This window comes from Apaloderma vittatum, unplaced genomic scaffold, assembly GCF_000703405.1.
Source record: "Apaloderma vittatum isolate BGI_N311 unplaced genomic scaffold, ASM70340v1 scaffold2610, whole genome shotgun sequence".
Classification (NCBI taxonomy): domain Eukaryota; kingdom Metazoa; phylum Chordata; class Aves; order Trogoniformes; family Trogonidae; genus Apaloderma; species Apaloderma vittatum.
In genome coordinates, this window is record NW_009694830.1 from 1 (window position 1) to 52174 (window position 52174).

The window sequence follows — 52174 nt, forward strand, 5'->3', positions numbered from 1 at the left end:
CGCGAACCCCTGGTATTTGTGTTTATATCCTAACGTTTAGGTGGGATCTCCCGGTAATTCCTGCCAATGGTGTTGCTCCGCCTCTTTGGCGGCGGTGCCGTAAGGGTTTGCGACTGGGGAGACGAGTCCAAGGGAAGCTGGTGGCGGGTCGGAAGGTGTGAGGGGAGCGGTGCAGGAGCCCGGTGCTGGGGCTGCCTGGGGAGGGATCAGGGCTGGTGTTCCTGACCTGGAGCTGCCGAGGTACCATGAACTTGGTGCTTGCTAGCATGCTGATGTAAATACGACAGGAAGGCACGGAGCAGGTTGTGATGTTGCGGTGTTATTTTTGTTTTTCCCTTTTTTAGGAAGCAGTCTGATTCGACTTGGTTTGAAGGCAGGAAGAAAAAACTCGTCCGTTTTGCCCAGCTGCATCACAGCTGCCTGTTTGCCTACGGCGTGCTCAGTGCTCGTCTTTACTGTGACCAACAAACAGAAATAATAAGCTGCAAACTTGCAAAGCAGCCTCTCTAGAAAGAAGGATACCCTCATTTTGGATGAATGTTCTTACATCTAAGACACAGATTTCTACCAAAAAAAGTTTTTACAATTTCGTGTTTTGACAAGAGGCAGAAGGGACTCAGAACAGGCATTTTGAAATTGAAGCTTATACAACTTAGCAGCCCTTGGGCTTCTGTAGTAAACATCTCTATGCAAATTGCATTTTCTGTTTTATAACTTCATTAGATACAGTGAGCTGATAGATAATTTCTTTTGATGGCGCTCTTTTCTCAAACTAGTCACCAGGGGTTTCAGGCTTTGCTTTGGAAATGTCGTACATTCTGGTCACCTTCAAGATGCCAACAACTCTTTGCTGTCTCTTTCAGCAGCCCCAACAGGGAAAAGGTTAGTGGTTTCAGTTTTATGACATCTTCCGGCACTGCATTGCCAGTGGATCCCAAAGGAACTGATGCCTTTCCTACCAAGAAAAAGTCTGAAATTGATAGTGAAGGTGAAAAAGGATGGGATGAGGAGACTAAAGAAATAGCTGAAAGAAAACTCCACTTATCTTCCTCTACTGGATCTCCGAAGAAACAGTTAATGTCTCGAGTTCTGCTCAGGCGTAGGTTTGCCAGTCTACAGCCTCCAGAAAAACCTTTGCAGGGTGAGGAATGGAAAAGACTGAGGGAAAGCTTTCATTCACCTGAAATATTTGAAGAAGTGATGCTTAACAGTATGATCAAGTGCAACAGCCCCATTGATGTGGCCAAGTCCTTGCTGACCCATGTGGCAAAGAGTAATGGTGACATTGCATATGTTTTATTGGTCAAATATCTGGCATTGTGTGTCCAGCGTGGGCAGACTTCAGAAATCTGCGATGTGTATGATATCATGAAAATCAGATTTAAGATTTTAGACAGCGGGGCTTACAACCTTATTATTAGGGGGCTGAGTAATTCAGATCAATGGAGAATGGCCTTGACTGTTTTGGAAGAAGTAAAGAAGATCATGAATCCCTCACGGACAAACTATGAATCCTGTATCAGAGCAGCCAGCCGGCACCAAGAAATGAACCTCGCATTTGAACTTTACCGTGAAATGCTGGCTAAGGATTTGGTCCCAACCTTGGATGTCCTGCAGGCCCTTTTTGACTTCAGCAGGGGTATGAAAGGTGCTGAGTTACAAAAAGACCTGTTTGATATCCTCTTATATTTGAGAGAGAACCAAATATATCCTCACAAAACATTTATGCGGAGTATAAAGCTATGGTTTGAAAGGTAAATGTTTCAATAGCAAGCTCCAGTTCATAAGGATGGGATTCAGATTATTCTACAAATCAAGTCTAATAAGATCCCGCAATATCTCATTTTGACTGTTGCTTCTCCATGAGAGATACATTGTCATGAAAAGATGCATTTTATTTTTGCTTCCAAATTAGTATAAAATTTGTACTGATTTCACCTTTTCTTGAAAGATTTTACCTGTTAAATATTATTTCTTGGTACAGAAAGTAGGAAGTTGCAATGGATTGTGGCTCACCAAAATATCTGACTTCATCTCTTTCTGGGATTGGCACATAAGGAGTATTGGCACATGTGATGGGTTTTCCCATAATCTGTCGGAGTGTAGAAGTAGTAAATTATTTGAAAACTGGATAGTTTCCCTCTTTAAAGGAAAGAGGCAACAGATTTGGCCTCAGTTAAGGGACCATTAAATGCTGACTTTGTATAGAAAAATAGGAGAGGAATAATCTTAATAGAAGGCTCTTTGTTTTATCACATATGTAGCAGATCACACAGGTTTTTTTTTTCATGAGTAGTAGTGGTCAGACTCCACAAATTCCAACGAGTTATGCTGCACGTGTAAGGCGTCGCTTGCCTGAGCCTGTTGTGTATTTGCCAGGCTGTTGTATGTGAGCCCGTCTGTGACTTTTGTTGTGTGTGTTGGCTTTGGTTTACGTGCACTGTACAACCATTTTACAAGTTAGTTTTCCTGGATGGAAAATGTGGCTGTGAGAGCGCATTGCTGTTATTAGAATAGTTGATACTGCTGTCCCTTCGCTGTTGTCTTTCTTGGAAACAGCTGGCGAGCAGACAGAGTGGGCGTCACTTGAGATGAACTAGTTTGTAGGTGAAAATCTGTCACAGGGTGCTGTTTTCCCAGTGAGCAGAGATGGACTTGCCTCTAAGTGTGCGTTGCATGTGGGAAACTCAGTGTAGTAAAAAGTCCTTGGCAAGGAGACTGCAGGGTCAGTGAGCGTGTTGAAGAGCTTTACGTTGCCTGGCAAACCCACCCTGCGAGCTGAAGCCAGACAAACTCCTGTTTGTATCTTTAATGATGTGCTTGACTGTTAGAACAATTAGTGAAGTAGTGAGGTAGACTCATGTTTTAAGATCAATGTTGGCTGTTTCCCTAAAGGAAGTAGTGTTTGGAACATGAAGCCAAGTCCATAGCAGAGGGATGAAACTGGGTGGTCTTGTTATCTTGTCTGGCTTTTCATCTGTGAACCTGTACAAAATGCTCTGTTTTACCTGTCCCAGTTGCTGGTGCTGGACTTGTACATGCTGGCAGTTGAAAAGAAATAAGCAGTAGAGTTCCCCAAAAGAAGTAGAATCTGATAACTTCTAACACTGTTAGTCTTGCAAAAATGATGCAGATTGGAAGGTGACTTTTGCTGACAAAGGAAGCCGCTGGTACAGTGGGCACAGAGGTGAGCTCTGTGAGCATAACTGAATAGGTGTTTGTTTTTTGGAAGAGCCGACCAGCTCTGACTTCTAGCAGTGACAAAGCCACACTGAATACAGAGATCCAAGCGTGCAATAAAAAATCACAGTATTTTCTGTTGTCTGTTGTCTTCTTAAGAAAACTAAAGAACCGCTATGTATCAGCATGAGAAATGGGGAAGGAGGGCAGAAGCAGGATGGTTATTCCAAAGCCCATGGCCTGTGTGACTGTGCAGCTGGTGGCAGTAAACCCAGTGGCAAAGAGAGAGGTGTCAGCAGTTGTGTGTTGGCCTGGGTCTTCCTATTCTGTAACCTATTCTGGTTGGGATCTCGTATGCAAAAAGGAGTATCTACACCAGTGTGGTGGCAGCAGTGCTGCTGTTGATGAGTCAGAAAGTCTCAGTGCAGCATTTTTGGTATGAGCTTACCTTTCTTAATCTCTCAGGATGACATCTGCATAGGAGCCTTGATTTCTGCTTTCCCAGCTGGTTTCTGAGGTGCTTTATGAACGTATAGGGCAGCCACTTAAAAATTATCAGTGCAGCCTGATTATTTTTGTGGCTCTTAATATTGGGAGACAATGTAAACTGGCGAGGTAGGTGGTGTTAGTTCTCTGCATCTCGTTAAACGCTGGCTTTTTTTATAATATTTCCAGGCGTTGCTAAATTATATATGAATCTTTATATGATTTCTTAGCAGGGTAAATGATTGATTAGTCTTTTACTTCTGAATGTTAACCAAATGTTCTAAATGTTCTAAATGTTCACCAAAATAGAATTATTCTTTATCTGTCATTTGGATATTAAATAAAAACTTTAGATTCTAATTTAATATCTTCCCCTCTGTACATAACTAGTATACCAGGAGGGAACTGGAGAGGACACCTGACCAACATTAAAACCAGGTAAATGCAACATTCTGTTTAAATGTGAGCTGTTGTCTTGATTATCTATCTTGAACTCTTCTTTCGTAAATATAAAAAATAACTTTCCTTATACAAGAAAATATTTTAATCCTTGACAATATGAACCTTTGTTGTCTACGTATGATTTCCTGAGCTTCAGTTTCTAACTCATTCTTGTGCATTAAACAAGACCCAACATGCACATTTTAAAAGAAATTCTGCTAGGCAGAAAATTGCAGTCTCAGCCTGCAGTGGCCGCAGCGGTTGGAGCAGCTGAAGTGTGTTGTTTGTGTGCAGCAGGGAATGTCCGTTGTTGGGATTCCATGCGTAACTTTATTTGATCCCGCAGATGCACGATCAGCATTGCAATTAATGCAGTCTTGGCATGTGGTATGTGCATTATTGTGTACTAGTCAGCAATTGTTGGGAAAACTTAACATTTCTGACTGCCGTGGTTTTAGAAAATTACAGTGACCCAGCTTTGGCATCTCTAGGATATCTCTGTGGAGACAACTAGGGGAGAATAACTTGTTCTGTTTAAACACTTAAAGCTCAACTCCTACGGTTCAATTCTGAGATTGTGCTTGTGAAAATAATAGTATTTGCATGGATATAGAGAGGAATGGTTACTCCTTCAGTTCAAACTATGCCCAACTGGGTGAATATAGGCTTCTGAAAGAGCATGATAGAAAGGAAAAATGTGAAACATCAACAACATATCCTGCATATAAGAGAAGGTTAAGTGGGAGCAAGAAGCAAAAAAGTCATTGTTCATCAGCCAGGAAGAACCAAAGACCCATTCAGACTAAGCATCATTTTATTGCTTGTGGAGAAGTTACTCAGTTCTGCTTGTTTTCTTGGTACTGTGACTGGAATGTCCAGTCCAGTGATGGAGATGCAAGCTGGATCTCCTGTTGAATATTCTTGGTAGAAGTGCTCAAGAACAGACCTGAGCCACTGTGATTATTTTTTGTGTGTACATTAATGTCCTATCCAACTGCTTCTTGGCTCATACGGAATTTTAGTCTTAAGTCCTCAAATATCTCTACAGTTAAATCTTTGATCCTGATCCCACTAAATCACATAAAACTATTTCTAGTGACTTTAATAGGTTTTGGATGCATCCCAGAAAGATGACCACTAGTTTTCTAGTGATTGCGCTGTGTTGGAGTTCCCATAAAGAACTGTGCTCCTACACAGTAAAATCTAAAGTTAGTAAAATCTAAAGTATTTCCAGTTAGCTCGGTCAGTTGAGCATAGCGCTAACAGGGCTAAGGTCGCGGGTTCGATTCCTGTTTGGTCCCCATGTGTTGCCTAATCTAGTTGAGAGGTGGCGTCCCTGGCAGCAGGGAGGCTGGATTAAAATGATCTGTAAGGTCCCTTCCAGCGTAGGCCATTCTATGATTCTGTGATTCTATTTCGTATTTAAAAGCCTTTATCTTTTTATTTTCTTGTTTCACTATTATTACAGTGGACAGTGCCCAGTATGCAACCATCAGTTGGAGGATAGTGACCTCACTGAAGAGGAGTATAATAATCTCAGAGAAAGAATAACAAAAGATGTGATACATGGAACTGACACCTTTAGAAAGACAAGCCCACAGGTAGGTCTTGCACACTATCAGGTTCATTGGCTGGGATGGTAATATACAATTAACGTTAAGTACTTTGAAAACACCACACATCTTTTTTTTTTTTGCTTTAATCTGTACTAGGCCATTAGGTACTGAAGTGTCCAGTGTATTATGTTGTGTTTATAAAATAGGTCTAAATCTTGACCTCTTTCATATTGTCTTTGTTCTTATATTTTCAGTCAGCTGTTAATGGCTACTGAAATAATTAAAATGTAGTATTTTTTTATACTAAAAAATTTAGAAGGTGTGGAAATCTCTTAATCCTTCAGAAGCTAAATTTTAAACATGAAATAAACCCAGTAACTAGAGCAAAATGAGACATCTAGTATTTTGAACTTGCATAAAAGTAGAAATCCTAATGTTTAAGTTCAGTATCCTATCTGAAGCTTACATTTATGTGCTGAGTATTTGATGTTTTGTTTCGGCAGCTGTTTGCCAGAAACAATAAAGAACCGGTTACCATGTTGTTCAGTCAAATTTTACAACCCACCAACCAACCAACTACCCCTCAATGGTAAAGATGATACACTTTCATATTTATAATTATGGTATACATCAGGAGTATCAGGCTTTCCAAAGGGCATTGCAAATTTATGAGAGGGCGTAATTCCCAGACATCGTAATATGTTGCAGTTCTGTTTCTTACTCATCTTGCGTGGAGATCAGTAGTTCTGCAAGGCGGGTAGGGAAGGAAGCTGAGCTCCTCTAGATGGAGCCCGTGCCACATCTCAGGGAGGTTTTTTTTTTACCTTTACCTTGGTAAGTATTGATGTCGTTTTGCTGGCTGGTACCTCCTTTCTGCACTGCTGCTAAAAATGTGGAAGAGGACACCAGGTTTAATTCTTCAAGCTTCCTGCAGACACAGACATTGTGCATGCGTAACACTTAGAGAAGGTCAAAACAGTTAGTGTTGGGGTGCTTGTAGTATGTACATCCTCCTGTTGGGACATCTAATTTCCACACAGATTTTCTCTTCAGTTCAAGACTTTCAGCTAATCCCGTTGTGAATTGTACAAGGGAGTAAAATTATCCTTAAATATGTGGCAATAATTTTAAGTATTTAATGCATTCTGCTATTCTGTAATATTATAAGAGGATGTGTTTTATTGCACACTGTACAACTCTATCTGTTCTCTAAAAGCCTTTGTGAAAATTGTAGTTGAGGTTGGTTTATTAAAAAAGCAATGACAGCAAAACTTTTAATTCCTTAACCAGTTAACTGTCTACTTTGGGAATTTTCATTTCTGTTCCCTGTGGTGTCTGTTGGCTTGAAAACTTCTAGTTTGTCAAGTACACAGGGCTGGATTAGCAGTACAGCTGAAGACGGGGAGATTCAGGAAGGGAGTTCTGGGTGATAGGACACTGGCTCCTAAGATGAGCAGCAGTGGAAATTGTGTTCCCCCTGTTTGAGACTGTGATTGATTAAATGAGTGAAATCTAATGAAAGACAGACTCGATATGCTATTTTAAGTTTTGATGTCAGTAGGCTTTGCTAGTCCGTGTGATAGCTGAAATTCTGTTGTTTACCAAGTGCGTGCTCTCGGGGAGTTTTGAGCACTGATGTGAGGGTTGAGGCAAGGCAATGTCATGATGTATCAGAGGTTTCCAGAAATAAATTTGGGACTTTTTTATTGCCTTTGGGCTGTGAAAGCAGACGTGTGGTGATGAAAAGATACTGCCCATTTTAGGTGTGCCAGACGGCATGACTTCTCCTGCAGCCAGGGTTTTCCAGAGGGGAAGCTAGGTGAAGAGGCTGAAAATAGGATGTAAGCAAGTACATCTGAGAGAGGGGCTTTCCATTTTCCAGTCAGTCACTTCTTTTGTAGTAGCCGCAATTCAAACAGAAAACATTTTAGCTTTCTATTCCTTCTTTTCTCCTAACTAGGTTTCTTTAGTTTATTTGTGTTTCTTGCAATTAAATGATTATTCTGGGAAACAGTTTGAGTTTTTTGATCTCTAAATGTTTTTTTCCAACAATGTTTACTTTTACAGTAGCATCGCTGCTTTGATTTTATTTCTCTCACTTAAGAATAAATGTGATCAGAGTAGGAAATTGGGAGCAAACATTGATTTTTTTGAGGATCCCCCAAAAGCAGTCTGTTGTGCTGTGATTAAAAAGAAATCTGTTAATGAGTTTTAGGAAGGCAAATCATACAACTTAGGTTTGTACACCAGAATGGTAGCAAACGCTGCTAACAAATATGTTAAAACACGGTTTGCTCAAACTGTAAAACTGATCATCTGTGGTAGGGAAATAGCTGTTACACATTAAAATTAGACATTTATTTAGATCTTTATGCAGAACTACTGAAAGGTCTATTAGGATGTCATATGATGATCTGATATAGCGACCTTGCAGGCTGCTGTAGGAAGAAAACGATTGTAACAAGACTGTCACCTTTTGTACCAATGCTGACGTGAAATTTTCAGTCGGATGCGTGTTTGCTCTGGCTGCATTTAATTGGGAGCAATGTTGTTAAGCCTGAGATGACACAATTGGTACACCAAGAGGCAGAATCGGCTTTTGCCTTGACGGCTTTCATTTTGCAACATCTCCCAGGTGTTTCCCTCAAGCAGATGAATGCCGTAATTTCATTCCCGTTGTGGCTGGTTCACACCCCTGGTAACCCTGGAAGGACTGCTGTGCAGGGGGAAGGAAGCACGCGGGAGACGCGTATGTGCTGTCAAGAAGGCAGGAAGGGATGGGGCTGTGGGCATGTAAAGTCCCTGCACTAGGTTTGGGCTAACTGTGTAAAGGGGTTTTACATGTTGTTCTAGAGCAGAAGAGACTGGAGCGGGAAGAGGAAGTGACCCATTCATCTCAGTGTTATTTTTGCAACTGATTGAGGCTGTGCTGTTTCCAGGAAGCCATGAAAGTCAAGCTCTCTCTCTTTTAGATTGATGCCTTTTCTTTTCTATGATGCTTTAGTTCTCCTTCCACATGTACATGTTTCCCAGCTCCATGATTTGCCCCAAAGCCACGTGTGGTAAATGTCAGTCCTCTTCTGAATGAGGTAGTTTATTACTTCCAAAAGCCCTACATACTCCAGACTCTAAGAAGACTGTGTCTGACCCAGTCTGCCCTAACCCCATCTGGCAGAGCCTTCACTCCCAACTTCCAATATGATCTTATTCTTTTACCTGCTTTGTAGACACTCAGCTTGTGGTTAAAGTCAGCTAAATTGCCTGCACTTGAGCTCTTCCCAGTGTGAGCTGCCCTTACCTGCCCTGAGATGCTTGGGTGACTATGGCTGCCCATCTTGGACCTGGACATCGTGGCTTCTTTGCTTGAGCTTAGGGAGAAAGAGGAGACTAGTTAATTGAGTTGGGCCTGCAGTGTCCTATGAGAAGATCAGGGGCTGAAGAGGAGAAAACTCCTTCCCAGCAAACAGCTGCTGCTGTGTGCCACTGCCCAGGCTATTACATGCTGTTTACCTCCTCTCCCATATATATTACCTCCTCCTTGTTACTGTCAGGGAGAAAAGAACTTTCTGAGGAGAGGAAATGTGGGTGGAAGAAGGCTGAGAGGACTTTCTCCCATGGGTTCATGTGCCCTCTTCCCTCCCAGTGTGTGCCACATTGCAGTAAATGGGTCAGATTCCCAGTTAAGTGTTTGTTCCGCTACAGTAGCAGTGCAAAAATTTGGTATGCTGCTGAGTGCTGCAAAGCCCACTGCACTAGAATGGGAGCTGTTTGGGACAGCAACAATTCTTCTGATTTTGTCTCAGATGGTGTCCTGAAAGACCTCTTGTCAGTTCTGTGGCAGGATGGGTTACTTTGCTAGGGTTCAGTTTAAAATGACAGCACTCGGATTCAGAGATAACTTCTGCAAGAACTGTGCTGGAAGAATGAAAATCCTGCTGGTGCCAGTATAGGGTGAAAGCTTTCTGTTAGTTCTGCAGGGAGCAATAAGGGTCCTGGGCTCTAGTTACAGTTCAGATTAGTGTAAGCTTTGCCTTCGAGATGGTAGAGATTTCTGAGCTTGCTTATTTTTTTTCTTTTTTGTTTTTCTTTCCTGCCTTTCCCTCCTCTCCCATTCCTTCTTTCCTCCCTTCCTCTCCCTCCCTCCTCTCGCAGGCCCAAGAGTAGGATGAACACTGAGATTGCCTTAGATGAGCAAGTCATGACTAATTTTTTAGATGGGTGTGAGTTATTGGCTTGTAAGTAGGCTGGGCTTCCATGAGGGGAAACTGTTACTGCTGGATCTAGAAAGTCCCAAAAGTGTGCTGTTCGGCGATTAGTCTTTTGGATAGCCAAGTGCTGGGGAACTTGAGTTACAGTTGGGAGTCTTACAAGTTCATTAGCATTGAGTGAGAGCTAATGCTGCTGTAGATGGAAGCCTTTTGGGTATGTGTTGGTGTTGGGCTACGGATAAAACTAGAGTAAGAGTTGATATCTGGGAGTTAAAATACTTGAAACACTTTCTTAATATGGCTGTGGTTAAGCTAGAGCATAAAATTAGAGGTGGTATCGGTAAGAACAAATGTGTTATCTAATCTGCAACAACACTGATCCAAAACTTTCTTCCAGCTGTCGTTTGATTATAGGGTGGCCAGTGCTGAACAGTTTAATTCTATAGGTTTTGCAGAATAGTGGATTCCTGACTTAAGTCTGTTGTTGCCCTGTGGCTGATTTGTAGTTGTAGGAAGGATGTGGTCATTAGCTTGTAGTTAAGATTGGGTTGGCATTGCAGTTAGAATTAAATGCAGCTGCAGGTAGGGTTGAACAGCTTTTTGGTTCTTTCAGGTCTCTGCTAAATATGGGCCACTAGACTCGGTCAGGGTAGGGTTAATATACAGTAGGGCAGAGTCCTGCGTTGCCTTAAGAGCCTGGTTTGCTGCGAGATCTTGTAACATCCACGAAGACAGAGAAGAGCTGGTCTGAGTGGGGCTAAGGATTAACTGTGGATTTGTTTCAATTGCAGCATTTTGGCTAGAAGTAGTTTGGGGATTAGACAGAACACAAGGCTGAGAGTTTGATCCGTTACTCAGTCTTGTAAGTCTAGTCAGCACAGAATAGACGGGTGATGGTTTGTGGCAGATGCAGTAGGAAAGTTCTGAAGAGTTTAAGAGCACTTAAGCACAAGCTGCAGCCTTTATCCTGCTTATTTTCTGTCCTCCTCCCTCTATTTAATTCAGGGTGGATGTTACAGTCTTCTCATGATAGGATCTGCTAAAGGGGAAGAAACTTCTGGGAGAAAACAAGGAAGGGGAAGAGGGGGGAACGAATGGGAAGTGGGTGATGAGAGACAAGGCAGATGAAATTTTTCTAAGGTTTCTCTTGCATCTTCCCTTACCCCAGAGGCTCCTGGTAATGGCAGCAACAAGCACGGAGTCTTTTGGCTGGAGGATAAAAGACTTTGCTGATTCTTTAGCAGCAAGTAACAGATCTAGATTATAACATTGTAAATTCAGCGCATATTTCTTTCGCTCAATTACCTCAGTGTTAGAAAATGTTCCCTGAGCGTGGGTCAGATCTTCTGGGGTGGTCCAGAGTCCTTTTCTCAATTTATATAGCAAGGAATGAGCTAGCTGGGGTTTAGTTCAGGTCACTTGGTCTCCTTGGCCATCAAAAGGTTATGCAGCAAAATTAGGCCACCCTGCAATACAAGAATGTTCTTTTTTCCAGCCACTGTCTAAACCTATTCAGTTGTTTTACAGTCTTTTTAAACTCTTACTCTGTCACCTCTGTCTTTGGAAAATCTCCTAACATGATAATGTTTGCAAGAAAAAGTATGTGAACCTTTTGGAATTTCATGGTGTTCTGCATTAATTTGTCATAAAATGTGATCCAACCGTCATCTAAGTCAAGAGTATTGACAAATATAATGTGCCTAAAATAATAACACAAAACCAGTTCTGATCCTCCATGTCTTTATTGAAAATGCTCATTCAGCATTCAAAATGCTAGTAGAAAAAGTGAACCCTTGAGTTGACCTCAGAAAAGCTAATCAGAGTCAGGTTAATGGGGAGTCTTGCTAAGAAAATGAGTTTGAAAGTGTGAACTGGAGCTACATTGACTGATAAAAACCAGTCAAACTTTTTTAGTTTGCTCCGCACAAGATGTATGCTTATGTGAGCCATGCCTCGCCACAAAGAGCTTTCAGAGGATCTACAATCAACAATTGTTGTTTTACATAGAGCTGAAAAGGGTTACAAAGTGATTTAAAAGCCCTTAGAAATTCACCAGCCTACAGTTAGGCAAAGGATCCACAAGTGGAGACACTTTGGGACTGTGGCTGCTCTACCAAGAAGTGGGTGCCCAGTTAAAATGACCTCAAGACTCATCAGTGAGGTAAAGAAACAGCCCCAAGTGACAACCAAAGAGTTGAAGGCATCACTGGAACTGGCTCACATCTGTGTTCATGAGTCTACAGTACGTGAAACATAAGCAGGGTGTCTATGGCAGGACAGCACGAAGGAAGCTGCTGCTTACTACAAAGAACATTGCTGCACGCCTGAAGTTTGCGAAAGAGCCCATTGACACTGCACAGTGGTATTGGCAAATGTTTTGTGGACTGATGAAACAAAGATTGAACTATTTGGAAAGAACACGCAGCACTACCTCTGGTGTAAAAGAGGCACTGCATTTCATCATGAAAACATCATCCCAGCCGTGGAGGAAACTTCGTTATTTGGGCCTGCTTTGCTGCATCAGGGCCTGGCCAGCTTGCAGTCATCGAGGGGAAGATGAATTCCCAAGTGTATCAAAAAATTCTTCAGGATAACGTGAGAATGTCTGTATGTTGGCTGAAACTCTGTAGACTCTGTAGACTCTGTAGTGATGCAACAGGACAATGATCCAAAATACCGGAGCAAGTCCGCTACAGAATGGCTTCAGAAACACAAAATCCACCTTCTGGAGTGGTCAAATCAGAGCCCAGACCTCAGCCCAACAGAGGTGCTATGGAATGATTTGAAGAGAGCCGTACATATCAGATCTCCAAAGAACATGACAGAGCTAAAGCAGTTCTGCCAGGAAGAATGGGCCAAAATCCCTCCCAAATAATGTGCAGGTCTGATCCACAGCTACAGGAAGTGCCTAGTTGAGGTTATTGCTGCCAAAGGGAGGTCAAACAGTTTTTGATTCCGAGGGTTCACTTAGTTTTTGCACTAGCAGTTTGAATGTTGGATAAGTGTTTTCAATAAAGACATGGAGGATCAAAATTGTCTTTGTGTTATTATTTTAGGCACATTCTATTTGGCAATACTTTTGACTTAGTTGACAGTTAGATCACATTTTACGACAAATTAATGCAGAATACCATGAAATTCCGAAAGGTTCACGTACTTTTACTTGCAACTGTACATTCATCATACTCCAGTTAGTGCAGTCAAGTAAGAATAATCTTTTTTTTTCTTGGACACCACTTGCCTGGTTAAAATACAGTGGAAACAAAGTAAGGTTAACAACTGTATATCATCTGAAGATCTTGCCAAGCAAAATACAAACATGTTTTGTTGATGCAGTGATTTTTCTCAAATCTGTATTTGCATTACATTAGCTAGAACATCTAAGAAGAATAGAGAAAAACCGAAGAAACTTCACCAGGGCTTGAGGGTGGTGTACCTTGATAAAGTATCTCGTTTTTCCTGTTCATTAGCTGATTACTGAGGCAGACAGGATAACATGAAGTCAGAACAGTAACTTTAGCTGAAGAATTAAATTAATCTGAGTAACTGATTATAAGGAATTTATTTTATCGGGAACCTTGTGGACACACTGTCCTTTACATGCAGCTCCTGCATTCCACCAGGTAGGATCTTGAGACATGTTTATGGAATGCAGACTGCATACACAACCATCCTTTAAGTGTTCTCTGTCTCTGAATATTGATAAGTTCTGTGATAATACTTCTAAAGTAAATTAGTGTGAGCATATTTTGATTTAAGACACTTGAAATGTTATCTTGTGGAGCTTAAGCGTTACTGAATAGTCCTTTACCATTTGGTTCTTTGGTCTGTTACCAAAGGCCCTTCTAAGTTGAGGAGCTGCTCTCCAGCTGTGACCAAAGACAGATTCTTCTGATGCTGCAGAGGTCTATGTGGAATTGTCTAATGTAGAGCTTCATTATAATTTCTGAAAATCAGGATAGCTTAACAAGTTTAAAATTCCATGTTATGTATCCAGTGCATTATCTCTTAGGATTTGATTAGATTTGTTTTAGAACATGAGCAATTTGAGCAGATGTTTTATTATGCTACTATGATCGTTTAAGTTGATAACAGTTCCTCCAGAAATCTGTAAAATATAAGTGCAGTTTCTTCCTATATTATTGATTGTTTCATCTTTCCAATGCTAAATTTAATTCGGTTATGTATTTGTCATCGGTTTGGCTTCTGTGCTGTCCCCTTTGGTAAATATCTGTAAAATATTTCGTATATATGGGAATTAGTTCAGAACTTTGAAAGTTGCTGCTAATGTTTCTGGCATGACCCTTCTGGGTTTTTTTCTGCCTTATTTTAGTGCTATAACTAGTTCAGTGTTTTAGTAGCTTGTTACAAAGTCTTGTGTCTAATTAATGCCATCTGATTCTACATTACCTACTTTTTCATTGACACAGGGAAAGAATTTTTAGAGATACAGTTTTGTAAAAGGTGCACACGTTAAACTCTACCAGATCGTATTTTTTCAGAGGTTTTGCACAATTTTTAGTGGTCAGTTCCACCATATTACAGTGTACCTATGCTGGCTGCATAGATTTGTAATTCTCTGGATTGTTTCTAGAATTATTAAAATAGGGGTAGAACATGTGGTGCCACTCAGTCCTCCAGAACAGCTGCTGTTTCTCTTGAGACTGCAAATACTAGTTAGCGTAAGCATCTGGTGGCACTGTGATTTTTAAACTAGCCTTGCCACCCTGCCAGCTGCTCATTCCTGCCCGCTTTGGCCCTGCAGGCGTGCCAGGACACCAGTGGTAGGCAGGGCACAAACCTAGACGACAAAAGAATGTTTTGTTTTCTTGTGGGTGGTTTTTCAGCTAAATCAGTTCCTCCTTCAGATTTGCTTCAAGCTTCTGTACCAGCATAGCTGAGAATGTAGCATGGAGTATATCCAGCTGCCAGATACCCGTGTAGCATTTTCCCACATGGATATTAGGGACTATCTGATGAAGTGCTGGTCTGCCTCACTTACTGGGGATGCTGTCTGTTCTGTCAAGTTCACGACACATTGTTTCTATGTAATTCCACTGTCTTTTTCCAATACCTGTTACACTGTATTTAAACTCTCAAATCAATCTTTTCCTGGTCTAGCATTCAGTTAGGTGGTTTGCCTTAAGATGAAAAGGTTTCAAAATAGGGTTTTTAACTGTGAAAGCTCTATGGATTCAAAATATTTTTTGCTTTACAAGTTGGAGTGGTTTTTGTTTGTTTCTTTTAAAAGAAAGCTTAGTATGGGCCATTTCTGTGCTTTTGGACTTCAGATGGCAGCCTTGCAACGGTGAGAGCATTTTCTGCTGAGGACAGCCGCACAAACTGCTTGTTCCTCCCTCGACACTGAGTGTGCTCCAGAGGGGCATTGCAGAAGCTGGTGACAGGAGTAGGAAAAGGCACCACAGGGCACACCTCAGGCAGGCTGTCAGTGCCTGCGAGCATCTTCCTGTTTGTGACAGAGTCTCTGAAGGCTACAGCCACGGGAGCTTGCAACTCCTGGATTATTGTTAGCTTTAGAAGGATATAACAGAGGTCAAACAAATTGTACGCGATCCAGAGTACATAGCGATGCTGTACACAGTACTCAGAAAAGCCTTCCTGCTTATAAGGGTTTGAAGGGGATTTCCAGACTTTGAAACTATGGGGGAAATATTCAAACCCTTCAGGCAGAGCAACAAACAGACGTAAGAGTGCTCCAGCGAGGCGCCTTGAAAAAAGTTGGCTGGATTTCAGTTTGACAGCTGAGTTTTATTTCTCACGCTCTAATGCTCATTCCTGTGTTTTTCTTCTGATACCAAGAAATGTTGCTGAAAACAAGGCAACCCCCATCACTTCGTGTTTTATGAAACTATTAAAAAGTGAATGTTTTCACTTCTTTAAAAGCTGCTCTTACAGTGTTGAAGAACACCTTGTTTGATACTTAGGGTAGAATTACACAGTACTTACATAATACTTAATTACTTCTGTTAATTCAAATTCCCTCTTTCCTTACACTTTAGTATGTTGCCATCTAATACGGAGAGGGGAAGCACTGCTTCTTCAGTTGCACAAAGCTTAAACTACTGTGAATGCTTCTGGAAAGAATATATGTTAAAAACTGTAGTTTTGCACTTCTAAATGTTGCTTTTCGTGTCTTTGTGCCATTCCTGATGAGTAAGCGTAAACATCATTGTTTAGTAGAAGCGACAAGCAGCCTTTCCTGCAGTGATTTTAATAGCTTTTGGTAGGGGGGTTTCTTTTTTCTTCTTTTTTTTTCTCCCGAATTCCATGTGTTGGCATGAACATAACAGCCTTTCTTGTATTTAAAAGTCCTCTGAGGATTTACTCATGTATCTCCTTTGTATGTTACATAACTTTGGGTTTTGGTGTTCAGATCAGTAGACATATGAAATGTTGAAGAATTTGAGCAATACCATGATTTTATTTCTAGTTGCCAACGTATTTCCCATTTAGACTTGAGGAGATAAATGCTCAAGTGATCTAACTTTTCTGTGATCTGAAACTTGTCATACCCTTAGATCTGTTATAGACATTGAAATTATTTCAAAATACTAATCTGGATTACTCTCACTGCTGTTATCAAAAGACGTGCTTGTTCAGCTATATTTTCTTTGCTTTGTCTTCAGTTGTGATGTTTGGTTCTATGTTATCATATTTAATGTAGTAAATTTGTCAATACTAATAATTCCTTTCCTATTTTTATTGTGCTTTTGAGGCTCGTAGTCTGTATGTGCACTGATACTGAAAGAAAAACATAACATTTCTATTTATCGTGTATTTACAGAAGTTGAAATAGTATTAATACTCTTACAGAAAACTGCTATTTTATTTTATTACTTCTGCTGTTTCAGATATTATTGGCTGTGAAAGCCAGTCGTTTGAAGTCTGAGGTCACACTTTTTTATTATGATTTTTAATGAATTATTTAAAATGACAAAACTAACCTTTTTTCTTTATTTCTTTCCTTTTCAAACAATGAGTCTTACACTCCTGTTTTTTTTTTAAAATCAACCTGTCTCATATTTTGCTGCAATACCCCAAGCTGTGAGATAAATCTCACATTGGGGTTTCACAATCCAGTAAATTAGCATAGTCACTGCTACCCGTGGGAAAAGGTGATCCCACTTATCTCGCTACTGGTCTCATTCTTATTCCATGTCTTGGCTGAGTTTTCACGCCAGGACAAACCTCTGCTCTGACCTGAGCAGGGGCACTGGTGCAGGCTGAGGACTGTTCATTGACTGATGGTGACTCAGTTCTTCATCTACTTCAGTCTTCCTCCTTCTGCCAACAAACGTGGTTGCATAGGTAAAGGAGGGGGCAAGGCTAGGAACGCGTGGCTGAGGAAAGGGTGAGGGTAGAAACACCTCTTTCTATAGCAACACCAGTACATACCGGTGTAAAATGATGATGAAATAGCACACTAGTCATCCGGCTGGTGTTGAGTACCAAAAAAATGTGGGACTGTTTTGTGCTTTTGCCGAGATGTGAATGGACTTGAGCCACCCACTCGCTAGTGGTTAAATAAAAAAAAAATTCTTAAAATTCTTTAATTCTTCGCATCAAGAAAAATTCCATCACGGGTTTGTTATCATAGGATCATAGAATGTTTGGGTTTGGAAGGGACCTCTCGAGATCATCTAGTCCAACCCCCTGGCAGAGCAGGAGCACAGGCCACACAGGAACGCATCCAGGTGGGTTTTGAAAGTCTCCAGAGAAGGAGACTCCTGCTCTTACGTCCCATCTGGCTCTTACGTCCAAAATGATTTAGTCAGTGTGGTGTCTATTTGCAAACATAAGGTTTCCCGGTAGAAGGTGAAGTGAATCATTTCTAACGGTTGCGTAGTTGGCATTCCCCTATTTTCCCAGCTAGGCAATGAATGAAATCAAGTGAGTCTTTTAAAATTCCCTTTCTTTTGTATGTGGTGTGAAACAGGATATCCCTGGAGCCTCCCGTGAGCGCGTTGCCACGTCCCTGCGGCAGGGAGACTTGTTCATGCAGCGCCCTGGGAAGTGCTGTGGGAAGTCTTGCAGGGAGGTAACAACCTTGCTGTGTTGCAACACTTTTCTGTGGCTCCCGAGCATTACGAGGGTCATGTGTGTTTAAAGTTTTGTCCCTTCAGTTGCCAGTTCTGTCGAAGCTGCTTTTTCGAGCATTTCCAAGGCTGGGAGAATGGACTTTTCCGTGGAAACTTTGTGAGATGAACCCAGTCAGAACAAGTTAGAAATCAGTGTGACGGTTTGCGGTGTTTGTTCTGGTGCTCTTACCTGGAGAGAGAGGGACGGGGAGAGAGAGATCCTTTGCTACTTGTTGGCGTGTTGGCAGCATTCGTCAGAAACACGTCGTCTTGTGCTCAGCAGGAGCTTTCCGTGTAAAAGTTCCTGTGGCATGGCAGGGGCGTATGTAGATCATGCATTGCATTCTCCGCTTGGCAGGGGAAGCCTGTGTGAGTAGCTCATTTCTTTTTTGCCTAAACCAACCTCCACATCATTGTAGCGCTGCGTCGATGGTTACTGTGCCCGGCTTCTCTTGATCCGCTGCACTCTGGCTGCAGCTGTGCTCTGCTTCATTTACTGCTTTTAAAGATCTTCAGTTTCTTCTTCCAGTTGGCTAGTGCAGGAAATACCTTTCAAGACTTGTGGGTAAATCATCTCTTTAGTACTGTGGCTCTAAGAAAGACCTGTATAAAATCCAGACAAATCCCTGTGTTTGAAAGATCAGCATCCTCCGAATTGTACGCTTTCTGTCTGCATGGTGGGTTGATCTTGGCTGGATGCCAGGTGCCCATCAAGCTGCTCTATCACTCTCATCCTCAGCAAGACAGGGCAGAGGGTGATGCGTGAGGTGAAAATAAGATGGAAAAAAGTTGTGCATCGAGATAAAGACAGTTTAATAAAGTAGAAGCAGCACGTGGAAGCAAAAGATAATAGAAGATTTATTCTTTACTTCCTGCTAGCAGGCAACGTCCAGCCACTTCCTTGGAAGTGGGCTTCAAGAGGTGTAGTGGCTGCTGTAGAACACAAGCATCGTAATGATTTCCCCCCTACATGTTATTAAAATCAGCTTTATCAGCTTTTATTGCTGAGCAGATGTCATAAGGTATGGCATATCCCTTTGGTCACTTTGGGTCAGCTGTCCTGGCTGTGTCCCCTCCCAAGATCTTGCCCACCCCCAGCCCTCTGGTGAGAGGGGAGTGTTGGAGAGACAGCCACGGTGCTGTGCCAGCACTCGAAGGAGCACGGGTGTCTTGTTAGCACCTCTCTAGCAATGAAAGCAGAGCACTGAGGGCTGCCATGGGGAAAATTAACTCCATCTCAGCCAGACCCGTTACACTCTTCCGGTGGAGGTCTGTGTGTGTCTGAGTAACCCTTTGCACTGCACCGGGATGACGTAGCCCACTGCGTGTGCCCAGGCTTCACGTGTCTGGAGAGGGTGGGAAATATGGTGACTCGAAAACTGTTTCTCAGGGGAGCACACCTGGATCTTCTCTGTTGTTCTTTATGGTTTGCTTTTTTTTTTTTTTTTTTTTTAAAAAGGAATGGAGCGCTCGTGTGTTGCAAGGAGAAAATGAACCAATCCTTGGGGATTTTTAGCCTGGCTAAGGCTTTTGACTGGAGTCTTCTGTATTTGGTGACATAAACTTAGCCATTTGTCTTCTGTACTTACTGTGCTATTAACTCCTCATCTCCCTGGGTGGGTAAGAGTCTCCTGTGCCAGCAAACCTTCTCCCTGTGTATTGCACAGTTTACTGGTAGCGAGGCAGAACAATTGAGTGGATCCTGGAGGCTGGCAGGGGCACACTCGCAAGTGTCTGTTGAGAACAGAGTAGGAAACATAGACAGAAGGAGATGGCAGATAAAAGTGGGGTGGCCAAGGGAACAATATGGAAAAGGCTGCAGTGTCTCCCCTGCTCCAAAAATAAACCCCAGAGAGCCAGGAGCTGGCTTATGAGAGGTGCTGAGCCTATCCTGGTGCCTCTCAGCAGGACCCTCCTGGCAGTGTCACAGTGTTATGCAGCTGTAGCATAACAATGACTAAAACATGGATCTTGATTGAACTGCACAGTTTGGATTATAAGTTTGGATGATAATTTTGGATGACTGTAAAGTTTTGGGGTTTGATTGTAATACAGTTTAAAATTGTATTGGAAGTATCCACTGTAACGCTTAATGCTTTAAAAGATTTGTTTGGTGTAGTTGATTTAGAAGATATGCAACATATGTGAAGTGTAGCAAACAAAGGAAAAGTGAGAAATTGAGACTTTGTTTCTTTCTTTAATAAAAAGTGGATGAAATCTCTTTCTGTTAAACTCAACATGTTATTCCCTTATGTTTGTTTATTTCAGGAATTTGAAGCCTTTCAGACATTTGTGGAAAATCGACTTCCGTTTGATATTGTTATCGATGGACTCAATGTTTCCCACATAAAACCCAGAAAGACGCAGTGTGAAAATGTAAGTGCTTGTTAAATATTCATTAAGAGATTTGTGTATGCTGATTGTAAACCTGTGAGTGCCTCATTATTACTTATCCTGGTGAGAAACTGATCAAACATTTTTGTAGCATGTGACAGTGCAGTTAAAAGAATTATCTAGACTTCACAAATTAAAAATGATCAATGGGTACATGGTTCTTCTTACACATTAGCCATTAAAAATCAGACCTCAATTTCCTCATGTAAGCAGTGCTTGTAGTTACAGCTAACGTATCAGGAATAACAACATACACTGTGTGAGTGTGTGTTTTTTAATAATAATAGGGATTTGGGGGAACAGAGTAGACCTACCACATAGAAAATTTAGTCTGATATAGTTATGCTGGTGAGAGTTCTTCTTAAAATAATCCCTTACTTGGTTCAAACCATATGTTGTACAAGTTTAAATTTTATTTCCCTTCCTATTGCCTTAAGTATTTGAGTCCGGTTTTTCCAAAGGCATCAGTTCTTTCCACTTGGTGACTTATAGCCAATATCTAGTTTTGAGAATTCTCGGTACTCCCTTTTTACCATTTCACTAAGAAGTGGCTTAATGTATTTTTTTTGTCAATCAAATATTTACTTTAAATTAGTAGCAACAAACTAGCTACTTGCATGTACTCCAAAGCCAGAATTTAAGTTTTCACACTCCTGAAATTAAAACTAAGTTACAAATGATCTTGATAATGAAGGAAGGAATTTACTTCTAGTAATTACAAGAAATACATTTTGTTCTAAGAACTATTTTTAAACTATTCTCAGGAAGCAGGATATGCTTTCATATATGTAGATAAAAGCAGGTGAGCTGTGGAGATTTGATAAACTTGCTGAAAGATGTCTGAGAGCAGCAGTGAAGTTTCATGAGATGCTGGCTCACAAAGAAGGTACTTGCGTTACTATGAAAGTAGAAAAGGAAGTTTACAAATTGTTTTGGTGGGAAGAGGGAGGAAGTGTTGGTTATCTGAGAAGAATCCCAGGCAGCATATAATGGCACAGTGTTTTAAGATCTGCCAAAGATGCTGCCAGAGAGGGGGAAGATAAACGTTTGTCCTTCCTCAGTGCCTGCCTTCCCGGTGTGGGAACTCTGAACAGGGTGAGAGCTGGAGGCAGTGGAACAAAGACCCAGCCTGGTTTTGATGGTTCATTACTGCTGATTCCTGATCAGAAGTGTTACTAGGAGACAGTAGCATGGTGAGCAGCATAAACTGCCTGCGAGTTCCTCCTTAGCTTCTGCTGTTGGAAAGACTTTTGGATCCATCATGCCAGGAAGCTCCAGCAGGCGTCAGCTTTCCATTTAGGTTGTTCTGTACGTCTGCAGATCGGTGCTTCTGCCAGCTACGCTTTTGCTGCTTCTGTTATCTGAATCCTGGTTTTCAGAGTGTGGAGCCGCTACATGAAGTAGGATGGACATGCCCATTTCTTCTGCCTTATACCTGTAGATACTCACTGGCTGAATAGTACCTTTTTTATTGGCATGGGATGTGTATATTTGCATTCTAAGCAACAAAATAGCTCCTTCGTTGCCCAAAAGAAATACTCCTCTAGACACATGAGCTACTGAAGACTTTTTCCTGTGTTGAGCCCCTCTATTCACTGAGATACTTTAAAGTTATTTTTATTATAGTTGTGTTTATACACAATTACAGGATTAACTGTTGAGCTTACCCTTTTTCCCAACTGGAAACATTGCTTAAATGGAAGATGGGGCTGGATGTTATCAAATCCTGGTTTATTTCTGCAGGACTCTGAACTCTTGTGTTATATATCAGGAAAGGACTGTGTCTTTGTTCTTCTTTTGGATACTTCTGGTAAGAAGCATACATTCTTGTTTTCTTACTCATTTTTTCAAGACTGCTAAAAACAGAAAGGAAAAAAATACAAGGCCACAAAGCAGAGCAATCCTTTCTTCTGTCTCCAAACTTTTCTTCCAGATGGGGGAAGGAAAGGCCACAGGAATCTCTGCATGTGTTCCTTTCCTGGTTGCTGGTATTGCTGCCAACTAGTCCCCTGTCTGCAAATGCTGACTTCTCTGAACTCCAGTCTGTCCTTTGAGGACTGACTTTGCCACAAAACATCCTCTTTTGGAGGCTGCTCCTCTTCTGGACGCTGCTTTCCTCCCATTGGAGGCAGCTGAACAGAAAAGGTGGAGTGGCAGGGCTGGGGCATTCACAGCCTGCCTTGTTAAACTCTTTAGTGTACGGGGGAAACATGGTGCAGAACTGAGAGGATGGAGAGGAGAAATAAATGCAAGAGAAGTTGGAGGCAGAATATAAAGCATGGAAAAAGCTAGGAGTGAAGGCTGCTGAGGTCAAGCTGGATGAGCTGGAGAGCATGACTGGCCCATTTTGAACTAAGAGGGATTGTGACTCCTCAGTGACCTCTTCTTAGAAGACTCCCTTAGAAGATACTAAAGGATCAGTATTTCCAAGGACATGTGTTAAAAGCCCAACCCATGTTCTTCTTGTCAAAAATCTAAATTGTTTTAACGCTCCAGGTGGGAATCACTCTGTGCTCTTTTCAAGGGTTCATTACTGCAGCTGTCAGACCAGTCAGGATATTGTTTTCTAAACTTTTCTATTCTGGTGTATAGTTAGTATGCAGCAATGGTTGAAAGAGAAAATTAGATTGTCGCTCTCCATTTATAATACACTGTGAGCGTTACTGTTTGCAAATTGTTAGGGTTATTTTGGACCATGTCCCTTTTGCTCTTTACTCCGGATTGCATAATGAAAGGCATTATTAAACACAGGAGAAGCCTAAGCTTTGTGTGGCAACAATATGGTAATTTAAATACATTCTGGGCTTCAATTTAAATTTAGCAAAATACACTCTTCCACTTGGTTATTAAGCTTTAAGAACTCTGTTTTGCTGAAGCTCGACTCTAGCTAACTCTTATAGGATTAAAATAAGAAAACATTGATAAAACATTCCTTTCTTTTTTTTCAAACATACTAACGTTTATAATCCTATTTAGGCATTCCTTAGGTATTTTGGGAAGGGGCTGGGTTGTGTGGACAAGGCAGGAATACCTTGTGGGGTGAGAGGAGAAGGAAAAAAAGCAGAAGTTGATGGAATGATTTTCACTTGTTTAATTCCCAAAGTGTTCTGACATTCTGGAAAAATAGATGTGTAACTTCCAGTAGCCCCAGGCTACTGCAGTCCTCACAGCCAGCACTTAGTTAGCAGATCATCATGAACATTATTGAGTTGGCAGATATACAGGAATATTCTGCGACAGTTTCTCTAATATATGACACTCTTGGTTTTTAATTGCAGTCCCTTTTTTTCGCAGGTTGTTTTTATACTAGGTGTGTTTCCTGGTACAAATTACTATGTGGCTGCATCAATTACTGACAAAGAGAGGAGGTAGCACAGGAGTGGGAAGGGAACAAAGATTTTTGAGGGCTGGGCAATGGTGAGCTCCTCTGGTTGGAAGGCACCGCACACGCAGTGACTGTAAAACTGCAACACAGCGTCAGCCAGCACCTCTTTTCAACCCTTTGTTTCCTTACTGCAGCATTTTAAATTGGACATTAAAGTTGACTCCTAGGTAAAAGATATTAAAGAATGGAAATTATTTTTGTTTTATAATCAGGCAGTGGAAACAAGCTCCCATAAAGTCTAAAATCATTCAGTCTTGTTTTTTTCCATTTTTGTTCTTGCATTCTGCTGCTGTTTGAGACTGTACCTGATACATATTTGCCTTGATGAGTCAGCCACTGTTTATACTGTAAACGTGTAGCCTATAAACTGAGATATCCCTGCAGTTTAACTATGCAAAGTTGATTCAGGCGGTATCATGACGTTGAGTTAATCCTTTCCTCCAGATATATCTAATTACATAAATCCTTAGTCAGCACAATGACATTTGGTACTCCCTGTCCTCTCCTGCCGTAACTCCCCGTAATGCCCCCAGCTTTCACCTTGGAAGGGTCAAGAGAGGGAATTTCCACACATTCATTGTCCATTTCTGTTACTAAACACAAACTTACGGAATTCTTAAATGTATTGTTTCCTGTTTATCACACTTTACTGTAGTATTCCTTGGAAGTGAGGGGGAATCCAAGTGTGAGCAGGATATCCAGCCTCTGGAGCTTCTTACTTCTCTTGCGGGAGAGGGGCGAAGGGACTATGAGGAGCTGTGCTCCAGCTGCCCCGAGGCGCTGAAGGGTGATGGTGGGCTGTGAGGGAACACATCAGCAAGTGCAATATAAACAGTGCTTTGCTCTTTTTGTTTACATGGAGACTGGTATGTGGTAAATGGGGTGTGCAGCCAACTCCTTTTTAAGCTGTACCCAGCTGGTGTTAGATGTAACCGAAGGTGTATTTCAGATGTGTGTTGGATCAAAGCTAACTCACCGTTCGCGTCTTCACACAGTTTGGCAGTTGGGGTGAGCTCTGCCCTAACTTTATAATCTCGGTATTAAACTCAGACATGTAAAACTTCGGTAAAATAGTTCCAGACTGAGTTCCTTGCGGCTGACAACGCACAAAGGAATAGTTTTTGCTCTTGGCAGGTAGTTCAAAGTGGTTGCTCCCAAACTTAATCAGCATTTCTATGAATGGACTGCACGAGTTCATGTAATTCCTGCCTAAATTGCAGGCGGCCTGCACAACCGCGGAGGAAGCCAAATCCTTGCTGTTCCCATCCCAGTCCGGTGGCAGCACCTGGCGCGTCACCCCTGCCACACCTCCCGCTGGCAGCAAAGCCACCACACCTGTCCCCCTGCACCTCACGGGCTGCCGCAAACAGCCTGGCTGTGGCTGTGACAGACAGAGGGGACAGGGTGCACCTTCCAGCTGTTCTTGTCTCCTCCAGGGGAACAGCAGCTGCTAAGGGGAGGCTGCTCTCCAAAGCCGAGAAGGATTCTTTAACTAAATTAATTCCATGATCTCAAGTAGCATGGTAACTGTGTGCAAACGGATTATTGCATATGTTAAATATTAAAAAAATATTTATCAAGGGAATTCAAAGTTTAAAACTAATATTATAGGTTTAGTTATTGTAGTGGTTCTGTAGTAGTTACTCCTGGATTCCCTACCAGGCAGTATGGAAGAGTGAGTAAAAAGCTGTAAAGGGGAAGCTGGGAGTGACAAAAATGTTTCACCAGCGTAGGGGAGAAAAAACAGGATGTGGGATACTAGTCTACAGGAACATGGTGAATGGCCTTGTTAAAGTTTTGAAAAAAGCTCAACTGTGTCCACAGAACTTAGGAACCTTGACACATTACGTTTTGTAAATTCAGCTCAGAACCATCGATTTAGTTCACTTTATTCACATTTTCAAGGCTTGTTTTCCAAATATAAGGACAAATATCAAGACAAAATAGTAACTCCTGAAATGAAGTTAAAGTTTAAAAAGAGGAAGAAGAAAACAAAAACAGGGCACCTATGACCCATCATTCTCTTGGGCCAGTAACCAAGTCAGTTTTGAAGCATAGTGTAATTTCTTTGAAATCTCTTCTCCTGTGCCTGTAAGTCTTTTATGATGATGAAACAAGGGGAAAGAAAGTATTGGAGCTTATCGTTTTGGGGAAAATAATAAGTAACACTTTCTCTCTCAAGTCCTGCTTACTAAAAGTTGTCTTGAGGTCATGAAACACACAAAGAAGTTAAAACCTATGCATACATATATAGTTGACAAATACATGTAAGTATATATATACATAGTAGATACTCAGGTTTTCATACAGTAATTTCTCCCAATCTTCAGGTCTGTCTTAACTGAGCAACATGCATGTGAGAGATCAACCACACAATTAGTGAAACAGTGATACTTGATACAAAATATGAGCTCTAGCATATGAGCTGTCCTGCAAAACAAGCAGTTATTAATAAATCTGACCCCCAAAAAAGTCATGCATGGAAAAGAATTTTTTTCTTCTTTGACTCATTTGGCAGCATCTGTGATTTGTTCAAGTGCTTTACTGTCTGTAAATGAAGCAAGAATTAAGTAGATCCATGAGTCATTCTTTGTTCAGAATCAATACATCCAACAGAGGTCTTATTTGTCATACTGTGACAGTTCATCAATTCTTCTTCCCACTGACTCTTGTCTTACCACTCAACAAAGCAGTTAGACATGTGTTTGTTCATTTGCTCTTAGCCTTTTCCATCTTTTTTTCTTTTCTGTCTTCTGATGGTAGTCCAAGTTTGCATTTCCACAATAATGAACCATTTGCCCTAGTGCTCAAGAATTGAGAGATTTCTGTCTTTGCATAAAGAATGTTTCATTCCTGAGACCTCTACTTTAATTTCCTTTAAGTATTGCACAAATGATAAAGATGAAGAGCTTTGGTGTTTTCACTGAAAATCGTTTTCAGCCTGTGTAACGTGATCTTAGAAAAGAAAGGAGCTCAAGTCCTGAGAGGTACCCTTTAAACTTCACCTATTTTTAGTGTTAGAGGTGTGTGGTGGGAACATTCAGCATTGTGTTCTTATTGGCTAATTTTCGGGGTTCCTTGAATATCTCAGCAAAAGGACCAAGTCAAGTTCTCCAAAGCCACATGTAAGAGATTGATACTGGTATGCTGAAGTCTTGCCCCTCCCTCCTGTATTGGGGCCATCCTAAAATAGAATAGATCAAGCCCAAGAGTTTCGGTCACCAGCCCCAGAAGAGCAAGGCTGTTAAGCTTCTCAGCAGAAGTGAAGGAGACTCGACTCCTTTGCCTGTGAAACCTAAGGAAAAGTCTGACCTGCAAATCTTCCTCCTCTCCTTGCAGTTCTTCTCAAACCTGACAGTTTCCATTTGTGGCTAAAACTGAACTAAAAGGACATTTGAAATATCCACCTTTGCACACCAGTAGACAGTAAGTGAAGATGTATTGGACATCAGTGGGTCAGAGGTTCTAGAAGGACTCCTGCAAGTGGGTGGCAGGTGTCCTTCCACTGAGGCACTGCATCTGTTCCCTACATGCCGTGAGCCACCGAGTTTGGCTCTTCCCGTGGGGGAACGCTCCAGCACTCTCTGCTCCTTCTGCAGCACAGGGAGGAGAGAGCAGGAGGTAGGTAGGACTTCTTAAGAAAGGAAATACAAAGTCAGACTGGCTACCTGTGAATACAGGGCAACTTTCTCAAAACCTCTAACTTCCCAATATTGTGAAATGGGGGAGAAGCTGGCAGGATTCTCTGACTGAATGCCTCAACAGTTGACTCTTAAGCCACTGTTTGTCCTTTCAGAGGTTTCCAGTCTGATTTTATATTTCCTAGTGAGAAGAGTAGATCTGCAGAAAACGGGCAGGTTAGAAAAATCTGACTATCAGGCATGTTGACAGCTTGTTCTTGTTTTCTTCTGAAGTCAAATACTCCCTCGTGTTGCTTCCCCTTGCTGTTTGAAATCTCTGTCGCTGGCTATAAAACTGAATAAAAATCATATGATTGAATTAACCATCTCTTTCGTTTTCTGTCTGGTATTTATAATTTCTACCTTTGTGTTTGGCAGTAACAGCAAATCAAAAGTACAGGAGCACCCAAGAACTCATTTTTTTATAAGGGGAATTGCATCATATCTTTCGTAATAAAAATTCTTCTAATTGCTAGAAATCTAAGCCTGAAATTCAGCAGAGCAGAATGCACGTGCCTCGATGATTCATGTCCTGGTGAACTTGGTAACTGTAGCAACAGGTTGTTTGTTGTGTCTTGTAGAGAAGTCCTGCTAAAATCCGGGTGATGAAGTCAAATCAAGGTATCTTCTGAACTGGATGACTTTCGATCTTGCTGTTTTCACTTCTCCCTTAGAAACCACAAGATGAGTTTTGGCTGGGTAGCCCAACTGATTTCACCTAATCATGCAGTTGTTATCAGTGTGGCAATAAGAGGTGTGCGCGGCCTCTGAATCGCAAACCAGATCTTCAGGGAAATGAACCGTTTCTCCAGAAGACATTCTTGTATGGAAAGTCACCATAATGGTGAGAGACTATAGTGCTGTTAAGATACAGGAAACAGGGCAGAAAATGTGAAGGTTATGTTACTACAAGCCTTCTGTGTAAGAATAAATATTTGATTTGAGCCTGAGAAATGGTGGGTTTCAGTGTGGCCTTAAAGGTAACGTAGATAAATCCTCAGAACGGGTTCCTGTGTGACCTACTGTAGGTGATCCTGCTCTGGCAGGGGCATTGGACCAGATGATCTTTCAAGGTCCCTTCCAACCCCAAACATTCTGTGATTCTGTGATTGCATTCATTCATGTACATCTGGATTTATTTATATATTCTGAAAAGCAACCAGCTTGTGTTTCACATACTTTTACATCCCATATGCTATTTTTTAGTAAAAGTAGGGCAGAAAACATGTTTGGAAGGTGTGTTATTTGGGGAGGAAAAAGTGCAATAAAACAAAAGCATAAACTCCATTTGGATTTATTTATGACTTTATGAAAGTCTAAATTTTTTAAACAGTAGGATTTTCCCAGTGATTTCAGTGTACTCACGTGCTGATTAATGATCCAACAATCCATTAAGTTGGATTTGTTGTGTTTTCTCTCCTTCTGGAGTAAGAGTGGGAGAGATTTTTTATATAGGTAATTAAATACATTTGAATTGAATTTACACAATTGTTATAACCTGCAGTAAAGCTTAAAACTAAAGTTAATTTTATTTTTTTTAATCTTAGACTCATAGAAAGTCAAGTACAGTTGTCCACAGCTTTTAATCATAATCTTTTCAAAGGCTGATTGTTTCATGTTGTCTGGAACATGGAAATAAAATCTCATGTTTGAATGTAGGAGAGCAGTTTCACCAGAATTAAAATTACAATTAAAACTAAAATTTAAATGTCATTGTCCATTGCAGGTGACCTTTTACATCAAACACCTATTATTAAAACCTCATATTTTCCCAGTATTGATTTGGTACATCAGATGCAGAGGTGACAGGCAAGAGACTATCCCTAATCTATCTTTTACTTATTTTATTAAAGGGTATGTTTGTGCAGATATTCCAAATGAGGCAGGGGGAAGGAGACAAGGCAAAAAAAGTAAAAATAAAATAGTCTCCAGACTAACTTAGAATTAGCCTTTATCTCTGGTGTGAATCTAAATTACATCCAATTTGATTAAACTAGTATGTTTCGATATGCTAATATACAAAGGAGAGCTCGTTCAAATACTGCCACTTCTCTGCTGTAAGTGGTGTCGATTTCAGGAAATTACAAGAAATTGTTTAATTCTCTTTGCTATTAAAAGTATAAGAGCTTTGTATTGTTTCAAGTCAGAAGTGGATTATGAGTGCAAGAACAAGTTCGGAGGGATGACTCCAGTTGTTACAGTCTCACAGATTTTGTTATTGATTTAGGAACTTCTGAAGAAGTTGCATCCTGACTAGCAAATTGAATTGCCATCGATGGAGTTTTCATTGGCAAATTTATTTAAATGCCTTCTCAACTTATTTTTGCTTTTGGTTTTCAAACCGTGCTGTAGCAATGAGTCCCACAATTATATAGGATATGATAATGCATGTGCTTTTGTTTGTTTTAAACCTGCTGCCTGTTGATTTTGTATGAAGGCCTCTGCTGCTTGTGCTGAGAAATGGTGAATAGTCTCCATTTGCACTTTGCAGCTAATTTGCCATTTTACAGACTTTTGCAAATAGCTAGCATATATTCTTTATATAAATTATCTGGAGTAAAGAAATGTATACAATTGTGCAAGATAGGTATTATGCAGATTTTGGTTTCTTTCTTATTTTTAACTATGTTCCTTTCTTGATAGGGTTTTTGTTCAACCTGGGTGTGTGTGATTACAATCACGGCAACTATTAAGCTAAAGAATAAGGCCCTGAAATTGGACTCGGGAGACCAGCATGTTATTCTGTAATGGCTGATCTCCTGTTTGACTGTGAGCAACTCAGTGTGAAGTATTCTGCTCTTGCAGGTTACCTGTAGTTACGATAACAAGCCAGAGTTTCCTGCGAATTTTTCACGATTTTACAGAATACGTTCTTATTTGTCATAGAATGAAAATTCCTAATCATCTTTTTTTTCCTTTATAAGCATAAGAGATGGGATGAATATAAGATTTTAAATAAAATTGAAAATTAATTGCAACTCGGAAGGATTTGGCAGTTTGTGTGTGCCACTGCAGCCTCCCATGGGTGATGTGGGGTTTGCCTCTGCTGTGGTTAGATTACAACATTGGAACAGAGGTAGCAGGAGCAGGGAACAGTGATTTGGCATCGTCTGTCTAACTCCCCACCAATGCAATCAAAAAAGGATTCAGAATAGCACAAAATGTGAAATACCTGGAAGCCTTGCAAACGTGTCTATTAATAGTTATAATCAGATCTGCTCTATCCCTATGAAATGTAATTAAGCTATTATCGTACATGCTGGGACTTGTAAATGATTTTGTTGCTTGGTATGATGTGAGGAACAGGAGTGATGCAGTAAGAATACCAATACTGAGAACATAATAAGACTACCATGGCTACCTTTGCTGATGAGGGTCTTGAAATTTTCGGGGAAAAAATCAGGCAGATCTCTAACACAAGCAGCGCTACATGGGTTCTTCCTCTGTCATACAGAATGAACTCTAGGTCGTATGGGGATTTTTGGGACTGCTCCTAGGAGAGAAGTCGTAGGAATGTGACCCACGCTGGAATAAACAGCAGAGGAGGTCCCGAGTTGCAGGATCTCTTGAAAACCCATACTTGCTGTGTCACCTCGCAGGTCATGTCAGTGTAGGAGGTCAATGGCTCCCTGCGGAGACTGATCTTGTGTATAAAGTCCTCCCTCTCTCTGTGAGTAAAGCAAGAGAACCTTCCTTGGTACTTGCAGAAACTCTCTGAACGCTTTTCCTTACTTGCTTCTTAACCTGATATCCTGCGTTGCTTATGTGATTTTACAACTTCTTAGAGCTTATGGCTTGTATTTTTCTAAATGATAGTGAACTAAAAAGTTAAAACTGTGTAAACGTATTTACTTGGTGCCATGGTATTAACTGTTATGTAATAAAAATCTTCACTCTCCATCCTCCAGGAAAGACACCTACCTCAAGATCTTTAAAATTAGTCGTTGAAAAACATTAGATGAAAAAAAATAATCTTGTAAAGCATCATTTGTGTTAGAGTTATCCTTTTTTATGTGAATCTCCATCAAATAGCCACTCATACACTCTATTTATTTCTGAAATATGGTCCCCAAGAATTACATTTTAAGTCACTTTGAATGCTTAATCTCTGGCATTGTACTTATTGCCCTTCCTCTTCTTGAGAAATTCTCTATTTCAAATCAACGACGTATTTCATACTAGTATCTGCTGGTTTTTCCTTTTCACCCAGAGATACTGGCTTGTGATGCTGCTTCTTCTTGATCTGTTGTTCACCAGTCAGTTTAATGTTTCAAATAGTTCTTTTCACGGTTCTAGCTGGAAACATGCATTGAAGTTAAAATGAATCAGTTGAGTCAGAAGCTAAAGAGGTTGTCAAAATTATGTAAACATACTCTGTTTTCCAACCAATTTTATCAAGTATTAACTGATACTTCTGTCTGATTTTTCTAAATTTCTACCTTTTCCAGCTGCTGTATTTTCCTATCCTTGCACAGTGTTTCTGTAGCAACTGTTAAAACTGCACCTGTCATTCTTTCAAACTGACGATACCACATCATGTAAATCAGGAAATACTAGTGATGCTCATCTCTGTGCCCCTCGTTGTCCAGCATTCATCCGTTTACTTGCTCACTTCTGTGACCGCCAAAAAGGAAGCAATGACTTGGCAGTAATATTTCTTCTGCCTCTAATATTTGAAATTTTTTGAATCTTGACCTTTTAGGGAGCCATGCTGAGATGGTTCTGAGAGCACACTGTATACGCTGTGTGCCGTGAGCTCTCCAACGGAAGTTAAAAGCCAGTTCAGTTCCACCGGTTCAGTGGAGTTGTTCCTGACTTACGTGGTATATACCACTGTGGGAAGGACAACCTTGCTGATGCGTTCTCTCCTTGTTTTTTTCCTAATTGTGTGATATTTGTGTAAACTAGGTAGTTCTTAAGCTCCACTCCAGAAAAAAAACAACTAGAACTATGATGCAGGTGCTTGTTAGAGCGGTGGTTTGTTGGAATTTCAGCTTCTACATTCAGTGCAAGTTTTAGGAAAGCACAGTGGAAGCTAGGTATTCCTTGAATACTACCTGTACTACTACCCGATTGATTGATTGATTGATTGATGGAATTGATAGGAAATGTCTTCCAGCTTAGCCCTAAGTTGCCACACACTGGAGTAAATAAAATGAAGTAGTAATAGGAGGATTGCAAGCAGGTAGTCATAGAGCAGAAACAGTCAGCCTGAATGATGTTGTTTTACCCTGATCCTTATTAGGAGTAGTTACCCTGGGCTTGTCTGATGTTAATGCCACTACACTGCTTTCAGAATCTGAAGTCATACACGTGATATTCCTGTAAAATATTGCACTGTACTGTTCAAATGAATTTATGTGTGATGGCCCTAAGTCTCTATACTTAAAGGAAGTGGCGTAAATAAAAGAATTGGAGACTTTTAACATTTTTACTTCTCATTGATATGTATCTCTCTTCATACTTTCATGCCTTGCAGAGTGAAAAGCTCTTAGCTTTCCATTGAATGGGCATCCCCCAATGGGCTTTCAGAAATATGAATGCTATAGGTTAGGGGTTTCTTTTTTCTCATCCCACTCACTCTCATTTCCACAAGCCCATTCACTCTGCTAGCTAGTAATGTAACAGAGAGTTTTAACCCTTCGCTATCTGATAAATTTGTTAAACAAAACACTTCAGAAACTATAGCTCTCCGTTGAACCTGAGCACTGCTGTTCAGTCCTGGCTGCTCCTGGAGTTATTAGGTAGGTATCTGCATCCATTCCATGGAAATGGACAAAGGAGAAGATGATGCAGCAAAATTCCTCAAATGTGCTGGCTGGTATAGTCAGACACAGATACCTGGAAACCATCATGATGAGTCTCCAAACCAAAATTTGCTTTAAAAAGACGGATCCTTTTATAAAACAGGGTGTGGGTGGTTCTTCTTTGTCTCGTGTTGTCCGAACTGTTCTGGTGGTCTTACTTTCGTAGTGTATTTCTCTTGACTACAGGGACAAAAGATAACTAAGTAGGGACAGATTTTCATATAACCAGTTGTTCCCAGGAGGTGGAGCTTTTAGACAAATGCCAAATATCATCCGTAATTAATTTGTAAGAGTTGACAATACTGTCTGTTTGTTAAATTGCTGTATGTTATCTCCTGAGTTAATGAAAAATGCTTTAGATAAAACAGTGGCCTGCCCAGTGTCCAGCTATTGAGTGTTGCAGACTGTTATCAATGAACTTACATTAAAAGCGCTGAAGTAAATTAGACCTTGTGGATCGTAGCTATTGGAGGAGGCTTTCAGATCTTTGCTGCCTAGGATCTTCAGCCATAGATCTTGTCTGCAGTGTTACTCGTAGTAAGATGGCATGAGTCTGCAGTGGCGTTCAATCAAATTAATGACTGTGTTAAGAAAAATAATGTTGACCCATAGTTTGCATTCACTTGTGATACACTGTGCATCAGATTTTTGCTCATTTTGCAAGAATAGTATGTTACTTACCAGGGTGTACAACCTCGATCCAAATGAGCCAGTTGCCTCATGCAAGGTGTCCTGGTCTATATGAAAATTCCCTACGCTTTCTCCAGCCAGTAAATACCAGTCATACTCTTACAGGGATACTGTATTAAATAGGTTCCTTCCTTGGTCTCTCTTCGCTGAAAGCCTTGATGCACAGTCTACCTGGGGTAGGTGGGCCTCATTCTGACCACACAGCTCTTCCTCCACCTCAGATCTTTGTGCTTTAGTTTGCTGCTGATGATTTTTCTTCTGTTGAAGAAGAACATTTTCATCTTATCCAAATTTTTCATCCTTCTGACCTTCAAAGAGAAACCACCACTTGAGTAGTGTTTGTTAATGTATTTATTTGTGCTGAGAACTGAAAAACTGTTCTTACTGGAGCGATTGTTTTTGAAGGTAAGCTCCTTATCTCTGAATAGTAATCTGTAGCAGGCAACTGGAAAATAGTACTAATGAGAAACGTAAGAAAAGTGCTGTGAAAATTACATTATAAATGTTTGCTGCATGTTGCAGTCGTTTTATCAACTGCAAGCAATCGATTTCCTTAGTTATCCTGTCATTCAGCCTGGATGATAAGCCTCTTGACCTGTGAGCTTAGAAATGGTCATTATTTTAGAGTTTCTGTGGAGCTAGCAAGTTTATTTAAATAGAGGAGTTCGCTGCAGAAGCGTAAGTTTACCGTGCCTTGAACAGCATCGTGCCTGTGATCTCCCCAGCTGCTGCAGCACCTTTCCTCAAAGAAGAAAAGTCCCATCTGGGACTTTTTCAACCACAGATCGGAGAGAAAAGAAAACACTTAACTTCAGAAAACGTCAGTGATGCTGTGCAGACATCTACATAGGACAGTGGCGAGAACTAAAGTATTTGTATCTCTTAAACTGTCAGTTTCAGTCTTACAAAGCTGACTTCAGTCCTGCGGCAAGTTATTTTCTATCTGTGGAAAGCATCAGTCAAGCCTGTGCTTTCGTTTTCGTAAAGCCCCATCACCGCTGCCACTGCCACCACCTGGGGATCCTGCTCACATTTTGGATTTTCAGTACTTAAACGTAACTTCTGACCCACACTGTGAAAATACAAGGCTGGCACAGCTGCAACTACTTCACAAATGTTCCTTTCCAGTAGCTAGCTTTTTCCATTCTTTCTAAAATGAGAAATGATAAGAGCAACTCCCTTATGACCTGAAGTCATTGTATACAGCTGCTACAGTAATACTAGAAACGCAATAGTACTAGCGTGATGGCCTAGAGTGGATTTCCAGTGAAAGATGGCAGAGCCCTGAAGCTGTGACTTCAGCTGAGACAATTATTCCATTTACAGTCAGTGGCTCTGGTAGGTAAAGTTTCACTTTTGAAGCCTATACAAAAATAAGTAAAGCCTCATACCTTTTTGTTTTTATGTAACTTGCTTCCTCACAAAAATAAAGATGATGGAAATGTAGTACTTGGTATAGTGAAGCCACGTGTAGTGATCAGTAAGAAAATACTACTGAAGAAACAACAGTGCAGGCAGAGAGAAATCAAGGATAAGAACAAAGGAGAGTATTGATATGTGGAAAAGCATAGGTAACCCTTCATGTCCTTTCAGCTTTTGCACACTTATTTTCCTACTCTTGAATAATCACGGGTAGACGCTATCACCTGGCTCATGTCCTTGATGTGGAGGATTCATATTGGTAATTCTTTTTGATACTTTGCAAATCTCCAGGTTTTGGTACAGAACAGTAAGCTCGGGAGAGATCTGAATAAAAAAAAATCAATGTAAAATACCCCACGTGTATTGTCAACATCTTGGTATTTATTCTTTGTTGCAAGAAAGGTGAGTGAGGAGAGACAAAAGTATACAATGGTAACAGCTATGTAAATATATGAAATAATATGTCAGAGATCAGAAAAAGAGAACTCTTTTTGATGCTTTGCAAATCTCCAGGGTTTGATACAGAACAGTAGGCTTGGGGGAGATCTGAATAAAAAAATATCCATGTAAAATACCCCACGTGTATTGTCAAGATCTTGGTATTTATTCTTTGTTGCAGGAAAGATGAGTGAGGAGAGACAAAAGGATACATTGATATCAGCTATGTAGAAATAATATGTCAGAGATCAGAAAAAGAGAAATATTTTTTCCCTTTTAAGTGACTCAAGAAAGGAAGACATTCAGAAAATTCAAATTTGTGAAAGGAAGCATTTTACTGCCCGTCCGTAATCAAAATACAAGACTTAGAGCTGCTAGGACTGGACTGCAGTGAACTGTGAACTGAACATTTCCCAATTCCTACCTTATCAAAATGCTACTTTGGATTTCAGATTCACCTTCCCTCTCCCATATTTATGCCTACTTCACAATTTTTGAGGCAGCATCAAAGAGTTTGTTTGCATGTTTAAACCAACATTACCTTTTTTGTAGGTGATTGGGAAGGAAAATGGTATTGTAACAGACTAACAAAAACTTTTGGATGGAGAAACTTTACTGGCATTGCAGTGACTCACAAAATTGAACTTCCAAAAATGCCATTATGCAACAGAAGACTGTTTGTCCATGTATTTCTTGAATTGTTGAAAGAGTCAGAAAAAAATTGCCTTTTTTTCTCTTTTGCAGTTCATACTATAAAATTCAGCAATTCACCAACTATCCATCTTTTCCTTAGCCATCATTTTTGGAGTTCTTTACATTGTTCATTTAGTAATACGCTACGCTAACTGTTCTTACTACCCATTTTTGTTTCTTTTATTTATGGTTGACCTTTATTCTTCTAAAGATCATGATACTGAAAATACTACCATTCAAAAAGAGTAACGTTTAAAAAGTGTGATCAAGAATGGTCACACTGAAAGGTTCATCAGGTGCAAGATCTGACCAAGTAGCTGAGATCTTTCAGAAGTGACAATCCATTCTGAAAAGCCAGAGTCCAGAAAGCTCATTCTACACCTGATGATACCACTCCTGCCTCCCCATCCTTCATGTGATACACACAATTTAAATTCTGTGTTTAAGCTGTGCATATGTGTCTTTGGTCTCTGCTTTGATTTTGTAAATTCTCCTAGGAAATGCCACTTCACTATCCATCACATCACTACTTGTCATGCCTTTTGGGAATAAGACAGAGCAGGATATCACCGTAATTAGATTATATATTAGAAAACATCAATTTCAAAACTTTTGTCTTACCTGCCTCTCTGCTGGGAAGGGTGGGGACTATCCCTATCTGCACAAGAGAAACTCATAACAGTCTTTCAAAACCTAAAGTTTGTATTGTGCTGCTCTCTGAGCTGATCAGTAGAATAAAAAAGGGTGGATCTTCAAGCTTGTTTGAAATTGAAAATTTTATCTACATTTTATAGAGGGAAATATAATATCAGAGCCTGTTTACAAATGTACTACTTCTACGTTCAGAACTGTTTGAGAGATTATCTTAAGCGCGTTGCACATTCCGTTGAAATCAAGTAGAGTTGTAATTAATGTTATCTCCGATACTGGCATAATGGCTGGGGTGCCATGAATACAGGAAAATATAAATTATGCTATTGCTTCTGTACCTGACCTGAATCTGTATACAGTTACTCTGCTTTACTCTCCCCAGTACCCCAGATTCGAGAGGGCTCATTAGCTTGGGCGAAGCCCATGGACTATCCTTGTAGTTGATTTTGACCTCCAAGTACTATGTCTGCATTCACCCGGTGCTGCGCTTGAGCCACATCCTCCTGTCCGTGGGACATGGGACCATGCAGGGGCACCGGGTGCCTTAGCACATTCGGTTGGGACCTGTTTGCAGAAGCACCTCTGAGTACAAACTTCCCCTGCAAGCGGCACAGCTCTATTTAGGTGTCAGCTCATCTAAGCAAACAGGCTACCATACCATGCCCAATCTATAGTAAATCAACTCGGGTATCTCTGCTTCTGTGGTTTAGTTTTCCTGCTCGATCAATAATCCGCCTCTGATTAATAGAGTTGACTGTGAAGAGCAAAAGCTGGCATCTGAAAATGAACTGCAAATTTTAATGGATTGTGATAGGTAGTTAAGACATATCTCTAGTGAATGTGACAAGAGAGGATAAGTCAATTCTAGGTGTGGAGTCACTGGAGACAGGTTAAAACATGTTAAACATTGTGCGATTGCTGTCATTGATGTGTGAAGTGCTGTCGCTGGTACAGTTCTGCGTGAGGTGAGTGTTGCATCACTATAAATAGTCCTGCTGTAACATGGGGCACAAACATTTCCAGCAATATTGTTTCTGTGGTATTGCAGAGATCTCCGGTGTCATAAAGGGTAGTTCCCAAGAGTTACCTGTTGGCTGTCTCAAGAGCATAAAGTAAACCAGGTGGATTAGCTTAGTCCCTGTTACTTACTCATCTATTACTGCTTTCCATTCTGAGCAGCCACCTCCGTGCTGGCCAGGGGCAGATAATCCGTAGGGGATCAAGAAATGTGTATGCTGCCCCTGTGTTTGAGTAAAGAGGGCTTTGAGACTAGTTTTATGCCGTGTCATTGGTAATAATGCAGAGAACAGGAGAAGCAGCTTCCATTGTGTTTGGTGCTGTGATAAGGGTGTTGAATGTGCTTTGGTGAAATTACCAGGCTCACTGAGAAAGTCCAGCCAGCAGCACCTGTGCCTTCCCCGGGTAACCGGCCGTACCATGGCAAAAAATTCCCGCTTCCCATCATATCTCTCTCCTGTGTGTGGTACTAAAGCACCCAGGGTTTTTTGAGCCTCTTTGTCTACGAGATGTAAAAAGGGAACTAAAAATGATGAGACTAAGTCAGATAAATGTAGTAGTGGTGGTGACTGATTCCTTGCTAACCTTTGGAGAAAATGCTTATGCCCAGCCCTGCCTGACAGCATCCTGATGGCTGGTCTGTAACTCTGGTCAGCTGTGGGGTTTCTTCTGCAGTTTCACAGCCATGGTCTTGAGTGGGAAGTAACACTAACAACAGGTAAAAATAACAATACTTGAGCAGTTCATTGCTGCTATTAGAAGATTATCTGATGGTAAGTGTGCCTTGCTTTTAAATGGCACTCAAGCCAAATGTTTAGAGAACGGTGAACCTGATTTATTAATAACAAATCTGATGTAAACTTTTTTGAGGTGATTACTTCTTCACGCTATAGCTGTATACAGGTGAGCCACTTTTTGCTGAATCATGGAACAGTGTGTCTCCCAGCAGCAGTGTTCAGAGGTTTCCCATCTGACGTGTGGGAAATCACCGGTGGTGTCCAAGAAGAAAGGTTGTCCTACAGCAAGCTAACCTTTGAAACTGGAACACGTGGCAGAGCATGATGTAGTAGTGATCAGAAGGCGTGACTGGCAGTGAAACCTTAAGAAACCTGTGTCCTGCTCTGCTCATAGTTCCTTCTACGAGGCAAAGTAATGAATCTGTTTTCCTTGTGCACCATTATGCACTTGTGTAAAATGGAGATGTAATTATTCATTTTCTTCATAAGGCTGTTGTGAAGTTTAAAGAAAGAGGATCAATCTTGCAAGGTGCCAGAAATTCACTGCTCTCCCAGCCTCACTCCTATGTTTGATCCCCATTAAATTATGCAGAATTGTGGGTGTGAATCACTGCAAAACTATTTCCAGGAATTTGTACAGAAAAGTTCTGTTCTTGTGAGAAATTTTTAATATTTATTCTTACCTGAAGAGTGATTTTTTTTAAGGTATAACTTGATGATTTTTAAAATGTAAACTACCCACTACAGCATTTTTGGTTGCTTTATGTCATATTTGCAAAGTTTTGGCTTTTTACATGACATGAGCAATTCAACAGCAGCATGATCCTTTGAAGTATGTGTTCTCTGTCCTAATTCTCTGCTTCCCCACCTCTTTTCACTCTGGCTCCTCTGATCCACAAGTTCCTGCCCTGGTATGTGAGCGCAATTGCGATTGTGCCATGATCTGGTTGACAACATGGGCCAAATAGATTGTATCAGCACAACAGGAAGAACAAAAATGTGCATTGGCATAAGAGGGAAGGAGCTTGGTGGTGGAGGGGAAATTCCATAAAATGGCATTGCTGCGATAACAAAAAAGAATTCATTTACACGTAGGGAATCCTATCTCTGTGACTGTCCTAAGGAAAGATGAATTTATACGCTCAACCAAAGTATTGTACAAGTGTGCTGGTTTCGCTAATTCACAGATTAGAGTGCAGAGATCACAATTTGAACATGCACACTGGATACATCTATCTATGTCATTATGGATTATTTTTAATAATTAAAAACAAAACATAGAAAAAATTATTAGCAGTGTGCTTATAGGAACCACACCGGGAGATAGTTTGTACATTTGTGAACAGCTGGGCCTTGACTCTTCCATTGATCTGCATGTGGTTTCATTCTTCTTTGTGGCTGCGCCCTGGCTCCATAAGTGCTGGCATTGTAAGGAAAAGGTTAAGGCTTAGGGGAAGCTTGAGAAAGATCCAATTACAAAAAGACTGAGACAGCACAGGAATAATGTAAATGTAACTGATAGATGATGAAAAGGATTGCAAGCAGAATGTATTCAGCAGGTGCTAATGAACTTGGATTTCTTGGAGAAGGAACTAGTGAGGTTCACAAACAGTTGATTAAAATGTCTGTTCAGCAAGGGGCATGGATCCCTGTGTGCCCTGCCAGAGGAAAAGAAAACAAAACTGAATGCAATGGTAGTTATCTATATAATTCAGCAGAACTTCTCGTGCCTTGTTTTGTGGCCAGGGATTTGTGCCGAACAGCAGCGACTCACAGCTTCTTACTGCTCTCCCTCAGCCACATCTCGCTGCATGAATTCAAGCAGCCAGTCTTATCTTCTGTGCAGAATGGTATCTTGTAGCTCCTGTTTGCAGAGAAAACGTGTTCTTATATGCTCTGCTGTTCAAGTTTGAAAGATACTCATTTTCACAAAGCATCAGTCTCACTAATTTTGTAATTCTCAAGAAAATAAATAGCATAGGTAATCTGTGTGTTATATACATTTAAATATTTTGTACAGGTTACCCTTTGAATAGATGATCCAACTGAGCATCTGATGTTGGCTGCCTAAATAATGTGGGAACATTCAAAGGGTGCATCTGCGGAGAGTTTATTGCATATAGTATATTTCCATTGTGTAGTGGCAGATAATAATTTTGAGATAACTTTTTGGAAATACTAGATTAATAAAATACTTGTGTCCTTAAGTGCTATTTTTTGTTAACAGTATTATGTTCAGTTTCCTTTGTGACTAAAACAAGCGTTACTCTTGTGTCTCATGTCTTCCTTTCTTGAGAAGCAGGCAGGCGTGGGAGTAGACACATTTAGGAAACCCCCCCATGTAAGTTCTGTGACTCCCAGTAGACGACCCCTGTTAAGTGCCCAAGCCAGAAATGAGATGAAATGCTCTTTAGTAAAGTTTAATCAGGCAAGGGAGTGTGCGGAAAAAAATTATTTTTATCTTGTGAAAAAAAAAATAATTTCCATCTTCAGTGTTCTAGTTGAGTAAGTAAACGTTAATCTCCGTGGTAAGTAGAGGAGGGACAGCTTGCTGTTCAGCGAGCAGGAGTTTCAAAATTTATTCCCATTAATTGTATTATGTTTTAAGCCTGTTTGGAGTTTTTCCATTGCAAAACTGCAGCTAATTTATACCAACCTCTTTTTTTTTTTTTCCAAAAGCACTTCATGCTAGAGAACCTCATATGCTAATAATATGTAGGAGAAGAAGGTCCAGCTAACACACACAAAGTGCCACTAGTTATAAGCTTCAGGAAGAGAGACTTAAGGAAGCTTGATCCAAGTCAGTCATGTTTTAACTTGGGAAGAGCCCATATCGACCAATCTGTATCAGGAAATCCAGCTGCCTCTGTGTTGAACCATAACTGTAATTAAAAGGTGTTTCCCTTTTTTATTGGGATTAAACTCCAGCAGTCCAAATACAGGAAATACTTTATTGACTTGCAGTACCGCTAGTACAGCTACGTTCCTGAGACTCTTTTGGACTCAGTCTGCCTGTTGTACCATCAGAGTGCTCTTGCTGTCAAGATTTTTATTTTAGACTTTGTGGTATCAGTTTCTGAAGTGTTCTTTGAAAAATGTTTTAATTATTTTTTTTCACATGACTTCACTTAACCTTCCCTTAACGTAGCAAAACATTAGGCAAGAAGAGAAGGTATTGTTATTTGGAATTTGTAAGGGTTGGCTTAAGTTACTCATGGTTGATATTTCTGCACTGTTGACTTCTGTACGTGAAAATGTGTGTAGAAGCTGTAGATACATTCCTAAGTTTTATTAAGTTCAGTGAACTCAGATTAACAAAGTTAATTCTGCTTTGCTATTTGTATGCAGCTATTTGCAGGACTGGGCCAATTTCATGAGAACTGGAAAATAAAAGTGACTGTAAACAAATAAAATTTGTTTACCATTTTTCACCACTCAGATGAGACATTCCAAAAAGAAATGTCAATATTGAAAAGCGGAATTTCAGTTTTTCAATTTTTAATAACATAATTTAGTAATTAAATAAATTATGTGGCATAGATGAGAAGATATGTTTTTAGATAATGTAGTTACTTTGAAAGCCTTCCAGTAATGTAAAAATGGTGGCTTTTGTTTCCATCTTTCAATTCTTTGTTCCAGTAAGAATTCTGAAACTTATCTCCAAAGATTCAGGGCATGCATAGGACAGAATGCCACTTCTATTTTTACCTGCCATTTTATAGGCAGAAATTACAGCACTTGGCCTTTTCGTGTTCACACTATGTCCTGTTTGTTTTAACCAGGGAAAAGTAGATTTTGTGTGTGCGTAGCCAATGTCCAGCATGATCTCCCGGGAGCAGGCAGTGTCTCGTTAGGCTCTTGCACTTTGCATTAGCACCGAGACCCTGTGTCTCCAGGAAAACAGCCATCGGTCCCTCGGAGTCAGTTCTGGTAACGGCAGCTTGTAGGTCAACAAACGTAGGAAAAAACGTAGAAAATCTCCTGGTCTCCTCTCTGAGATCCTCAGAGCCAGCGGGACGGCATGCTTGCTTCGATCCACCTGCAGGTCCTTTGCTGAGAGGGGCAGCCCCACGCTTCCTGCCCTCACCACCTCCAGCGCTGTGTTCCCATCAGCACCTCAGATCTGTCCCTTGTCTGGCTGCAAGCTCAACCCTGCAAAAAAAAATTCCTTTGTTGGATCAGTGGGCTCGTGGGTAGTTGTGACGTTATGAGATCTGACGCAACAGCAGTAGTGGGAATGTGCAGCTCGAGAGAGCGTTGAGTGGGACTCCCCCTTTCAACTGCTCCTCGCGGGAAGATCAAACTAAATGCACTGTAAAATCGTACCCAAGAGTTAGAAGAACAATCCTTTCTAGCACCCGAAACAAAAGATAATGATATCAAATAAAAAGTATCACAAACAGGAGGAAAGGAGGGGAAAGAGCAAGAGGAGAAAGGCGATTGGGAGTCTTGCAGGGAGACAAGATAATAGGGAAGATGGAAGTGGCTAAAAAAAGAGGAAGATGGATTAGAGAAAATCAGGAGATTGTATACTGACAAATAGCGGCAGCAAATGCAGGCACCTTTCCCTGGTGGTTCAACATAATATCCTCAGCCTTCAAACATGATGCTTCAGTCTCAAGAAACAGTTCTGCTCTCTTTCTGGGCAGAACTGAAGTGCCATTGCTTTGTGAGCAGCAATAACAGGGATGCTGAAAGCCAGAACCTCTGCTCTCCATGAGCTCTGTCTGGGTGAAGCAGGGAGGGGAAACCACAGGCAGAAGTGCCTGGCCTGAGAAGCATTTATTGCCGCACAGGCACAGCCCTGAGAGGCGGGTGAAAAGTCCCTCTGAAGAGAAGCTGGCGCAGCAGTGAATTTGTCACCCCAGGATGCTGGTTCATAAGTGGGAGGCTAGTCTGGATGTGGCTTTCATAAACCCTTAATCCTGAGGTCACATTTCCTTTTACTGCTGCTCGCTTCCTCCCCACAGAGCAGCCCAAATCACATGTAGTTCTCCAATTTCGACATTAGGTGGGGCTGAAAAAGCAGTATGGTCCTCTAACACCAACGAAGGATTTGGTGCTAAATAATTTCCAAAACTAGGTATTACTGAAATCCCAATGTGATTCATTTCCCTCAGCTGACTCTGAATTTCTGAAATCTCCGTACAGCTCTTCCTGAGTTCATTCATGTCATCCAAGCTGCAAGAGCTGGGAAAGGTTTATATTAGCAATCAATTTTCTGTGTGGTTGAAAGCAGCTTCCTACGATGGTTTGGTGGCGTGTTTGTTTTTTTTTCCTTTGTCATTAGGAAGTTAAGTTATTTGTCTACTTAATCCATATTGCAGTTAAGATCTGTGGGAAATGAGGGTTGAGACACAGATGTGAAAGTGTTTCCTGTCAATTCGTTTTTACAGCTAAGAAAACCTTTGGTTTTGCTTTGTTTTCTGCAGCTATTTGATGCTGTCAATTGCCTGGCAAAAAAGAACGCTCGGTTGCTTGTGCTGGGCCGCAAACACATGCTGATTAACTCTTCAAATTGGAAAAGAGAGATTATGAAGGAGATGCAGAATAAGGCAGAGTTCTTCTTTGCTGAAAATATGTAAGTTGAAATGGCTAAATGTAATGGAGATCAAGACCTGATATATGTACATTTTGCTGCTGTGTTTAGTGCCATTGGTAGTATGTCTAGCTCTGTGTTGCTTCAACAGACAATACATATTAAAAGTTGTGTTATGAAGAATTTTGTCACTTAGAATCACATTGACATCCCTATGGTTTATTAGGATTTATAACTGGTAAAACCATTGCCAATACCACAGTGGGCTGAATTTACAGAATACTGATAGTGTCAGTGTACAGTCGTGGTCTACTGTGTTAACCCAGCAAAAGGAGGAGGTGAAGTTCATGCCTGGCCAGTGTTGCTTCGTAGCCCAGTAATGTGGAGGTTCTGAAGCACTGATTTCCTTGCTGCTCCCAAAGAAGACTATTTCTGTGAGTGGAAATAGACCCTCTGCCTCTCTAATTTAAGAAGCATGACCCCCTTTCTCTTTTCCTGTCAAGCCTGTCCTTGTATCTAAACTAGGTACTTGCCTCTGCCTCAGCATCCCCTCTCCTCACCCTGCTTTCCTCATATAATGAGTCTGAGTTTTTCCTCAGTTCCAGCTCTATCTGGTCTCCATCTGAGTTGGATACTGTTGATCCTTCACCTACCTCTGTCATTTCTTCTGTGATCCTAGTTCCCAGAACTTCTGGCCAAGTTGCTTGTCCCAACAGCCAGACCCAAGTCTCTTCTGTCTGCCTCCTTGATTCAGATCTGTTTTCTTCCCCCTCCGGTTCTGGCTCTTGTTATCTTCGCTGTCAAAGCACATTGCTTGCTTTCCTGCTATCTGAGCACCACCAAAGGGGACACTTTTACCCCAGGATGGAGACACTCACTAACCTTGTGTCTTGTCACTATTATAGTAATCTACAGTAATCAAAAATTATTTCAACCAAAGTTCTGCTCAGATTCTCCAGATGCAGGGTAACTCATGCCCACTATAAATGTCTTTTTAGAGGATTTTCCCTAAAATTGTTTCAATTAAATAGCAGCTAATGTTGAACATATTTTTCAAACAATCACAGCACTTTTGGGAAGTGTATTTACCCACGTAAAGACAAAGACTCACAAATTTTTGCTGTTACCTACATTACACTTATTACCATTTATAATCATTGTTTGTATTCCAGCAAAGCTTTGGGGGAATGCTTAAGGGTTTTAGCAATTCTATTCTGTGTAGCACTGTATTGTTAACTTTTGTGGCAAAAGGTTATATCATTGTGTTGTTGGATTGTGGTAACAAGGAAGAGCGCTCTGGGTAGCATGCAGTTAATTTTTAGTGCACTCTTAACTTTTGGTGCTCTGTGGTAAGCCATTCGTTATTTTACCAGAGAACTGGAGTAGCTATGGGAATTTTCAGTGTTGCTCATGAATAAATCCCAGATCAGCATTTGATTCATTTCCTGCAACCACTTACTGCCTTGTGAATGACGTCTGTCTTTTCCATTTGTTTTGTTAAGCTCTGAAGATGATGCGTTCTTGCTATACGCCACTCTTCAATCAGGCAAGCATTGCAAGTTTGTTACTAGAGACTTCCTCCGAGATCACAAGGCTTGTCTTTCTGACAGCGTGACGCGTCATCTGTTCCGTAAGTGGCAGCGTGGACATCAGATAGTGTTTTCCACCTCTTCAAAAGGAGAGCCTATACATTTTTTGGTAAGTTTTCTGCTGCAGCTGGGAAGTACACAGAGCATATTCATTAAAGATACACAATTTCAAACTCTGGAAGGAGAAAGATTCTTACTGGCGTCTAAGAAATGGATTTGTACCAATGGGCCATGTTTCCTGAAAATTCTCAAAGCATGCTACAAACATGAAAACCATCAAAAACTATCAAAAAACTATCAAAACTAACAAGAAATGCTGCCTAATTGTATGATAGAATTTCTTTCGTCTTTATTTTAAAGAAGCAGGAGAACACAAATGTTTCAGTATTCACTATACTATTAGCCTAACATATGTATAGAATTTTGTGAAGGAGAGCCCAGAACAGTCAGATTTATAGCCAATATTCAGCTGAAGAAATTACAGTTTTCCAAGCACAGTATCATCCTATAGCAGAGTGCTGCTGTCATTGTCTAGGAGACAGGTGTCCTTGTGAGCCATGAACAGTACATTAACAGCAATGCAGCTGTTTTAAGATTTTTCTAGGCAAAAATTCATTATGTGACATTACATGTCATGCAGTTTTTTATTACCTGGTGTGTCTGCATTGTTATTGCCTACTTAAAGGAATACTGCACCTATGCAGATTCATTTTTTTGCTCTGGTTAAAATTGTAAAACAATATTCGTCATTACAAGCAGACCACAGAGATACACAAGCTTATAAGAATGACAGCCTTTCATTCAGCGTTGCCATATACACGTTTATTTTTATGAAACTAAATAATGAACGTAGGATTACCTGATTAACACAGCTTTAGCTACACCTTCTTTCTGTCTTTTGTATTAAAGGGCTACTAATTTTCATATCTTAATTCCTATACCAGTGATTTGTATGATTGACATGCCCAGGCATGGCTGTCATCTCGGTTATTCTGGAAGCTGTCACAGGAAAGCAAACCTCCAAGACTATCCATACAGAGTGAAAGTATGTTCTGAAAGCTAATGGCCAACCAGTAATGTTTCTTCTGTGTTATTTATGTTGAGTTAGTACACGCATAACATATCAGACCAGAAAAATAGTTATTATATTGGTTCAACTAGACACTCTTCAAAGTGTTAGTAATAAACCTTTCTCTTACATCCTCCTCAGCACAGAGGAAGTCAGTTTTGTAAAGAGGTATGCTGGAAGAACAAACACGAGATGTCATTAAATCCTACCAGTTCAAGCCTATAAACTCCACATTCTGAGTTAATTTCCATATTATTTCATTTAACTGAACGAAAAACCAATCATTTTGCTATTTCTAGAAATTGAGTGTGTTATGTTCAAATCATTGTTATCTGGTGGAGAATGAAGACAGAATTTTAACCGTTTGTAATGACTCCTAGACCACAAAATACTAAGTTTTGGGTTTTCCTTCAGTACTAAAATTTACAGTGTGTTTGGTGTAAAGAAATAAATGAGAGTTGTTAAAGACATTAATCTATGGAGATGTCGAATTTAAGTGTTGGAAACTATGACTACTTATAACTGGCATTTTAGTAATATATTGTGTAAAGTCTAAAAAAAATATTTTTATCTGTCTTTATCCAACAGCCTGCTTTCCGTTATGACGTTGTGGTACAGACTACAGGTGATACATGGCATATCCCCTACAAAGACACTTTTGAGGAAAAACACGCATATCAAATACCAAGAAAATGGCTCTGCATTCAACAGAAATGGTGAAGAATATAATTGCACAGGCTGAAGCTGGGAGGGTTTTTTGGTGGTTTTTTTTTAAATCATTGTTGCTGACTAGGAGAATTCAGCAGTACAATTATGGAATTAATCTGTGAGGCCTACAACTAAAGAAAACGCATTTTGTCAAAATCATTCCTGCAGTAAATCTGTTAACATCAATGGTTGTCCAGCAGGGATGAATTAGATCCATTATTTCCATCTTTACAGGGGATTTCTGTAACCTCTCAGTGCAATTTGAATTAAAACTTGGTTTATCCTCTTGGAATTTCAGGTTGTGACGTTTTCAATCTTTTTTTTCCTGAAGATTTTCAGCTACACTGAAATTCATAAACTCTGTACTTCAAAGAAATTACGCAGCACTCGCAGAATACCTTCAGTACTGCTGACCTCGCGGTATTGTTGCACAACGTCTACCACCAATAAACGGAGCTAGCAGGGCTAAGTGGTATGTTTACTGTTTGCCAGATAGCCCTAATATTTCCTCACACTAATTAGAATTCATTTGATCACATAGAATACAAGAGATTTGTTATAGCGATATATATTAAGATTTTGTTTGGAAGAGTAAGGAAGCAACCAGTGGGATATTGTGTGGCTCTTTCACACCATTAAATTTGCTGCTTCTGACAGGATTTCAAGTCAGTGGAATGGTTTACTTACAGAAATCATTATAACTGGAAATTCTTCCTGGCAATAATAGGACAAAACTGAATTTTGTACAGAGATTTCTAGAAAGCCCATCTCAAGTTTTAAAGCAAGAAGAATACTATGTATTGCAGGAAAAGTGTTCTAAGTTGTTTTTTTAAGTGTGTGTATGGTAAACATGTTCACTTACTGCACTTACCACCTTAACGCAAACCTTCCTTCCCCAAAACCATAGGAATGCCACAATAATCTCAGATGAAGTACCATAGTTTCGTCACATTTGTCTTGTACACTGAAAAATCCTCTGTTTGAAACTGAGCTGAACCATGCAGATGTTTTTGCACAGTACCTGCAGTTCTGAGTTTTTGAGTGTCCCGTGACAAGCTCCCTCAGGACGCTTAGCATTCAAGCATGTTTCTCGCTATTTTTTCGTGTTGGAGAGCAATCCTAACAGTCGTTCTAATCCTGGTATCAGTTTGTAAACTAGCAGGTGTGATTTGCGTGCTGTCACATCCTTCGGGTACTGTGCAGGAAGTGTAGAGGAGCTTGGTACCTCTTTAGGTAACCTAGAACCTCAGTTTTAAATTCATCCTGTTGTTGGTAGTGTCCGTCACAGACACCTTTTGTGACAGAACCTGCTATATGGAGTCCAGCAGGGAAAGCAAAGAGATTGGATCTACTTCCCTCACCCCTCCAACTGATTTCCTTCTGATTTGTCAGAAGACTGTTTTTACAATTTTGTAAGTTGGTGAACTGCCGCACCTCCTTGAAAGTGCAAATGCTGCTTTGTTAAAGTGTCCTCTTCTGCACGGGGCTGCTTAGTTGGCAGCTGTTGTTCTGTGTAAGCTGATGGGAATCGGTGCTGTCACAGTCCCCATTTGGTACTGGCTGTGGTGGCCGTGCAGTCCAAAGCAGTTCAGAGCTGGGTAAGATAAATGCAAACTCCTTAAAAAGTTTGGTTTTAGCTAGGTCAGAATTAGCGCTGTTGTACGGAACTAGCACCATTGCACAAGTACTGGTGACTGTGTGGGAGGAGGGCTGAAATGTCAGGCTGCAGGAGGTGGGTACCTGCAGCTCAGTGTTAGGTCCATTTTAGCTGACCAGAAAGTGCAGCTTCCGGTTATCCATTTCATTGCCAGGCATGTTCATCCACTGAAGTTTGTATTTTACCTCACCCTGGTCATTAACAGATGTGTAACACCAACAGCTAACTGGAATAAATGGATCCTGTACTGCCTTTAGACTGAGAACAGACATGTCCCCAGTCAATCACTTGGGCTTCATGTCAAAAACTGTTCTTACAGAGGTACCCTAATGCTTCTAAACAGCAACACTTCCTAAATACACATTCTTAGTGTATTTAGGGGAAGATAGAAAAGAATCTGGAATTTACAACAGGAAGATGTCCCAACATTGGTGTCAGAATTGTTGTGATTTTTTTTTCCTTATATTTGCTGCTAATACAGGAGCCAAAGAGGAAACATTAGTGACCAACCTACAGACTTTTTCATTTGGATACCACCTGTTCCTAGAGATGTACAGTCTTCAGAGGCTCAATTCTCACTGAGGTTAATTATTTGCATTTTATTTAAGATCTTTGTGAAATAACATTCCTTTTGTGTTGCTCTGAGTCTTCAAATTTCATATTATTGAAACGGTGCATTTAGAGATAACAATGAATATGAAGATTGCTTCTGTATATGTAAAAGGAATTCTGGGGGTTTCATCTGCAATAATCCCAAGAACCAAACGAAAGCATACTGACATCTACCAGCAGACATCTACTACGTGTACAGGAGTACAGTAAAAATCCAAGGATTTTTAATGTCTCTGTTAGTAGTTTATTAGATTGATGAGTCCACGCTGAATGCCAGAAAGGCAAGTCCGCCAAACGTTGCAGCGATTAGTACTCCCAAAGCCACAGCAAATTGCACCGACAGCCCTTTCCTGGCACGCTGAGTGAGGAGAGCAGGAATCAGAAGGAACTAACACTTATCTCAGCCTGCCCCGTGCCACGGAGACCGAGACGCATTGGCAAGGTAGACTTGAGGAAGACTGAACTGATTCAGCCTGCGCTGTAGCTACTTTGTGAATAGTTTCATCTACAAGCTCACAAACTTGGTGTTTATTATGTTAAAAGGATGTCAGTGAGAACAGTCTTCCTCAGGATCCTGTAACACAGACTTTGACTCTCCTGTGATTGATCAAAGGTGATGAGCACTAAACCAAATATACATGATGGCTCTTCTGAAACAAAACCGTACTTTGGAAGCTGACAAAATTGCTATGTAGGTGGAGAACATTTCTGGAAGCTATATCCTGAAAGTAGCATCACTTTCACTTCGTCATGTCCATGGAATTGAGCAACTATTACTCTTTCCTTGGTCTAAGTCAAATACTGAATCCTTGATTCCAGGCACTTGAGGATTTTCTCCCTTGGTTACATTTTGGCAATCAGGATGAAAGCTTTCTAATTACTTCCATTTTCCCATCCTCTTTTTCTCAGAGGAAAGAAAAATCTGACATTAAATTCCAGTGCTATAGAATGGAAGGACTCTGAGGATAGGAATCCTCAGCCTGGAGAAACAGAAATCTAAAGAGACATAGAGGTTGTAAGACTCATGACTGTTGGGGGGGGATGCATCGATATAAAGTGCTTGCTCTGTCTTTCTGTACAGAAGTGGCATCAAACAGTGCTGGTAGATAGAAGGTTTAGATAAAAGGTGAGGTTTCAGATGAAACCACACGACACGTCATCATGCTGAGCAACTCTTTGCCACAGCATGTCATGGATGCAAGTTCACATGAGCTCAAGGGGGGACTGGCAAGGGTTATTAAATAACCAGACACTCCTCTCTGCCTTGGGAATTCCCCACAGATGGTTGGAGACTGGGAGAGGAGTCAGGCAGTGTGTCCTTAAAGGCTCTCTGTAGTCTTAATACTTTTCCTTGGGCATCTGCTTTTGGCCACAGTCGGAGATGGGGCATTGGGCGGCAGAGACACTCTGACATTTTCATGTTCTCTGTGTTCCAGTGCTTGCTTTAAACATTCCATGTCTGCCCACAAAGTGCTTCCCTAATGAACTGGACAAACTCTGTGTCTTGTAATATATAGTGAGAAAAATTATTTTCCCATAGTATAAAAAAGCAAGGAAACATTTAAGAAAGCAGACTTTTAACATATGGCATACACAAAATGAACCTGTCATTTCAACAAAGAGTAAGTTCAACCAGTAATAAGCGTTTAAATTAGAGGTGTGGAGACCAAAACACAACTTTTCCAAGTCTTTTAATGACTGAGTTTTTTAAAAAAAAAAAAAAAGCCTTCCCACAAAGAGTAGGGGAAATCCAAGATGGTGAAAGGCAAAAAGAGTGTACATTCATGGGTTCAGATCTGGGGAATTTCCCTTTGTACTGGACACTGATAAAGTCTTTTAAACATCATAACGCAGCTACAGCAACAATTATTGCGAGTATCTTAAAACATCTTTTGTGAGGTCACTTTATTTCTTAGCTTTAAAATCATACTTGAAGGCAGCGCTTGGAAATAATTTTGTTTAGAGAACTCGGAGGGGAGTGTTTTCCTGGCTGGCTGCACAGCTCAGCAGCATCCTTTGCCCCAGTTTCCAGCTTTTCCGTGCGTGCTCTCTATCCAACGCAGTTTTCCACCCACCCATCCGTCCATCCGTCCGTCCACCCATCCATCCGACATCA

The 52174-nt window shown here is 40.7% G+C and overlaps 1 protein-coding gene across 1 annotated transcript; it reads left to right on the forward strand.

Moving 5' to 3' along the window:
* Positions 1-753: 753 nt before the first annotated feature.
* Positions 754-47801, forward strand: KIAA0391 (KIAA0391 ortholog). Its single transcript, XM_009868854.1, has 7 exons — positions 754-1754; positions 4057-4104; positions 5576-5708; positions 20239-20346; positions 44317-44465; positions 45926-46121; positions 47670-47801. The coding sequence occupies exons 1-7, from the start codon at positions 754-756 to the stop codon at positions 47799-47801; spliced, it is 1767 nt and encodes a 588-aa protein (XP_009867156.1).
* Positions 47802-52174: the final 4373 nt, after the last annotated feature.

Coding starts and splice junctions, on each gene's coding strand:
- KIAA0391 (XM_009868854.1), top strand. CDS start 754: ATGGCGCTCTTTTCTCAAACTAGTCACCAGGGGTTTCAGGCTTTGCTT. Junction 5,709..20,238: donor TTAGAAAGACAAGCCCACAG/GTAGGTCTTGCA, acceptor TGTTTATTTCAG/GAATTTGAAGCCTTTCAGAC. Junction 20,347..44,316: donor GAAAGACGCAGTGTGAAAAT/GTAAGTGCTTGT, acceptor TGTTTTCTGCAG/CTATTTGATGCTGTCAATTG.